The 72,089-nt window shown below is 41.0% G+C and overlaps 4 protein-coding genes and 2 pseudogenes across 6 annotated transcripts in view; all 6 read right to left on the bottom strand.

Moving 5' to 3' along the window:
* KPRP (keratinocyte proline rich protein) overlaps positions 1-1,921 on the bottom strand; it is a 4,032-nt gene extending 2,111 nt beyond the window's left edge. Inside the window, exons 1-3 of one of the 2 annotated variants that reach the window (XM_047421164.1) lie at positions 1,887-1,921; positions 1,135-1,205; positions 1-385 (exon numbers count right to left, since the gene is read on the bottom strand). The exon at positions 1-385 is cut by the window's left edge and continues 2,111 nt beyond it. In XM_047421164.1, coding sequence (XP_047277120.1) covers positions 1-357 — 357 coding nt within the window. In that variant the 5' untranslated portion in view covers positions 358-385; positions 1,135-1,205; positions 1,887-1,921. The remainder of the gene's footprint in view (positions 386-1,134; positions 1,206-1,886) is intronic. The other variant, NM_001025231.3, reaches the window with a different exon arrangement.
* On the bottom strand, positions 15,340-15,647 carry LCEP1 (late cornified envelope pseudogene 1; annotated as a pseudogene).
* Positions 22,078-22,428, bottom strand: LCEP2 (late cornified envelope pseudogene 2; annotated as a pseudogene).
* On the bottom strand, positions 39,476-40,424 carry KPLCE (KPRP N-terminal and LCE C-terminal like protein). The gene has a single exon (NM_001024679.3). The coding sequence runs from the start codon at positions 40,422-40,424 to the stop codon at positions 39,672-39,674; it is 753 nt and encodes a 250-aa protein (NP_001019850.1). The 3' UTR covers positions 39,476-39,671.
* Positions 40,425-50,511: 10,087 nt separating this feature from the next.
* On the bottom strand, positions 50,512-51,786 carry LCE4A (late cornified envelope 4A). Of its 2 annotated transcripts, NM_001387222.1 has the most exons (2): positions 51,552-51,786; positions 50,512-50,891 (listed from the first exon to the last, which is right to left on the bottom strand). In NM_001387222.1, the coding sequence occupies exon 2, from the start codon at positions 50,868-50,870 to the stop codon at positions 50,571-50,573; it is 300 nt and encodes a 99-aa protein (NP_001374151.1). In that variant the 5' UTR covers positions 50,871-50,891; positions 51,552-51,786; the 3' UTR covers positions 50,512-50,570. The 2 variants fall into 2 exon arrangements, with proteins under 2 accessions (NP_001374151.1, NP_848133.1); NM_178356.3 differs by lacking the exon at positions 51,552-51,786 and having other exon boundaries at positions 50,512-50,899.
* Positions 51,787-60,503: 8,717 nt separating this feature from the next.
* LCE2A (late cornified envelope 2A) lies at positions 60,504-61,601 on the bottom strand. Its single transcript, NM_178428.4, has 2 exons — positions 61,552-61,601; positions 60,504-61,064 (listed from the first exon to the last, which is right to left on the bottom strand). Exon 2 carries the CDS (start codon positions 61,042-61,044, stop codon positions 60,724-60,726), a length of 321 nt encoding a protein of 106 aa, NP_848515.1. The 5' UTR covers positions 61,045-61,064; positions 61,552-61,601; the 3' UTR covers positions 60,504-60,723.
* Between the last annotated feature and the right edge of the window lie 10,488 nt (positions 61,602-72,089).

The following is a 72,089-nucleotide window of genomic DNA, read 5'->3' as shown; positions in this document are numbered from 1 at the left end:
GTAGGACACCTCAGATTGGCATGGAGCCTGGCTTTGAACAGAGGAAGTTTGAGATTGGGATGCAGCCTGGCCCTTCACCTGGGTGGTCTTAGACTGACATTGAGCCTGGCCCTTCACCTGCTTGGTCTTAGACTGGCACTTCACCTGTGTGGTCTGAGACTGGCATGGAGCCTGGTCTGACACCTGGCAAACTTGAACTGGGCATGATGCAGGGCAGTCCACAATTTGCATCTCACAAGGGGCTTGAACCACCACTTGGCTCTGGGCAAAGGGGGATTGAGAGGAGCAGAAGGAGGGACCCTTGACGCAGCACTGTTGGAGCGGCAGGCGGCACTGGATCTGCTGCTGGTCACACATGGTCCTGATGCAGCCAGTCAAGAGTGACCTGAGGGCAAAGAGACCAGGGTCAGGAGGGTGAGAGTTGGAGAGGGGGTGCCAGGACCTAGAGGAAGACACCCTGCATCTTCCCTAGCTTTTCTTCCTCCACCCTCAACTTTCATCCAAGTGTCCTGACTTAGTTCGACCCAGGATTAATCTGTTAGACCTGCCCTGGGTCTGTCAAAGGGCACATCCAGGGTTGCAGATGTCCAGGATCTCCCTGGGGGTGGACCTACCAATGCCCAGAAAAGAGGGCACTGATGACAAAAGGATTCTCCTTTCGTCTCCACACTTTCTCACATCCAATGTGGTCTGAGCAGCCCTACAGGAAGTAGAGATAACAACTTGCTCCTAAGGCTATAGCCCAAAGTGGAAACTCCATTCCCACAGGAGCTTGGATTTACTCACACATGTGCACTGGCAGTACACATAAATGTGCAAACATGTAAGAACGTACATATGAGAATAAGCACTCAGCACCATCTGCATTCACAAAATGTCAAAGCATTCACTGGAAAGCGGGCAGCTCAAACCCAACATTAAATGTTTGTTTCTCTATATTCAATGTTTTTAGATAAATTCATTTAAACATGATACAATGTTTTGAAATAAATTCATTTAAACATGACACAATGTTTTGAAATAAATTCATTTAAACATGACACGTGCAAAGTGTGCCCATGCAAAACACACCAGCCTTGGAAAGACTCTGACCACCATGGCAACTTGCCCAGTCAGGTTGCTGTTGCTAATCACCTGAAGTGTGACAGTCTGCAGGCCTCAGAAATGTTTTTCCCCAGCTCTTCTTAGAGGCAAGGTGGAGTTACCTAAGATGGAGTAAGCCAGAAAGTCCAAGGTTCTTAATCAGAAGACGGACATTCTGCCATACTTAAAGATCTACGCAGCTGGGGCATTGCAAACATAACGTGAGGGCTGCAGGCATACACCCTGACACCATGCTTAGCTGGGGAGAGCACAGGGCAGCCTCACTCGTCTGCTTGTGTCAGATGCACGTGTTTATGTGCAGGCAGCCCACTGACCAGCAAAACAAGATCATTTGACAACAGGCTCATCCAACAAACCGTCTTTCAATAAGCTCCCCAAATGCTCCTGATGAGGGTTCAAACCTTCTATTTTCAATTTGTAGAGAATACCTACATATCTATTTCCCTGGGGAAGGTAACCCTTCCACACACAACTTTGCTCATAAGGTGTAAATTGCTAATGTGGCTTTTCCAGAAAGATCATGAGGGAAAATAGTACCTGAGGATAAGGTCAGGGTTATCAAAGGCAAATACACTAGCTTCACAGCCCTAGCTCATCTCGTAAACTCTGTAGCTATGCTTCTGTCTCCTAAAAGCTCACCAGACTTTTCTCCTCAGGTTAATGCACCCCTCGCCCTCCCTGGTGCCTAGCTTCTCCCTTCTTTGTGCCTCACGACTGTGAACCTGGGCTCTCCCCTGAACATCACATCCACCCCGATCCCAGGATCCAGTTCCTAGACTCACCCTCCTCACAGGCAAGCAGTCCTTCAGGCTGAGGCATCTGGGAAGAGGGCTGTCTTTATATAAAGGGTTCTGGGTCTGGCTTGGGCCATGAGACAGCTGGTTGGCATCCGCCTGGTGCATCAACCGGGCTGGCATTCCAGCAGCTGGTTCCCTCCCTGTGTGCCTGCCCTTGCCGTCACCTACAGAGTGTGGGAGTGGCTTGTCTTAGTGTTGAAGCCTCAGGACTATGAATAGCAGATTCTTATTTTCTTCCTCCTTCATTGCCCTAACAGTTTCTCCTCCATCCCTAGAAGACCTGATGGTCGGGAGATGAGGAGTGACAAAGGTATCTTCTCTCCTAAAAGATGATTGTATCTGCCAACTTCCACTTTGCTTCAGATTCTTACCAGAGTGACATAAAAGAGGAAGTGTTTTCTAACCTGAAGTAATTTAAGTTACTTCAAAGATAGAGGCAACTCTATAGAAGGATGAGCCCATGGGGCCAAAGGTGAGTCTAACATCCCAGGCCGTGTACTTATAGCTATGCAACCTTTATAAACAATCTGAGTATCAAATTACTCTTCTGCAAAAGAGAGATAATTAAATCTTCCTTCCTGATTGTTGTGAGGATTAAGGCAAAAAACCAAACACCGCGTGTTCTCACTCATAGGTGGGAATTGAACAATGAGAACACACGGACACAGGAAGGGGAACATCACACACTGGGGACGGTTGTGGGGTGGGGGGAGGGGGGAGGGATAGCATTAGGAGATATACTTAATGCTAAATGACGAGTTAATGGGTGCAGCACACCAACATGGCACGTGTATACATATGTAACAAACCTGCACGTTGTGCATATGTACCCTAAAACTTAAAGTATAATAAAAAAAAATTCATCCAAGAATGATGTTTAAACTATCCCAAATCCACTCAGGGTAAATGCTGGCCATAAGCCACAGGCACTGCTGAGTCATGGGTGCCTGCTGCCTCCCCATCCTGAGCTGAGCAAGTGGATGCCTGCACAACAGGTGCTCAGTCAATGCTGCAGAGCAGTATTTGAAGGCAGCACCAGGCAGGTAGTGCTGTGGAGTAGCCCTTAAAGGCAGCACAGTGCAGGGCAGAAATAATAATCTGGTACTCTGTGAGCCACATAGAGTCAAAATGGACAGCTCTTTATGTTTTCCCTCATAATACTGTCATTAATTGTTAGTATTTAAAAATAGGCAGATTTTATTAAAGATTCCAGAAATTCAGATTTTCTTCTGAAATAAAAAGATCTAGCATAGTTGAACATACCTTCCATTATCCTGATTAGCAGCTGCCCACCTTAGATAGGGCATTGCTATAGTTTGCGTGTTTATCCCTTCCAAACCTCATGCTGAAATTTGACCCCCAGTGTTGGAGATGGAGCCTAATAGCAGAAGTTTGGGTTATGGGGGAGGATACCTCATGAATAGATTAATGCCCTCTCTGGTAGGGGTGGAGGTTAAGGTCTCTCTCTATTTGTTCCTGCAAGAGCTGGTTGTTAAAAAGAGCCTGGCACCTCCCTCACCCCTCTCGTGCTTCTTCTCTCTTCATGTGATGTCTGCACAGCCTGCTCCCCTTCACTTTCTACCATGAGTGGAGGTGGCCTGAGTCCCTCACTAGAAGCCGATGCTGATGCCATGCTTCTTGTTCAGCCTACAGAAATGTGAGCCCAATAAGCCTCTTTTTTTTTTCTTTTCTAAATTATCCGGCCTCACATACTCCTTTATAGTGGCACATTTGGACTACGACAGGTAAATATTTTGCCGTTCTATAATTTTCCGTTATTCTTTTCTATATCTACAATGTAATTCAGTGTAAGTTTCCTTATGTTATTTTACTTGTGCTTTTATTTTCCTTTGGTAAAATTAAAAGTGAAATAATCCTTCTACCTGGATTATTTCACTTGTTTATATCACCCTTCAACCCCTTTCAACAGAATCTTAAAAGATTCTGACCAAGCTTATGAGCGGAGACTTTATTTGGATTTAGACATATTTTGGGTTGAATCTGAGCTCTAGTAACTTACTAATGGTATGAAAGCTACTTAGTCTCCATGAGCCTCAGATTCATTATCTACTTCTAAAATGGAAAGGAGGAGGAGGAGGAAGAAGAGGGGAGATAACAGCAGGAGAAGAGAAGGAATTAGAAAATATTTTCTCCTACACAGTGGGACAAAATCTTCACACTGGGGATCAAATATCAACATGAGGTCTGGAAGGCATAAACACCCAAACTATAGCAATGCCCTATTAAAGGTGGGCAGCTGCTGGCAAGGATGATGGAAGGTACGTTCAACTATGCTAGATTTTTTGATTTTAGAAGGAAAGCTGAATTTCTGGAATCTTAAATAAAATCTCCCTATTTTTAAATGCTAATGATTAATGACAATATTATGAAGGCAAAACATAAAGAGCTGTCCATCTTGACTCTATGTGGCTCACATAATGCTCATTTATTACTTCTGCCCTGCCCTGTGCTGCCTTTAAGGGCTACTCCACAGCACTACCTGCCTGGTGCTGTCTTCAAGCACTGCTCTGCAGCACTGGCTGAGCACCTGCTGTGCAGCCATCCACTCGCTCAGCTCAGGATGGAGAGGGAGCACCCATGACCCAGCTGTGCATGTGGCTTATGGCCATAGGGTTGTTGTGTTAATTAAATGAGAAAACTAATCTAAAGTACTTAAAACTTAATTAGCCACTTCAGCAGAGTAAACAGACAACCCATAGAGTGGGAGAAAATCTTCACAACTTATATATCCGACAAAGGAATAATATCCAGAATCTATAAGGAACTCAAACAAATTAGCAAGAAAAAAAACAAACAATCCCATCAAAGACTTGGTTGAGGACATGAATAGACAATTCTCAAAAGAAGACATACAAATGACCAGCATACATGAAAAAATGCTCAACATCCCTAATGACCAGGGAAATGACCACAAAACCACAATGTGATACCACCTTACTCCTGCAAGAATGGCGACAATAAAAAAAGCAAAAAATAATAGATGTTGGCATGGATGCGGTTAAAAGGGAACACTTCTACACTCCTGGTCGGAATGTAAACTAGTACAGCCACTATGGGAAACAGTGTGGAGATTCCTTAAAGAATTAAAAGTAGAACTACCATTTGATCCAGTAATCCCATTGTTGGGTAACTACCCAGAGGAAAAGAAGTCATTATACGAACAAGATACTTGCTCATGTGTGTTTATAGCAGCTCAATTTGCAACTGAAAAAATATGGAACCAACCCAAACGCCCATTCATCAACAAGTGGATAAAGACTCTGTAGTATATGTATATGATGGAATACTACTCAGCCATAAAAAGGAATGAACTAATGGCATTCGCAGTAACCTGGAGGGAATTGGAGACTATTATTCTAGGTGAAGTAACTCAGGAATGTAAAACCGAACATTGTATGTTCTCACCGATAAGTGGAAGCTAAGGTATGATGATGCAAAGGCATAAGAATGATACAATGGACTTTGGGGACTCAGGGGAAAGATGGGAAGGGGGTGGGGGATAAAAGACTACAACTTGGGTTCAATGTATACTGCTTGGGTGATGGGTGCACCAAAATCTCACATATCATCACTAAAGAACTTACTCATGTAATCAAATACTTCCTATTTCCCAAAAACCTATGGAAATAAAAAATTTAAAAAATATAATAAATAAATCTGACACCTCACAGTTAAAACGAACTTAATTAGCCACTTAGCTGTCTGGACTTTATTTTCCTCATATGACGATAAAAGTGATAATACTGACTTTACCAGGTTCCCACAAAGAAACAATCAGATAATGGGAATGAAGGTGCTTTGTAACTCACAGTACATATGCCAACTATGTGCATGGAATCTGTCCCAGGGGGATGTCTGCCCAACTCAACATGATTTTGGATTCCTAGTTCTGAATCCTGTCACTCATTCCAGAGGGGTCTCCAGATACTATTTAAAACTTGAGTAGGATCATAGATTTTCAGAATGTCATGGCAACAAGAACCCCCAGGAATTATCTGGCCCCACTTTGTCATTCTACAGATGAAGACTATAAATCTCAGAGAGAGGAAGCTATCTAGGGACCTGAAGCTAATGGCTGCCTTGAAGGGACTAGATTTCAGGTAGCCCAAGTCCCAGATCAGGACTCTTTCCACTTCCAAAGTGATTTCTCTGATCACACACTTTGGCCAAGGTGCTATGAACTTGAATAGCCCTAGGACTATGTTCACTAAGAGGGTGGTCAGGAAAGCAGTGAACAACGAAAACTGAGAGCATAGATCAGCTGGCCTCAAGAGAATACAAATTATTGAATCCTAATGGCTATGTCTCTCTGTATCCTGACATATAAGCCTGTTGATGGATAGATAGATGAGTGGAAGGAAGGGTATAAAATTAGGCTTGGTTCATGTATCCTTAATCACTAGAGAATGACTTGGCATTGTCTCATCTAGAGATCAGAGTACTGCAACCCTTGTTACTTTTTGCTTCTTGCTTCTTATGAAGAGAAATAAAGGATAGGGGTGGGAGTAGAAAGAGCCTGAAAGTTAAGTCTTAGAGACGACAATGAGGTTAGCTCTTAGAGTTTTCAACAATATTTTAGAGACTGATTGTTAAGCTAGAAGCAAATGATTTGACTCCTGAAATTCTTCCTTCTCTTGTGTGTAAGGCTCTAGAATTAAAAAGTTGTCATTGCTTAAATAACTGGAACAAGTAATGAGATTGTCTAAAGGCAGGGTTAAATATGGCGTATTCTCTTTTTCTCCGGTGAAGTTTAGAACTCTTTTAAAGGGCATTCTACTTTGGTGATTTATTCAAACTAAATCATTTCTTTAGCTAGGCATCAGTGTAGTCTTTTAATCTCTGTGATTATGTATATATTTATAGGTGTTTCAATTTTGGCTCAACCAACTCAATGTGGACAAAAATAAGTTTTCATCTCCTCCTATACATTTTCTTTTTCCAAGGTCCAGTTTCTGACAATGATCCATTCACACCATTTTTCATTCACCCTGGATGCTGGTTCCACCTTAACTTAACATACAGTCACCACACTATTCATTCTGCTTTGTACTTGCTTTCAAATACACCCCTACTCTTCCCCCCTCTGCCCCTGCTGCATCTCAGGTCTTCATGACTTCCTACATGGTGCAATGATCTCTTAACTGTTTTTTTCTGAGTCCAGTCTTTTCTTCTTTCGTTTAACTTACAAATAGCCACAAGAGTGATCATCCTAAAAATTAAATAAAATTAAAAACAAAGCTGATTATGTTATTCCCTTTGCTTCCCATTGTCTAGTGGAAAATGTTCAAACTCCTAAGCAAGACATACAAATCCTTTCATAAGCTGCCTCAGGTCTACCCTTCCAGCTTTACATCCTCTCATCATCACTACCTCCCGACCCCCCTACCACTCCAGAAAGCATCAAAGGTGGCATGCATAGTGGCTTTCATTCTCTATGCATGCCTTGATATTTCACTATGTCAGATCTTTGCAAATGCTGTTTCTTCTGCCTGAAATGCCCTTTCATCTCCTACCCACATGTGGAACTATTGCTCATCATCTGAGACAACTACAATGTCACTTCCTTTGCAGTGTTCTCTGTCCACTAAGCCATGACTCAACTCTGAGCTCCGGCAGCAATTCATACACACCCCTCATTGAAGTGATCATGTGTTTTGTGATTATTTACATTCCTGTCTTCTACACCATCTGTAAATTCCTCAGTGAAAATAAGTTTTGGTATGTAAATATTGTATCCCAAAAGAGGTGTTGTGCTAATGCTTTGCTCATTTTACCTTGTTGATTAAACATTTCATTTTCATTTTTACAAATATACACATACCCTTCCACATGCTTATATGCATATAAGCCTAGTATATGTATATCTTATGTTGCATTTTATGGATTGATTCATTTTATTATCTATTGAAATACAAAAAACAAATACATGATAATATGCAAAGGTCATATTAAAAACCATAATGGTAGCAAAAGGATCAATGATGATATATATGGATGATATATTGTATATTGCTATATACAATATATATTATACACATAACTATAGATAAAAGGATGTACTAAAGGCAGAGACTATCTCCAGAAAGAAGTCATTAATTTTAGGGAAAGATATTGAGGCTATTTAGATAAATGGAGGTATTTAGAAATAATTAATATAGGTTGAAATACATGTGGCTAGAAATATAATAATATAAATCTAGGAATAAATGATAAGTATGTAGTGATTTATAAAATTGGTATGAACTATCAGAAGAAAGCTAAATATAAAGATATCCATAAAATTATTAACATACACTTAGAAACAATGGCATACAGGGCAAAAGATGAAGATGAAGTTACAAATTTAAATAAATACAGACGTGTAAATGGAGCAAATTAGGAATGGGCAGATCACATGAAAGAGATCATGAGGCACAGGAATAGCAGGATACGTTAATCAACAAAAAAGTGGAGGCAACTTGGAAAGCACACATAAATCTGGAGATAATTCACTGAGGACTTGCTCTATTACTGTCATTTAGCTAGGGAGCTGAATTATGTTAACTCTTAATTTTTCAAACAACTCTGCAGGGTACCTATCATTATCATTATTTATAAAAAATGAGAGAACAAAGGCTCAAAGATGAAGTAATTTGTTGTAGATAACAAGCTTGGAAACAGCAGAACCAGGACTTATAGCCAAATGATCTGGTGAGAGAGGCCTCTGAAAGTAGACATACAGTAAGGTGAAGTTACCTTGAGTTAGAGAACAGAGATGCACTCAATGTTTTATTAAACTATGAGATTATTTCCAGGAATTATGAACCTTTGAGACCCTGGATTTTCATGTGAAGGAATTTAATGATATCTTGATCCTGAGAGCTAGGACATCCATACTTGCCCTCTGCTCCAAAGATAAGTGTTTTCAACAGATTCAAGAAGAATCTTTTCCCTTGTATCATTTCACAATCTTTCCATTTTAGTCTCTCTCCCATCACTGTAATAGACATATATGTCCTGGGACTCATCCCTGACATGAAGGTGGTATTTGTCATCTGAGGTATCTTCCAATATTTCAGTATGAATGCTTAGTGCCTTGTGACTTCTACCTTCAAGCATTGAAGAAATCAGCATTTTACCTGAGTGCTATTGAGCTTTCCTCCTTAAGCCCAGCTCTGGTAGATCAGACACATATCTAAACTGCATAGTACCTATGTGTCAAGTAGGGTAAAGGTGAAAAATAGTATCACAGGTTTTCATCATATGACTGTTAAGTAGATTAAGAGACAAGGACACCCAAGAGCTGTATCAGGAAGAACAAAGTTGACCAGCCATGGTTACTTGTGCCTGTAATCCCAGCATTTTGGGAGGCCAAGGTGGGGGGATTGCTTGAGCATTGGACTTCAAGACCAGCCTGGGCAATATTGGGAGACCCCCTTCTCTACGAAAAATAAAAACATTAGCCATGTGCAGTGATGCACGCCTGTAGTCCTGGCTACTTGAGAGGCTGAGGTGGGAGAATCGCTTGAGCCTAGGAGCTCAAGGCTTCAGTGAGCTGTGATTACACCATGGCATTTCAGCCTGGGTGACAAAAGTAGACTCTGTCTCAAAACCAACAAAAAAAAGGTAAAATGAAACAAAAAACAAATAAATAAAATAAAGAAGAATAAAATTAATACTAAGCAGAGAGGAAGAGTTTCCCAATGCTGTCTGCAGCCACCTTTAACAGGGGCATTAAAAGATTGAAGAGAAAGCACAATAAGGATAGTGATAGAGAACACCAAATAGATGCATAGGGAGAGAGAAGGAGAGGTTGGAGCTGGGAATGTATAACCAGAGAATGTAGAGAAGCAAGGGAAGTAGAACTATATATCTACTTCAACCCTTCTTCACATTTTGCAAATTTGATGTTGTCTCAGTTCAATTAAAGGAAATATATGTATGTTTCATTGGCAGGATAAAAATGAGGGTAGGCAAGTTGTATTCCTGCTTGTACAGATAATTTAAGTTTCTATACAGCTCACTATCTTACAATGCTCATTTTACTTAAACAATAATATTTTAAGCCTAATGTGAAGCTAAATCAACCACTTGTTGAAGTCATAGGAAACTCTCAGACCATCATCACATTTGGTGAATGGAGAGCCTTGCTTAATCACATGTTGAGTCTCAAAGAATGTTAGCAGTATTGCTGGGTTATCAATATCCAATGATCTAGAAAACAACAAAGGGGGCTCAATTATTGGCAAGGATACACCAAATGCCAAGTAGTCTTTGGTTATTTAGAAGCCTTAACCTACATCTAACTTCTCAAAATTGCTCCCAATGTAGGTTGGTGCTTCATTCACTTCCATTTCTCAAAATTCTTTCCTTTGTTAAGAACACTGTCTCCTCACTCACCCCTATTCCCACTGTATGCCAAACTCCTGCCAATATTGTAGGACCTACTGGTATTGCATTTCTATGCTGATGTGTCTGTTTTCTACACTAGATAATGAACCTCTTGATGGCAAAAGACTGTGCCCAGAAGAAAACTGGCTTCCTAAAAGTGTTCATTAAATGTTTGCTGAATGACATAATAAAATCAGTGATAAGCCCCAGAGGACAATGAAAATAATTGGTTATTTGATAGATAATAGGAATGACTTCAGCAGGTGTAAGTTGGCTAGAAAAAAGATGACTTTCATGCCTGTAATCCCAGCATTTTGGGAGGCTGAGGCAGGCGGATCACCTGAGGTCAGGAGTTTGAGACCAGCCTGACCAACATGGAGAAGCCCTGTCTCTACTAAAAATACAAAATTAGCTGGGCATGGTGGTACATGCCCGTAATCCCAGCTACTCAGGAGGCTGAGGCAGGAGAATCTCTTGAACCCGGGAGGCGGAGGTTTCAGTGGGCTGAGATTGTACCATTGCACTCCAGCCTGGGCAATGAGAGTGAAACTCCATTTCAAAAAAAAAAAAAAGACATTTCAGTTATTAAATAGAATGTAATGATACAGATTAACTTTTTGTGTTTGAATTATTTGTTTGCCGTGAGTTTCAAAGAAAAACTTACTTTCCGTTTAGAATTTAACACTTTATTAAATATATTTTTGCCTAAAGTTAATTTATTATTATAAAATTTATTAATTGATGATAAACATATTTAATTACAATAAAGAATACATTAGAAGTTATCTGGCCTCCAGCAAAATCACTTGAATTATCTGGGAATCAGTTGGTCTAAATAAATTCTAAAATTACTTCTGGTCCTAATATTAGGTTCAAATTAGAGAGACAAAAATTGAGTTAGAAAGAGAGAGAGAAAGAGAGAAAGAAAGAGAGAGGGAAAGAGAGAGAGAAAGAGAGAGAGAGAGAGAGAGAGAACTATAGATTGAGGAAGAACAATGAAAGAAATAGACATAAAGCAGTGAAAACAGACTATCATCATTAGACATGCATATAGAAAGATAAGAAGAGAAATTTGTGCAATAAGACTATATAGAGTTGCCTGTAAGAATATACAAATGAAATTAAGATAAAAATATATGATTCCTCACATCATACGCAGAAAGTTACTCAAAATAGATTATATACCTAAATGTAAAAGCTAAAACTATAAAACTCTTAGAAGAAAACACAGGAGTAAATCTTCATGACATTGGGTTAAGCAATAGTTTTTTAACTACAATACCAAAAACACAAGTGACAAATAAAAAAATAGAAAAATTGAATTTAATAAAATTAAAAACTTTCAAGTTGCAAATGATACCATTAAAAAATGAAAAGATGACCCACATAATAAGAGAAAATATTTGCAATTCATATATCTATAAAGTGCCTTTTATCTAGAATATGTAAAAACTCTTGAGATTCAATAATAAGAACATAATACAATTTAAAAATGGGCAATGGATGTGAATAGACAGTTCTCCAAAAAAGATATACAAACAGCCAACAAGCACACGAAAAGTTGCTCAACATCATCAGTCATTAAGGAAATACAAATTAAAACCACAATGACATACCACTTCATACCCACTAGCATTATTATAGTCAGAAAAAATAGACAAGAACAAGAGTTGGGGAGGATGTGGAGAAATTGGAACCATTAATACACTGCTGTGGGGATGGACATGGTACAGTCACTGTGGAAAACAATTTGACAATTCCTCACATAGTTAAACATAGAGTACTATATGATTCATTAATCCCACTCCTAGCAAAAATGAAAATTCCATGCAAGCAAAATGAAAACGTATATCCACTTAAAAACTTGCACATGAATGTTTCAAAGCAGCATTATGCACAATAGCCAAAATGTGAAAACAACATATGCATCCGTCAACTGATGAATGGATAAACACAACATGGTTAACCTATATGAGGGAATATTAATTAGCCATAAAGAAGAATAAAAATCTGATACACGCTCCAACGTGGTTGAACCTTGAAAATGTTATGCTCAGTGAAAGAAGTCAGTCACAAAATACCACATACTGTATGATCCCATTTATATAAAATATCCAGAATAGGCAAATTTGTAGAGATGGAAAATAGGACTTGGGGGAGTGGGGTGTGACTACTTTGGCTACAGGATTTCTTGGGGTGAGGAAAACATTCTAAAATTAGATTGTAGTGATGATAACACAGCTCTGAGAATACACTAAAAACATTGAGTTGTATACTTTAAATAAATGGATATGTGAATTATCTCAATAAAGATTATATATGTGTGTATACATATGTGCATATACATATATGTTGTATGCATAAGTACATATATATCTACACACACACATATATACACGTCTGTGAGACTATATCTATAAATCTTGGTGAAACCTAAATTACATTTATGAACCGTAGAATCACAAACTCCTTGAGATCCAACCTCTCTGCCATACTAATTCCCTCTAAAAGATAGGATAAGCCTCTGTTTGAACCTCAGTTAGGTATCTTTCCCAAGTGTGCTGGGGATACTAATCACCTACATTGATTGACATGTTCACAAGAGGTCAACCCATAATCCAGGAAAACTGTGTATTTCCTTTGGTGATTACTACATTTTAAAGGTCTTCCCTATTAATAGTCGTTATCTCACACACTCTACCTGGAATAGAAAAGATCTTAGTTTATGAAGTGGAGCTTATTCAGTCTAGTTCACTCAACATATATTTACAGATCACCTACCAGATTCCTCACATTGGATTAAGAATAGTCACCATCATTTAGTCAACAAGCACTCCCTGAGCATGTATTCACTGCCTCTTCCCCAGGGATCTTACAGTCTAATAAGGAAAGCACAAAGATACACAGACAAGGCACTGCCTTCCAAAGACTTTAACATCCACTCTGGAGAAACAGCCACGCATGTCAAGCAGTGAGTGAGAGGATGGGCTGTGAATCTCCAATTATGAAGTTGGGTAGCCAACAGCACAAAAAGGCCAATGTGTGGGGCAGGATTTCCAGATTTAGCAAATAAAAATACAAGATTCAGATAAATTTGAATTTGAGGTAGACTACAAAATTTTTTAGTATATATGTGTCCAAGGGACACGAAGAGTTAAGAAAGATATTTCAATACTAACAATGATGAAAGGATGATGGTGATAATGGTGAGGATACTGATTCAATCATTCATTCATTCATGCAAGTATTCACTCAACAAATATTTATTAAGCATTTACTAAGTAAGAAGCACCATGCTATGCCCTGTGGAGACAGTGGTAAGATATGCAAACTATTAAATACAATTCCAGTGCTGAATGAGCTTTTGGTCAGCAGGACAAACCCAAGGGTCACAGAGACAAATAGCCAATGATAACCTTGATTAATATTTGACAGGAGAGGTCCACAGAGCAGCAAAAGCTCCCTAGGGGTGGGTGAACAGGACAGGGGAGAGCTAACTGGGCCAGGGAGGGCTTTCCTGAATAAGCGGCTATGGGGCTGAGATCTGAAGGATAAGTAGAAGCAAAGGAGTGGGAAAAGCATGCTAGAAAGGGAACTCCATGTGCAAGAGGAGTGTGTGGGGGGCAGGAGGGATCATGGCACCTTCACAGAACTGAAAGCAGCCAGTGTGGTAACAGCGGGCAGAAGGGGCCAGTTGGTGCCTGGTTTTAAGAACCAGGTCTATGTCCTTAGACCGATAGCAACTGTTTTAGGTAGAGGCGTGATGGGACCAGTCTCCAGGTGCCCTGTGAGGAATGGTGTTGGGAAGTTGAGCGGAAGCAGAGAGACAGGGATGGAGACTATTTGTTTCAACACAGGAAATGAATCGTTGACCCTATACTAGCACTAGGCACCATCAGACATAATACTCTCTCGTTTGAATCTCAAGAAGTGAAAACCGCAGTTAGGAGGCTGAGTGGCCCAAAGAAACAGCAAAGTCTCCAAGTCAGACACATCTGCGCTTACCCTGTTGCTTCCCTCCAGCCAACTGTGTGTCACACCAAGTCACGTGCTCTCTCTCGGCCTTTTTAGTTTCATCATACATACAATGTAAACAATAGCTGCCTCATAGGTGGTTGTAAAGGCTAAAGAAAAGATATGTGAAGAGTCAAGCCATGAATAAGCCCTCAATAAAGGTAATTATCATTATTGCCATTATATTATTATTATTGCTTAATTGTAGCCATTTTTGTTACATCATGATGCCACCTAGTGGGAAAATAATCATTTCCGAAACAGCTTACAATGAGCCAGAATTATTTGGAGTATGAAATCACATAGGCTGATCATGTGACATGAGGTGTGATTGAAAGGGAAACAGAATGGAGCTTCAGGCTAAGGTTCCAGCTCTCATATGTACCCTCCAGGTGGGCACTCCGCATCTCTGTCTTCATCTCTCAGTTCTGTTGGTTTTGTTTTTCTTGTTTATTTATCAAAGAATGCTATAAAAATAAAACGGAATAAATACTACAATTTTCTCTAAATTAATATGTCAACATAAGCATAGGAGTGTCTTCCCCTAGACACATGTGGCATTTCTAGTCCCTAACCCTGGGACTGGCAGAAGGGAAGCAGGTACTATTTCCAGATTACATGATGAGGTCACTCTGAGGTTGTCTGGACAAAGCAGTGTGTTTTCCGGGATGTCTGGAGACTGAATTGGGCCACCTTTCCTGGAAAACACTAATCAGCTTGGAGGAGTGGGTTACTGGGGAGGCAGTGTGTGTGTATGTGTGTGAGGATCAAGAACAAGGAGCAGGTGGTACTAGAGGAAGAAATTTTATGTGATTTAGGATCTGATGTTCCACAGAGGGGTTTTGCAGGGGCATGGGGTTAGGAGCTTGGGGAGTTTGTACAGAACACAGGGTTGAGTCCTCTGAGAAGAGTTTGTCTTAACATCTCTAGCACCACAAGAGAAGAAAGAATGAGAGGGGAGGAAAGCTCAGAAAGGGAGGTCCATGTTTAGTTGGGTCCTCCCATCACTGCTCCTCTGCAGAAAGGGCCCAGGTCAGCAGCAGCCCCTACAGCTGTGGCAGCAGCCAGAGCCCTTAGTGGGCTCACACTCACAGCAGTCAGGGTTCTAGGTCTGGTATCAGTGGAAGAGACGGCCTGTGGTGGCTCAGTCAGCAGCCACCAATCAGAGCTGCAGCAGCCCCCAGAGCTGGGGCCACAACAATCCCCGGAGCTGACACTGCGGCAGAACAAGACTGGAGGGACACATGGGGCTGGGCACTGGTGTGCCTCACTTAGAAGTGAGGCATTTGGAGGGCACTTGAAAAGGGGCTGGCACTGCTGCTGGTTTTAATGGCAAGACATGTCGGGAAAGGTTCAGTCAACCTGAAAGAAAAAAAAAGAAATCAGTGCACAATATCAAGAACTATTATTTTTTTCTCCTGGATTTCATAGAAACCTACCCCCCAGCAAAAAGCTGGTTCATGAACCAACTTCTACAAAGGAATTTGGAAACTGACTTGGAGGAATGTAAGCCTAATAAATACCCTCCCTGTCTTCAGTCCACTTTGCCTCAACTGGAGTATTCTGGCCTTCTCCCTCCATGCCCTTCAAAGTCAGCCCTACATAAGCCTTCTTTTCCCCAAGGGAAACAAGGTAGTTTAGTCATTTTCTGACTCCTAAACTCAGGGATTTCTGGTGGGAGGATGACATATCCAAGAACATTCATTTTACAGTAAATAAATTGGAAGGAAGTACTACTAAAAACCACAATGGCTGTAGGTTTCACCATCCTTCCCCTCCTCCCTGGCCCCCAGTGATGCCTTCGTCTTTGCCTGCCTTCTTCTGTCTCTCTTTTCACACAGTCCTATTACCCCTGGAGCCGTCTTTGCCAAGCACTCACATGGCTCAGTGGAGGATGCAGGAGCTGTCAGTAATAATTGACAAGGCTAAGGACTGAGAAGCCCTGCACTGGAGCCCTTCTATCCTGGGCCTGGTGTCTCCCTGGGAGTGAGGCACAGACTGTGTATGCAGAACAGTCACTTTCACAACCTGGGAGCAGGATGACTCTTGCCACACTCCCAGCCCTGAGGCTCCAGGATCTCCCTGGACAGAGGCCAAGAGGAATCCCAGGAACTAGAGATGGCCCAGGTATCTGCTCCACAGGCCTGCTGCAAGCCAGCCATTCCACCTTCATGCATTCACTCATTCATTAATTCTGTAAATATGTATTATTTGTCTTGGGCTTTGGTTTTGTAAGATGCTCTTGTCATAAATATGAGCCAAGTTGCCTTGAGGACATAAATGTAAACAATGCACTGTGAAACATTCTATTATGTGCTGTAAGAGGGCAACATGACCCAGAGATGGGCTCCTAAAAACTTTTACACCAGGACAATGTCATGTCCATTTGTATGTCTTTCTGCTCTTCCACATGGATAGCATGTTGAAGGCAGAATCTATACTAGACTTTATTCATCTTCATGTCTCTAGGAATAACCATAAACACAGAGGGTAGCCTTGAAGAATAAATGAGTTAAAGATTGACTGACTGAATAAAAGAACAAATGATTGGCTGCTTTATAGACACATGGGCAGAGGATGTGTCTTAGGATAACATTCTTTGGGCTTCAGAAGTGCTCTGAAGAACAGCACACACTAGGTTAAATGAGACATGACCCTTGGATGTGATTATCTGTCAATGCCTCCATTAACTGTTAATATTCCATTAACAGTCCTACAGGGATACCATTCAGATGGGACATGAGGATGTACAAGCAGGTCAAGAAAGGGAGTGAAGCTCAGGTCACTGATTAGGGAAGAAAATCCAAGGGGCAGTGAAGCAGGGACTAGGAGACAGCCTAAGGCATTATAGGGTCATGGTGGGTCAGTGCTATGAGAAGCTGTGGGGGTGTAGAGGGGGAAGTAACAAATGCTGCCATTTGGTCACAGGAGAGTCCATTGGACTTTGCTTTAAGGGAGAGTACAAGGGTAGAGAATACTGTGATATGTGAAAATCCATATTCTTGCCTTATTGATACATCTGAAACTAGAGACAAAATGACTTAATTTGGCAGATAGTTAATTTGTTCCACCTTGGCAGAGGCACTCTACTAAGTATTCAATATACAAGGATAATTATTCCTTTCCTGAAGGATTCACAGGCCAGTGTGGAAGACAGAGGAATACACAGGTAATTTCTGATAGATAAGCCCTGAGAGCCACTGGAGTGTGGAGGGTGCATAATTCTGCCTGGAGCATGACATAGGGACCTGGCTGATGCCAGGAGCAAGGAGGAGGGCACCACAGTCATTAGGAACAAAGAGGTCCCAGGACCCCAGGCTTTCATAGTTGGACAGCATGAACACTGCATAGAATGGTCAGCATTAGCCAAAGAGAAGGCAAATATTAAGGAACAGTGGTGCATTGTTATTAAAGATAGAGAAAATTCTATGAAGCAGATGATCCCCATTGTCAAATGTTCCAGTGAGCCCACTCCATTTGGCTGTTTGGACATTAATTGTGACCTCAGAGAGTCTGATTTCAGAGAAGTAGAGCAAAAGTCATGATTTAATCTTTCTGTCAATGAATGGGCTTGAGTGATACAAAATCAAGAGTTAGAAGACAACTTTATAAGGACTTAGAAAGGACAAACATGAGAAAACCACCCCTGAGAATTAACAAAAATCTATTGGGACATAAAGCAGTATTCAATTGAGTGTCAAAAATGTGGAACTTACTGAAAGAATTTCAGATGTTTACAAAGGAAGTGAATAATAGGTCTGGACCAGTTAAGGGAGGTTTGCTCAAAGGATCAAGGTCACTGATGGGAGTGGCTGTGATCACAGTGATGATGTTCTTGTTAGTGATGAAGGTAAGTTTAACCATGATGGTGATGGCAAAAGAGCTTCACTGCATGAAATAAATGTATTCCTGAGGGCTTTGTGTTACAATGATGGCTGTGGTATTATACAAAATATGTATTTGGACTTTGTCCCTAGTTCCTGACGCACAGCTCCTAAAACCCTTGGCAGTGAAACCCTTTTTGTTTCTCATAACAAGCCTCTTTAGGCCACACCTAAGTTTATGCTAATGAGACGACTTGTGATGGACCCCCTAGATAGCTTCAAGATTGAGGGTTGGTCACCAGAAAGGCCAAACACATGATTAGAGAGTAGGAACTTTCAGCCTCACCAATAGCTGGTGATTTACTCAATCATGCCTACATATGGGACCTCCATGAACACCCCTGAAGGATAGGTTCCATAAGCTTCTGGCTACCAACCTAGAACATACTAATTTTCTGAAAGGCTGGTGTGACCAGAGAGGACTTAGAAGCTCTGTGCCTCATATCCACACATACATTGCCTTATACATCCCTTCCATTTGACTGCTACTGAGGTTCATTTGTTTTATAATAAACCGGTAATCATAGATAAAGCACTTTTCTGAGTTCTGTGAGTCAGTCTAGCAAATTATTGAGCCTGAGGAGGGGGTCATGGGAACCTCTGAGTTTGTAGTCATTTGGAAACCCCACCTGCAGCTGGCATCTGAAGTGGGGGCACTCTTGTGAGACTGACTTCTTAACCTGGGGTGTCTGTGCTAGCTCTGGGAGTTAGTGTCAGAATTGATTTGAATTGTTGGACACTCAGTTGGTGTTGAAGAATGAAGAATTAGTGCAGAAAACAAACATGCATTTGATGTTGAAAGAAAACCATCCAGCTATCCTAAACTCATTTCATCCTCAAAACAGCCCTATGGTTAAGGCAACTATTTTAATCCTCTTTTTACAAAGTCTATACTAAAGCACAGAGAAGTTAATAACTTACTTCAAGGTCACACAACCAGAATTTTATTGAGATAATATATAGATTTCTAATTCATTTGCATCACCAATGAAAAATCATTCTCAATGATGTCATAAAACACTTAAAATGACCTGTGTAAGTAAAAATAATTATTCATTTATAGAAAAATATTCTTAGGCAGTGGCCTGAGTGTCACTTGGTTTAGTGAAATTTCAGCCTCTTCTTAGCCTAAGCACATCCACTGAGACAGAACTAACCATACAGAAGGATGCCCAAAGCACGGGCAGAGCCTGAGAAGTCCTGCAGTGAGGAGACACAGCTAGAATCACAGCCATACTGGCTACTGTTTGATATCACTTTATATCTCCCTTGCAATGCAAATAAAATCTCCTTCTTCTGGAAGAGAAGCATGTGGTTATTTATTTGTTTATTAGGAAGCCTTAAGCAACGTTGCTCCCAGGAAGGAGAAGAGCTCTATCACCATGGGTCAAAGACTTTGTGTTTGTTAAGGACTGCAGGCTGCTGTCCTATGTTTCTCCCACAGGGGCTTCTTGGCTCTCCTCCTGGGACATCTTCATAAGGAGCTGACATATAAGCTGTGTATCTGGTGGTTGTCCCCTTCAGATATTCTCAGTTATGTCCAGTGGGACCTCTAAATCTCCAAGCGAGAGCATATAACACAGCACAGGAGTTGATCACATTGTGGTCCCTAGGGATCCCAGTATTTCTCTGATTTTTTAATGAGAGGAATATGATTAAGTGGAAAAGTACTGAACTCCAAATATTCCCTGGGGAGCAGCAATGAGTCACAAAGAACACCCAGAGATCCTGACACTGGAGCAATGGAGGACGCAAGGTCTGGGACTGACGAGTTTAAACTTGCATTTTGGAAAGTTTATGAAGGTTGCATTGTGAAGAGCAGATTGGAACAATGTAGGACTAGGCCAGGACTAGGACAGTTAAGACTTGGACTCAGATAGTAACAATGAAGATGGAGAAAAGTAGAGGGATGTAAGACATAGCTTCAGTAGGATTTGGCGTTTGATTGTTTAGATTAGGGATGGGTTACAAGACATTAAAAGAAATTAGGGTGTTTTTGAGTTCAAAAACAAGCAGATAATGACTCTATTTACTAAGTTGGAAATCAACAGAGAGGAGGTTTGTTGAATGGGGGGCTGGGTGTTGAATTTCATTTTGTGAGCTTTGAATTTGAGATTAGAATGGAATCTTTGATGAAATCTAATAGACAGCTAAATATATCAATCAGGATCTCAGGAAACACACATGGACTTCATACGTTGACTTGGAAGTCACTCAGGCAAAAAATAGTTCTTGAGAATCCACAGTAAGCCCATTCTAGGTACTGGAAAAAACAGCAGCTGGCAAGAGGAGAGCAAGGTCCCTCATTTCATGAAGTTTATGTTAAAGTGGAGAGAGCTGAACAAAGGAAAAGTAAATAAATAAAAGACTGTTTGTCAGTGATAAAGCCGAGTGAAGTGACTGAGAGTGACACAGGGCTATTTTAATTTCAATGGTCACTGAGGCCTCTCTGAGAAGGGGCTCCTTGGCCATCATCATGGTGATGTTAACTGTTGCCAGGGAGTAGAAGAGATTGCCCAGGAGAAAGAGGGAAAAGAGAAGACACGGGGCAGGTGGTGAAAGACTCAGACGCTGACAGGGACCTAGTCTTGCTCTTACTGTGTGAACTTGGGGAAATTATTTAACTTCTGAATCTCAGTTACCTAATCTATAAAATCAATAGAGGATCAAAATAATATATTTTAGAGAGTGGTGAGAATTAGCAAAGAAGACTTTGTATGTTAATGCATATGACACACTGTTTGAAGAAAAATAAGACCTTAGATGTATAGTATTGGAGAAATAAAAATATTTGGACCAGGACACATGGTTATCACTGCTCCAGGCATGATCTCCTTAATTGTTAAGTTGGTTGATCTACCAATATATGGATTCACTCATTCATTTGAAAATTTTAACAATATACAAAGAACAGAAATCCACCAAAATGAAAGCCAGGATCTTGACAATAACCTACCTCCAACCACATGGCCCAGCTCCCCCTCCCACCTCCTGCTGCTCTCTACCCAAAGTATGGGTGATTCTAAAACAAGGTTTCATCCATACCTTTTCTTTTCATACAGTTTATTTGTAACCATATATATACCAAGCCTAAAAGAATATGCTTTGCTGTTTTGAAATTTATGAATAGGCTATTATGTTGTAGATAATCTTTTTGGAATTTATTTTTTCATTTACTCATACATTGTTTTGTGTTGATTTAGTTCATTCATTTTGAATTTAGAATCTCAGCACACTGAGTGAATATCTAATAATGAACCATGTACCTTTCATGTAGGAGGCATTTGGCTTGTCCCCAGATTTTACTATTTTGAGGAGTGCTAGCAGTTCTAAATTTTTCACTTCATATCAGCTGTTAGAAATATTATCATAGTTGTTATAATGAGAAAAGTATAGCAGAATAATCGATATAACACCAGAGAAAATGCACAGGCACCCAGAAGAGGATGGTCACCCCAACCGGCAACTAGAAAGCCAAACTGAATCTCTCTGAATGCGGGAAAGGTCAACCCAGGGTTTTCTACCACACCCTGTGAAGGGAGACTGGCCACATGACCCGCACTCTTGAGCCAGCTTTCTGTCCCCAGCCAGGACAGGGCTGGGCCCCATATAGCTAACATTGACCTATGGGGGGATGCAGCAAGATGCTGGTGAGGCTTAGTAGGGAAGAATTTATTATGTTGAAGAAGAGTGAGCCTGCCCATCTGGAGTAATATTTAGAACCTTCCTCGTGAAGATTTCAGCATCTCAGAGTCCAGGACAAGGAAGACAAGAAAAGGAGGGAAGAGCAGCAGCAGGGCTGGGTAGGTCTTCCACATCTTATTTCCTCCAGTACTGCTTGTATGAGGTCTTCATGGCCCAGGTCAGCAGCAGCCCACAGAGCAGCAGCAGGAGCCCCCAGAGCTGTGGCAGCAGCCAGAGCCCCCAGACAGCTGGCCGCTGCCACTGCCACAGCAGTTAGAGCTCTGAGGTCAGAGTCAAAGGGGCCAGTGGGGCTTGTGGTGGCTCAAGCAGCAGCCACCACCCACAGAGCTGCAACAGCCCCCAGAGCTTGAAACACAGCAGCCCCTGGAGCTAACACTGCAGCAGGAACGGACTGGAGGTGGGCATGGGGCTGGGCACTTAGGGGGACATTTTGGGGGACACTTGGGAGGAAACTTAGGAGTACACTTGGGAGGGCATTTGGGGATACACTTGGGAGGAGGCTGGCACTGCTGTTGGCTCTGCTGGCAGGACATTTAGAGAGGAAGTCAGGAAACCTAAGGAGAAATTTCATAAGCCATTAGCACAAATGTCAGGCAGATATGTATGTTGTAGACAATGAATTTCATTGAATCCTCACTCCCAAACAAGATATTTTGTGAAGATGATCCATAAATTGAATTTGGAAACTGATATGAAATGAACTTGAGTGCAAGAAAAGCTTTCCACCTTGTGTTTCTTTCTTTTTTTTTCCCCCAGTGAAAAATGCTGACCATCTTTCTACATGAGCTCCAAAATCAACCCCATAGAAGGCTTCCTAATTTGGAAACACAGCTGGCCATATGTTTAGAAACAATCCTTTAATGGATCAGTCATTCTTCTGCAGGTCAGATGGGTGTCTCTGAGAACATTTATTGGAAGAGGAGTAGAAGGAAAGAGATCAGAGGCGTAAACCTGAGCCCCTCAATTCCTGTGACTACTCTTGCTTTGTTCCTTCTCCTCTTCCTCTACCCCACTGCTCATGAGGCATTTCTTCTTGTTACTCTCCTTCCCTAAGTTAGACATTCACAGCCCCATGGTCTGCTTCTGGCATATATTTAGCAAACCAAGAGAAGTGGAGGGAGGTTGTCACTAACAAGGATACATAAAAACAAGCCCAGACCTAGGTCAACTGCAGGTTGAAGAATTCTCACACTTGTCCCTCCAAACCCAAGTGACTTCTTCTTCTCTGCCTGCCTTTTTCTGCCCTCTCTCCATGCAGTTCTGTCTGGCACCCATGAATCACCATCCAGAGCCTTCTTTGCAAAGCACTGACCTGGTTAGTGGAGGAGCAAGGGCTGTCACTAACAAGGCTAAGGACTGAGGACCCTGGCACTGGAGGCCTTTTATCCTGGGATTGGTGTCTCCCTGGGAGTGAGGCACATCCTGTGTATGCAGAACAATCACTTTCATTGCCTTAGAGGAGGTTGAACTCTTCTCACACACACTTCCAGCCCCAGGGCTCCAGGATTTCCCTGGACAGGAGCCAAGAGGAATCCCACAGGCTAGAGACTACTCCATACACGCTCCATAGATCTGCTGCAAGCCAGCCGTTCCACCTTCATACAGTCACTCATTCATTATTCCAATAAATATATATAATCTATCTTGGGCCCATAATTTTGCCAGATATCAATGACACAGATGATGTAGATTGCTCTGAGGATGTTATGGTCCCACAGTACAAATGTGTAAACAATGATTTGTAAGTTTTTGTACCATGTGATCTTGAACTCTTGTTCAGGTTTCATACAGCATTTCCCCAAGGTGGTTTTACAGTCTTTGTACATGTCTGTCTAATCTATGAACAGTATGAAAGTACGGCATGTTTTGTTAGCCTCCATATCCCATGTGCTTTGTACAGTATCTGGAACAATAAACATAGGAAAAAGATTAAACAGCAGGAAAGAGGAAGGCAGATGTTTAGAAAGCACTGAGGCATATACTCAGGCCATAATGGTGCAGCCTCTTGGCTCTTAGAATCTCTTGTATGAAGATAGATTCCCAGGAAGGTATAGTGTTATTTCACTAATACAGAATACTAATTCCTGAGAAATAAGTTATTTCAGAGCATAGCTCTGTGGAAATGAGACCAGGTTGGCAGAAGGTGGACCTAGAAGAATCCACGTGAGCATGGAAGTAAAGGCTTTGGGGAGCCTAATGGCCCCTAGAGGGCAGTGGGCACATGCAGGGCTGGTGTTGCCATCAGAGGAGGGAGGGGGTTTGAAATGTGAATAAGTTAGAATACAGACAGATATTATGTTGAACTTGGAAGTTCTAACAGACTTTTTATTGGGGGTTGAAGGTAAAGGCTGAAAGTGCTTGAGAATTAGAATAATTGCATTATTGAGCATGTCTATAGGTAGATACCTTACAGAGAAGGGAAATAAAATAAGACATAAGTGGATTTAAGTTGACATTGATTGCACCTACTAGTTAGTAAACACAGGGTTAAATTACTGTGAATAAGGAGTTAGCACTAACTTAAGGAGCTCCTATTGTAGTTAAGGAGCTCCTTAACTTTTTTTTTTTTTAATAGAACAAAGCGATCCTGTAATAGGTTTTTGCCAGGGCTCAATATAATAGGCAGATAGAGGAGAGTGTCACCTAACACAAACTGGATTGCCTCCTTGGTAATTAAGTAACCACTAAAGACACACAAGTGGAGAAGGTTACTAAAAAAGAGTATGCATGCTGAGAGAAAAAAAAAAGACAAAAAAGAGATAGAACCAGGCACAGAACCTTAGGGGTATTCCAACTTTTAGTGGGTAGGCAAAGGAGATGTAAAAATTAAGGAGTCTAAGAAAGAAAGTTGAGGCACATAGCTGGAAAAATAAAGAGAAAATCATGGTATTTTGAAAAAAAAAGGGAAAAGAAATTTCAATAAAGGACATTATCTTATATTATCAAATGCTAGGGAGACAGAATCCACAGCGACATTGGAAACAGTAGTTTCATAGTGAGGGCTAAAACTGCCTTATAATAATTTTGGAAAGAAACAGGAGAGATAAGCAGAGATCACTATTTCAAAGAGTTTAAGAGATAGATAAACAATGAATTTTTTAAAGATGGAGAAATCACAATTTCTATATGTAGAAGTAAGGTCACAATGGCAAATTGTCCATATGATGTGTGATGTTGACTTAAAGAACTACAGCAGTTCAGAGAGATTGGTTTTTAAGAAAAATTATTGAATTTTTAAATAAAAAGCTCTAATTTTAAGGGCAGGGGGTTTTAAAGAAAGAGCTACTTAAAAGCCAATGACAATTGATGAAAAGTGATGATGATACTGACCCTAATTATACCTCTGGTCAAGAGAAGCTTGAGCTGACATTAGAGACACAGAAGGTTGAAAGAAAAGAGGGAACAGGGCACAGTGTCTCACGCCTGTAATCCCAGCAGTTTAGGAGGCTGAGGTGGACAGATCACGAGGTCAGGAGTTCGAGACCAGCCTGGCCAACATGGTGAAACCCTGTCTCTACTAAAGATACAAAAATTAGCTGGGCATGGTGGCAGGTGCCTGTAATCCCAGCTGTTAGGGAGGAAGAAGCAGGATAACGGCTTGAACCCAGGAGGCAGAGGTTGCAGTGAGCTGAGATCATGCCACTGCACTCTAGCCTGGGTGACAGAGCAAGACTCCATCTCAAAAAAAAAAAAAAAAAAGAAAAGAGAGAGAGAGAGAAAAGAAAAGAGGAAGGTGACTAAAACAAATGGGAGGTATTTCAGAGTATTCATATAAAAGAATAGTTTTGGGGTCCGTGAGACAGTGAGACTTAAGTTGGCATTCCTGCTTCTTGAGAAAGTTGTGCAAACTTAAGCAAGTTACGGTTAGGGTACAGTTTCATTGTCTTCAAAATAGTGATCATAGTTCTGCTCATTTGTAAGCATGAAGTGAAATATTACCTATAAAGCACGAGTACAGGACCATGCAGGTAGCTAGAACTCAAAAGGTGGTACCAACTTCTATGGCTACTATTCTTACTACTCTACTGATTATTATTCTTTCACCTGCTTTGGTATTTTAATAGGCATTATTGTGCCTAGTAAGGCTCCTTTGTCACAAAGAAATGATATTACCTGATACAATTAGAACTGTTGATTTTGTTCTGTTTTTCTTATTGAACTCAACAAAGGCCATATGTGAATATTTATGAAGGTACATATGGAAAAAAAAATGAGGGTTAGGTGTGTCTCATTCTATGTCACTTATTAAACATATTTAATGTGCAAAGTATTGCAGCAGGTAATATGGAAGATTCAGAGAGACTTGGAAACCACACTTATTTATCTTCAAAGATGTACTTACAAAGTTTACCATCTAGAAGACCAAACAGACAAGTACTCCACTATTCTCTACAAAATTAAGGTGTGACTCGAGATAGAATCTTAGCAATGAAAATAAACAAGTGAATGTAGAGATGTAGAGCTCTACACTGATAGCTGCAGTGTGCAAGAATGAGACACAGAGAGGTGCAAAATAAGAGGATTCTGGCAGGAAAAACTTCTCCATAACTGGAGAAATAATAATTTAAGAACAATGAAGAAGAGATGGTTGTTTAAGGTAATTCAGAAAGAGATATACATCTCCTTGCACTTAACATAGAACTAAAGGACCACATATTACTCTGTAATTGAATCAATGATTCTAAATGTTGCAGAATTTCAGAAAATAAAGTTTTTCTTATGGGCTGAAAAAATTAAAAGTTGTTTTTAGCAGAATTATAACTACTGAATATTACAATAAGATTGATACCAGTGGTGGTTGCATGATCTTAATTCAGTGGACACAACCATTGACAATGACTGAGTCAAATAAATCTATTTTCACCTGAGTATTCCCCATTATTTCTTATAATACTAAGAACTACCTTCTTCCTAAACTATGTATTTGCCAACCTCACAGTTAAAAGTAGAATAGTTTATCTAAAAGAGTGATTTTAAAAGTTAACTATGATAAAAATCTTCTAGTTATAATAAATGAATTTGGTTTTCTTTTACATAGTGAAGCCCAACTTACTCTTAAGATTTTGAGCTCATGCCTGTAATCTCAGCACTTTGGGAGGTGGAGGCAGGCAGATCACCTGAGGTTAAGAGTTCGAGACCAGGCTGACCAACATGGAGAAACCCCGTCTCTACTAAAAATACAAAATTAGCCGGGCGTGGTGGCACATGCCTGTAATCCCAGCTACTTGGGAGGCTGAGTCAAGAGAATCACTTGAACCCAGGAGACAGAGGTCCAGTGACCCAAGATAGCGCCATTGCACTCAAGACTTCCAGCCTGCTGGGTGACAAGAGTGAAACTCCATCTAAAAAAAAAAAAAGGCCGGGTGCGGTGGCTCACGCCTGTAATCCCAGCACCTTGGGAGGCCGAGGCGGGCGGATCACGAGGTCAGGAGATCGAGACCATCCTGGCTAACGCGGTGAAACCCCATGTCTACTAAAAACATAAAAAAATTAGCCCGGCGTGGTGGCGGATGCCTGTAGTCCCAGCTACTCCGGAGGTTGAGGCAGGAGAATGGCATGAACCCGGGAGGCGGAGCTTGCAGTGAGCGGAGATCACTCCACTGCACTCCAGCCTGGGTGACAGAACAAGACTCCATCTCAAAAAAAAAAAAAAAAAAAAAAAGATTTTGAGTATGTCCTAAAGAAGGGTTGAGAATTCTCCTCACCTTGCTCTCTTTTCAAGATACCTGCAGGCATACAGATTTGTATTAGGGCATGGACATAAGGACTCAGGGGAATTAGGGAAGGGCACAGGGCAACATTTTTACTTTGTCCTTGTTCCAGAGGAAGATAGAGGTTTGTCCTTACTGAGGAGATATGGTCAGATATTTCCACCTAGAAATAAAGAATACAGAGTCCTTTTCCATAGATCTCTTCATTCATGGCCACACACTTTCCAGGAAATATGCAACACTTTCTGACCTGTTAGGGTAGGCAGCAAGTCTAAGAATTGACTTATAATAGGAAAGAACACAGCTCTATTCATACCTGCTTTGCAGAGAAGCTGGGTCTGAGAGAGAGGTGAATAGAGAGATAAATAGGTTGAGGGCAAAGGTAGGTACTCAGTTACTTCTGAGCTCTTCTCCAATTCTTTATCCACATTGGACGACTGGATTGAAGGGACTCTTAGCATTTTGTTCCAAAGGCCTGATCATTCTTTTCCTCAGTTTTGTCAGTAATAATTAAAGATAATATCTATGGAATATCTACTGTGCACTAGAGCCTCTATAATGATTTTATGTACCACATCTCATCTAGTCTCTACAGAAACCTATATACTAAATAGTGATAATAATTATTATCATCAGCTTTGTTTGCTTGCTTGTTTGTTTGTTTGTTTGCTGAGATGGGGGGTCTCACTCTGTTGCCCAGGCAGGAGTGCAGTGGCATAATTATAGCTTGTTGCAACCCCTGACTCCTGAACTCAAGAAGTCCTCCTGTATTAGCCTCCCAAGTAGCTGGGACAACAGGTGTGCATCACCATGCCCAGCTAATTTTTGTATATTTTGCAGAGATGGGATCTCACTATGATGCCCAGGCTGATCTCGAACTCCTGGGCTCAAGTGATCCTCCAATCTCAGCATCCCAAAGTGCTAGGATTACAGGCATAAACCACTGCATCCAGCCTATTATTCAGACTGGGGACATGTGAAGACTGAGGCAAAAAGAAGTTAAATAACTTGCCCAAAGTTTGAGAGTTATTAGTGGACTAGTGACTTAAACCCAGACATTCTAACTCCAAAACCGTAAAACAACATTACCACCCTGACTCTTTTCCTGAAGTTTTTCTTATTAGTTCATTTTCTGCTACTATAACTGAATATCTTAGACTTTGTGATTTATAAAGAACAGAAGTTTCTTTGGCTCTTATTTTTAGAGGCTGGGAAGTCCAAGAGCACAACATCAGCATCTGACAAGGGTCATCCCATGGTGGAAGATGGAAGGCAGAAGAGTGCACATGAGACAGAGTCACTAGGGGCTGGACCAGCTTGATTTTCATTTTGAGACAGGGTCTTGCTCTGTCACCCAGGCTGGAGTGCAGTGGCATAATCACAGCTCACTGCAGCCCTAATACGCTGGACTCAAGTGATCCTCCTGCCTCAATCTCCCAAGTAGCTAGGACCACAGGTGTGCATCACCACACCTGGCTAATATTTTTAAATGTTTTGTACAGAAGAGGTTTCACTATGTTGCCCGGACAGGTCTCAAACAATCCTCCCACATCAGCCTTTCAATGTGCTGGAATTACAGGTGTGAGCCACCACGCCTGGTCGAGATTCACTTTATAACAACCCACTCTCGAGATAATCAACCCACTCCCATGATAACAACATAATCCATTCATGAGGGCTCTGCCATTCATAAGCCCTCATGACCCAAGTTCCTCTTATTAGGCCCTACCACTCAACACTGTTGCATTAGGGATTAAGTTTCCAATACACAAACTTTTTGGGAACACATTGAAATCATAGGGCCTTTCTTCAAAATTTGGCTTTAGGAAAGAAGGCTGATTCACTAAAGACAACTATTTTTCATAATCAAGTACATTGGCCCTTTGTATTCTGAAGGAATGTGCAGCCATCAGAGTGCTGTAGAAATCACACACAATATACAAGGCACAAAAACCCAAGAAATTCCCATGAGAAGAGTTCCTGTGCTTCATGAAATGTAAATTAATTTCTATCTTTCTTCCTCCAACTCCCAGTCTGAGATACCTTAGTAAGCTCCTCTCCCCCAACTCTCCCCTCCCCTGTCACACAGCCTCTATTTTAATCTTCAAGTTGTGGAGTGAAGCTCACCTCACCCATAAAGCATATATGCATATATATATATATATATATATATATATATATATATATATACACACACACACACACACACACACACACACACACACACACACACAGACATACACTCCAGGAGAAGCACCACCCCGGGGCCCGCACCTGCAGAGCAGATGTCCTGACTGGTGATGGCCAAGGAATGGCCAGGGTATGGCAGGAAAAGCATGGGTATGAGAACAGAGAGCATCACCCCCACCCTGCAGAGCAGCAGGGCCACCCCAGCCGGTGCCCACTTCTAGGGTACTCCTCTCTAGTGAGCCTGGGACCCTAGGGACCTGGGGTAACAATGAGAACCTTGATAGGTCTGCATAGTTTGAGTCTTAGAATTCTGTGCTTCTTTTCTGACTGCTGACTCACTTTCATTTTTGTAGTGAATTTAATGTATGGCACTCTCCAACAATACTCAGAGGCTAACGATAATGATGCACAAGTTAGACACATTGTGACATTTACTACATTTTTGAAACTTTTTCAAGAAAACATTATTTGAAATAATGTCCACAATAGCTCAGATAATCTACAAATATTAATGTCATTCAGTCCTTAAAATAACACTACAAGGCTGATAACAATATTTGTCTTTCACAAGTGAAGAAATTGAAACTCAAAGAAGTTAAAATATCTTGTCTCAGTGCAGTGAACAAGTAGGTGGTAGAAGTAAAGTTATAATTTAGAGGCATTTGACTCCAAAGCTTGTGCTCTTTTCACTCTGTCACACTGAGAATTTAGAAGGGTAAACTTTATACAATGTATCTTATACTACAAAGGGATTGGCATTAGGATTGCTGGCATTGGAAAGATACCTGTCAGTTGCCTTTTGTGGAGATGTTGATTATAATTGAGTTAAAAGGTGGGAAAGCATGTAGCCAATGTCCAACACATATTAAATCTTCAATGGTTTTTACGGGCATCTATGATAAACATCAATAAATATTCTCATAGGTGTGTCATGAGATGGCTCCATCAAACACCCAATGACCCAGAACTAGCCCAGGAATGTGGAACTGCATAATAATTAGAAGGGCATAGACACTGGAAATATGTAGATTCTTTTTCTTATCTCCATGAGAAAGTAGCTCAGATCTTTAAAGATACAGTACTTCCTGATACCTACTTTCTTAATGATATGAAAGATGAAACTGCTGGAAATGGAAATGTTCTTTTTAAAAAATATACTCCATAGTTGGTGTATATATTTAATGTAGCATTTCTGTAAAACCAGCTCTTTTGTGTGTGTGCAACTGTCTATATGCATGTGTGTGTGCATTTACACACACTCACACTAGTTAGGAATAGGAATTACCAGGGAAAAACTAAAGAGAAAATAGGAACTATGGAAGAGTAATTTGCTTTTGCTCTAAAGATAAAATCAACATAATCAGCCTTTCCTTTTGGTCATCTCACTTGATGAGGACAGAAGTCAGAGCCCAGTCCCCTGACGGTGTGTAAAATTGAATAGTAGACCACCCTGGAGTCAGCTGGACTCACTCTCAGGGGAGGCTGATCCTGGAGAAACCAACTGCAAAGGCTTGCTGCCGTGCTCCAGACACCCCCAGCTGTGGATTTGGCACAGGTGGTCCTAGAAGAGGAGACCCTCTGGCCTCTGGCAAAAGCAAAAGCAAATCATACCTGGTGGGAGGTACTTGTGTCCTAGGCAAGTTGTTTCCACAAGCACATTTTCAGGTCAGTGACCCCTCACTGTCCTCTCTTTGGCTGAGGAGCTTCTAATCTCTTAAATGTCCTAATAGACTTGTCATAGGTTGTCCTGAACTCCCGCAGATGTTGAACATCTTTCCTCTCTTTCGATAATGTCTGTTTTCATTACCTGACATGCTGGTTCAGCCAGGAGACTGTGAGCTCCTCAAAGGCAGAGACCATGCCTTCTTCATGTTGGTGTTCCCCACACCCAGCACTGAGTTCAATACCTGTTACCAAGCGAATATATAAGCCCTTTCTGAGGGTCTGGGTGACGAGTGGTCCTGTGTGTGAACAGGCAGATAACTTCTGAGATGTGTGGCCACACACACCTCAACCTGGGCTTTCCAGAGCCCTCTTGGCTTATCCCCAGAACCTAAGTCTCCAATCATGGGGATGATGCCTATCATGCCTTCAGGAAGTCTGTCATGGAGGGAGCAGCTTATTCTGAAGAGCTTTTGCAATATGCAAGGAGGAACACAAGGCTCCAGGGGGACAAGGAAGAGAAGGATGAGGAAAAGAGAGGGACGCAGTGGAACCAAGGGGCACCAGCTGTCGCAGACACAAGAATGGGATCAGTGTACAAAACTCCTGTTCTGGGTTTTGTCCCACCACACACTAGTCACCTGGATCAATTCACTGAACCTCTGTTTCCTCACCTATTATAATGGAGCAGTTATAAATATTTACCAGTGCATATGGCTGCTTTTTAAATGAAACAATGGATTTTAGATTGCTCTGTAATACAAAAAGAGCATGTGAAGTGAAGTATATTTTACCTTGCAGTTTTTTTGTTTGTTTTGTGTTTGTTTGTTTGAGACGAAGTCTCGCTCTGTCGCTTAGGCTGGAGGGCAGTGGTGTGATCTCGGCTCAGTGCAACTTCTGCCTCCTGGGTTCAAGCAATTCTCCTGCCTCAGCCTTCCTAGTAGCTGAGACTACAGGTGCCCAACACCACACCTGGCTAATTTTTCATTTTTAGTAGAGATGGATTTTCACCGTGTTGGCCAGGCTGGTCTTGAACTCCTGACCTCAGGGGATCCGCCCGCCTCAGCCTCCAAAAGTGCTGGGATTACAGGCGTGAGCCACCTCACCTGGCCTACCCTGTAGTTTTTAGTTATCATTACTAGTAGTATTTAAAAGGAGACCTGGAAAAAAAAAGGATGCACAAAATGAAGAGAGGTTGAAGATAAAAGACTTTGTTCCTTTGATAGGAAGCAGATTCTCAAATGTCATGAAGGCACAGAAACCTTCCCTATGTGGAATTTACGTTCTAAAGTAGAGGGAAAAAACACACACTGTTTGAGAACTAAGGCTCTGAAGTAAGATTGGGTTAAAATCTGAGCAACAATTAGTGCGATTTTAGGCAAGTTAGTTAACCCTAGGAGGCTATCCTTAGCTATAAAATGAGATAAAGCTTATATTTACTTCTTGGATTATGAATGAGAATTAATCACTCTCCAATAAATATGCATTAACTATTTTATGTTAGATGTTATATTAATGCCAGACATTGCTCTTGGCATGAGGACACAAACAGTAAATAAGATACACAGGACCCTTGACTTCAAGTTGCTTCCATCCTAACAGGAAAGGAAAAACTATAAACAAATGAATATATAATGTAGTATCAGGCAGTAAAACAGTCTAGGAAGAAAAATAAAACAGGGTAGGGTGAGGAATTGAACCATGTACTCTCTGAGACAGGGTGGTCAGAGGACTTGGCACTGTGACAGGCTCAAAGAACAGTAGATAGTATTTAGTTGACATTTTCCAGGCTGAGAAATCCACAGAAGCCAAGCTCATGAGTCCTTTTTGATGCTCCCTGAGTAATTAGACTGGATTTACACAATACAGGAAATCTCCATAGGATAAACACACACACGGGGAAAATTTATTCCTTTATTTGACAGGAATATATTGAGTGCCATCCTGTGCTTGGCTCTGGGGACATCAAAGCAAACGAGGCAGGGTGCCCAGTCTAGTAGGTTAAGACAAACAGGTCTCCCAGCAGAACGTCCATGTAAGCTGAGCGGGAGCGCTGGCCATGAGGATCTCTGAGAATATTACTCACTGCCCGCCTTTCTCAGCCCTTTGGTGCCACACATACTACCCTGCCTCCTCTTCTTCTCCCGTGGCCCAGCCCACCCCAACACCCATTTGTTTCTCACAGCAGACATGCTAAATCAGGCCGTAAACTGCCATCAGCTGGGTGGAGATCCTTACACAGATGACAAAGAAACATATCTGATCATGACATTTTCTCCAGCCAACTTCTGTCTGAGGACCTGGTAGAGATTTTCCTTTTTTTCTCAAGCTCTGGCTCCAATCCAGCAGCTATTATCTGCGTGCCCCACTTCTTATGCTCCATTATGGGGTGCAAGTGGTAATCTCTAAGACCACTGCCCCATTTCTAGTATCTTAGGGAGATACTCTCTCTGAACTTTGAGGAAGATTCAAAGAATGGGAGCTACAGAGTATTAGAGGTAGAAAAGGTTCTTAGTGATGGTTGCACCCAACTTCCCCATTTTACAGAGGAGGAAACTGAGGCCCAAATAGGTGAAGTGGCTTATTTAATGTTACAAAGAAATTTGTGGCAGAATTGGGATAAGAACGGAGGTAGGAGAAGCTGGGAGACAACAGTCACTTGTGACATCAGGTTACACATTTTCATAACTTTGTCTGTAATGAAAACCTTCTCTCATTACATTTTACTATAGAACTAAAAATCCCAAACCATAAAAACCCCTTTAATACTTTTCATATAATATGACTGTCACCCTCTTAGCCTCTAAGATGCCTTTCATATTTACTGTCAGAGCCCCTCCAACCAGGAATAGGAAAATGGCTTAACACATTGTGCACCTACTATGTGGAAGGCATTATCTTAGGCAGTTTTAGCAGACACAATCTCTCTGAGCAGAGAGACTACTAACTTGTCTGGAGTTATAGGGTCAGTAAATACATGTGTCTGACTCAAAAATCCAGATCTTACCACAACACTGGCCTTCTCCCAAAACCTGCCAGCTAATTCAGATCAGTGTTCCCATTACTCAGATAAGGAGAACATTGCATGCAGAGTGACTAACACAGTGCCTGGCACACATAGTAGGCCCTCAATAAATAAAGGGCAATTCTCTGTCTTTTCCTTTAGGTGTCAAGAATAAATAGATTTGAGTCATTTTTCTTATGGGTCTTTACTAATATTGGCTGTACTTTCACAGTATATGTATAATACACGTGTAATTGGACACAGGGTAGGGAACATCACACACCGGGGCCTGTCGTGGGGTTGGGGGAGGGTGGTGGGATAGCATTAGGAGATATACCTAATGTAAATGACGAGTTAATGGATGCAGCACACTAACATGGCACATGCATACATGTGTAACAAACCTGCACGTTGTGCACATGTACCCTAGAACTTAAAGTATAATAAAAAAACTAAATCTTAAAAATATATAATAATAAAAATAATAAATACGTGTAAGATATAAAATTTAGATGTACATGACTATATTTTATTTCTTAATTTTGAGAAATATTACAAAGTCTCTCTGCAGGTATTAGCCTTACTTGTCGGGAAATTTGGCAGAAGTATTTTCCTGCAAGAGAAATCATCATAAAAACTATCTTACCCAGGCAAGTGGGGTTGGGATTCTACTCAGTAGACTTTTCTACTCCAGAAAAATTATGGGAAAGCAGATTCATAAGAGATCCCAGGATAGCAGCATCTCGGCCTGTTCAAGGAATCTCTGTCCAGTTTCCCCGGGGTTTCATTCCATGTTTTGGACTTGCCATTCTCTCTAAATCATTTATAGTCAAATCTCCAATAAATATTGTAAAGGTATTAAGAGCCAGGAAATTGGCCGGGCGCGGTGGTTCATGCCTGTAATCCCAGCACTTTGGGAGGCCGAGGCCGGCGGATCGCGAGGTCAGGAGATCGAGACCATCCTGGCTAACACGATGAAACCCCGTCTCTGCTAAAAATACAAAAAATTAGTCGGGCGTGGTGGTGGGCGCCTGTAGTCCCAGCTACTCAGGAGGCTGAAGCAGGAGACTGGCGTGAACCTGGGAGGTAGAGCTTGCAGTGAGCCGAGATCGCGCCACTGCACTCCAGGATGGGCGACAGAGCAAGACTCCATCTCAAAAAAAAAAAAAAGAGCCAGGAAATTTGGATTATCTTACATTAGAAACAGTGGACCAAAATTTTTTAAGTTATAAAAAAACAGAATATAGTAGAACTTTTGGTTAAACAAAAAATGTCTTGAAACTGAATATTCTGAAGGCCACATTTGTAACTCACCAGTTTTAAAATGAGACCCTGAAGTCCCTGTACCAGGAGGCAAAGATCACCTGATGCTGGTGCTGAAATGCACCCTACTCGTCTTATGGCCCAAGCTGCCATCTTACAGACATGAAAACCAGACCCAAAGAGGGGAGTTATGCATGGCAGGGCTAGGAGAGAACCAGGTACACTAATGCTATTGGGCAATTGTTTTAGATTCTCCTTTATATGCTCTACAAGTATATCTATTTTTTTTCTGCAGAGAAAATTAAACTTTAAAAGGCACAAGTCACATGGCCTGCTTGCAACCTGTCAATGACTGCTGGGATGCCCCACACCGAGGTTGCCCTTAGCCCCCAGGCCCTTCTGCCCCTTTCTGCTTTAATTCTCACTGTCTCACCACCAGCCCCTTACACTTTTTGTTCTCCGCCCCTCCCCCTCCCCCCAACAGAGCCCTGCCTGTGCTCTTGCTTCTGCATGGAAAAGTCTTCCGTCACTGTTCTGTTATTAACTCCTACTCAACCTTGGGGTCAAGCTACACTTTCTCAGGGAAGTCTTTTCTGATCTTCCTGACCATGTAAAATGTGCATATTACAGATATTTGAAACACTTTCTTTATAACTCTAGTCCTAGATGCAGCTTACATTTGTTTATTGAATTACTTGCTTTTTTAAAATTCTCCCTCTCTGCTATAAACTCCAAAACAATAGAGATGGTGCCCGGAATGACATAGAAGTTCAATAACTATATATTAGATAAATGAATTATAATCTGACAAGAAAGTTGTTATAGAACCTTCACACTGGCCAGGTTACTGAGGGTTTCTCAAGCACTGGTATCAGGCTGCTCAGTGTCCTCTGCTCTGTGTAAGAGCAAGGTCACACTGCTGTGTGGTGGGGTCACTGGTAGATGCTCTCAGAACTCACCTGGATGTCTGAAGGACCTAGACCCCAGGGCGGATGCTTCTCTTTACATTGTCTTTTGTACATATCTACCTAACACACAATCAGGGCTCCTGAGAAGGTTTGGGATTATATAAAGCTACTTCTGCTCTAATCCATTTCATATCTCCAAATTCAGTCTCCTAGTTCATGGTAATCAGGGACTTTATTAGTTTTCAATATGACATTAGCTTTCTGGGGTCCAGATGGTGGTTATACACGTGTGTTTAGTGAGTAATACACTTCTAATTTGTATACTTTTCTAGAAGTGTGTTTCATCTAAATAGAAAATTTGAAAACATTTGAAAAAGGCCTTAACAGCAACTTGTATGGTAATAATAAGAGGCAAACAGAGACAGGGAGAAAAAGAGAAGAGAAAAAGAGAAATCAAAAAGGGCAGTCTAAGGGGGTGGTTAGATAAATCGTTGAGCAGCCACACTAAGGAAATATTAAAAACCAAACAACAAAAGGAAAGAAGATATGACTATATGCACTAACCAAAATTTATGTTCAACATTGACGTATTAAATGAAAACAGCTAGTCATAGGGCAACATGTATTATGATCCTATATAATAAAACAGAAAAGTCTAAGATATGCAATCAATTGAGATATATTAATGTGTAGGTTTTTGCTCCTTGACTTTTTCTTCCACTCATATGCTCTATTAAAGAAAATTATATTTTTGCCCTTTGAGCTTTATAATTCTGATACTGAACTAGATGTGTGCTGCCTGTGCACTGTAAGCCACGGCAGCCAACGGATCTCAAATCCACCTTTCCAAGATATGGTTTCAGAGACATTTATGGGATAGAAGAGCAAGGTAGTTCAGGGCCTGGGGAAAGGCAGTTGGAGGCAAGGAACAGTGAGGCAAGTGGCTATTTGCACTTGCATAGTCAAGCTTCATTGCTCTTCATAAGAAGCATGTTCAGAAAATGGTGGTATTAGCATGCTCTGAGGGAGGAGCTTTTGACCCTCTGACATCAAAAGGTCACCTCTCAGGTATTCTTGCAGGCCCAGTTGAAGGGTCGGTGGTTTCAGCTTGAACTAGAAAACAGCCAACACCAAGTTCTTAAAAAAACAACAAGGAACCATCAGCATGGTAACTTATATGTCAGGGATGTTCTCTAAAAGGAAGCTAGCAGATTGCTTAGCTGTGTGACTTTTAGCTACATGGGTTTTAAGATTAACTAGAAGTAAGTGACTAAAAGCAAGCAAGGCAGGTTGAGTTTGGTGAGCTTCGTCAGGTTAGCTCTTGGTTTCAACTACTTTCCTCTCTCTTGTACAAAACCAATAGAGTGGGTTAGAGAAAGCATTAGAACAGCTGGAGAAAAGAGGAGAGGTTTTATTCCTAGGTTAATTCCTATGGAGCAGAGAATACTAAGATTGGGTAAGTATAGAGAAAATTAACAAGGGAGACAGAAAAACTCAAACCATCTACATAACCAGGACCAGAACCAGGTGGGATTGAGGAGGAAAGGAGAGTGAGCAAGGAGAGAAAGAGATGAAAGAAGCCACAATGTCTGGATATTAGGAGCATTTGGGGTAGTTTAGTGAGAGACTGATGAACAGCTATGGAATATGAAGGAATTGAAAAGGATAGAAATAGGATTTTTAGAAGTTTGCATTGGGTTTTAAAGAGGATTCCCTACAATATTTTCAGTGCTGAGTTGGGCTTTGCAGATACCATTCTCTAAAGAGACTAGACCACAGGGAACTTTAGCACCCCATCCTCCAACATTGCAGGACCCAGTTGGTGGTACAAGAGGAAAGTGTGGCCCTGGCCAAGGCAGTTCCTTCCCTGAGTGGGTTTCCAGTGACTGGGCTGTAAGTTTAGGGAGTTTGGATGAAGGGATATTGTGCTGTTTGTGGAGATACAGGTGTTTAGACATTCAAAGGCAGCAGAGTAGTCAAGATGATCTTCTGCTAGTGTCCAGGGTTAGAAACAAACACATGATTCCCTTTTTCATTCATTCCTTTATGCGTTCATTTATACATCACCAAACATTGTCTCCTATGCACCAGACCTTGTGGGATTGTTTTGAACACTTGTTACTCCTCTATTTTTTTAATGTGTGTATTTGGAATCTTTAGTTACAAAAGTCCACCCCAAATTCTCTAGAGCTAGCTAAGCAATGGAGAAGAAAAAGCTAACTAGGGTGAGGGGCCCAGAAGGGGGCCCAGAAGCCCCTCGCACAAGATTCACCTTCCTTTGGAGATGGCTCACTTACTACCAGGACTGACCTGGTGAATACCTACCCACTTCAGGGGGCTCCTAGCCTTTTCCCTCAGGCCTTCAACCTATAGTTTCAACAGGGCAAGCCTGTCAGATGAGAAAATGTAATTCATAAAGTCCTGCATGGGTTCAAGCCCTCTGCACAGTGGTGGAGACATGGTCCAGTGATACTGACCATGACCAGTGATACTGGTCCATGAGCAGATACAATTTCACAATCTCTCCAACACCCAGGAAGATGAGGGTCTCATCATGGTCAACCCTGCTCTGAGGCTCATCAAAGGGCAGCACAGAAACAGCCCCAACCCTCAAATCTCCATTTTCAGATGCTTCTAACTTGCGTGGGAAAGTTTATTCACAGCATTCTAGAAGGCATGGGGCTCCCAGGCTGGGATTTCACCAGCTCAGTCTGCTTGTTCATGTTCGTGCAGATCTTTCCTCTAGCTGAGAAACAAGAGTAAGAAGAGAGGGATGCAGAAGAGTGCCTGATAGAAAAGCATAAATATGGACCAAACAAACAGACAGAAATTACCACGAAATGCATTCAGAGCTTTATTCATGCCAAAGTTTGGGGACTGTACTAACTCTGGCAGGCTGCCTTGGTAGAGAAGCAAAGCACAGAGGCAAAGTGATGAGGTTCTACATCACTGGCACTAACAGAGAGGGGGCCAGAAGCTGGTGCATGTTCCAGAAGGGGTAGCGGGGCAGTGCATTCTGGAGTTGAGCTGTCGTATGTTTAGCAGCAGCAGTCATCCTCATGGTCACAGCATGCAGGACCTCGGGACCTCATGGGGATAATTCCCAAACAGCAGCACCCAGAGCTGCCACATCCACAGCTGCAGCCACAGCCCCCAGAACCACAGCATCCAGAGCTTCCCGAATTCTCACAGCAGCCAGATGATCCTGTGTTGCAGTTCTGGGGCCGCTGAATCCAGCGTCTCAGGGGACTCACCCCGAAGGTCCGGGGAGCCAGACAGCAGTAGCTGGTGGAACAGGGAGCAGAGCATGGGTCAGTGACACAGTACTGGGAGGTTGAGCCACTTGCAGGAGCTTGAACATAATAGCTCTGGCAAGGAGAAGCACCCTGGACATAGCACGTCTGGGTCTGGCAGGGAGCTGGACTTTTGATGTAGGTCATCTGGCAGGGAGCTGGGCACTTCACGTAGGTTTGGCAGGGAGTTGGGCATTTTACATAGGTTGTCTGGCAGGGAGCTGGGCACTTCACATAGGTTTGGCAGGGTGTTGGGTATTTCACATAGGTCCTCTGGCAGGGAGCTGGGCACTTCACGTAGGTTTGAGTCTGGCATGGAACTTGGTACTTCACATAAGTTTGAGTAGGGCATGGAGCAGGGCCTGTCACACAGACAGTTTGGGTCTGGCATGGAACTGGGCATTTCACAGAGGCACCATTGCTACCCTGCCCAGCCCCTAGTCCCGAACCTTTCACACAAGATGGAGGGAACTGTGGCTGCTTCTGCTGGTCACACATTGTTCTGTGGCTTTGCAAAATCTGAAAAGAAAGGTTTCATTAGAACTGTAAAACCAGGAAGGTTTCTAGGGGAAACCTTCAACATCCCCTTTGAATACAGTGATTTGCAAGCAAGGCTTTCTTGAGAAGGTTGCAGACATCCAGAGGCTGTATACTTGGCAGGAGGTGGATTCAGAGCCAGGGACTCTCAGCTCAGCTTCTGTGCCTGTACCTGGCTATGTGGCTTGGTACAAGTCATCGCTTACCTCTGGGCCTCAGTCTCTATATTGGGAAATGGAGGCTTGAAATGGTGCTGCCTGTGTTTCTACCCAACTCTCCAAGCCTCCTCTCCTCTTTCTTCAGTGTCTGCATTGTGAATTACCCTTTGGAAATTGCTGCTCCCAGATGATTGACCCCTGCCACCAGTTCTCTCCAGGGTGACTTCCCTTCTTCCTTCTGCCCAGACAAGGAATACCCAGCAAAGACAAATTTATGTCCATGGACCCTGAGCCAACATGAGCCTCAAGCTGTGCCCGGTACTGAGCAAAGAACAAGGCTAAATTTGAGCAGGTTTCTACCAGGTGCTCCTTGAACCAGCTGGACTAATCAGTTGGCCTCATTAGCACATAGACCCAAGAGAGGACTGCACAATTGCATTCAGATAAGGGGATGGGGAGCCAGTTCTCTAAAGTCCCTTCTTAAACAGGAATGCCAGCTCATCGTGTCCCCCTCCCTCTCCTCTCATGCCCCAGGCTCCAAGTTTCCCACCAGCATTGCTTTCAGCCTCCTTCAGCAGATTTCCTAAGCATCTAGTCCTCGCTCACCCTTCATCCCACAGCTCTCATCCCACCCCAGCTTCCCCAAAGCTCTGTTTCTCACCATGTCCTTATCCCGTATAGAGACTTACCCTCTTTGCTGATAGGAGCAAGACTGGAAGAAGTCAGTGATCTGAAAAACTAGCAGGTGGGGAGACCTTTTATAGGGCAGCAATGAGGCAATTTAATGGCATCTAAATGAAGCACCAGAGATCACAAGGAGAAGGGATGGTGTTGCATTGGCAAGATTCCTCCCCAGTATGCCTGGCTCCTCAGTCAGAGGCAGGGCATGTCTGTGCTTGACATTGGGTTTTCCCAAACACTAGATAAATGATTCCTGTTCCCTTCCTCAGGAAACAAGTCAGTCTCCTTTTCCTATAAGTTATGAGTGATGCCTATGTGATCTGTCTCTAATGAAGCTGTTTCCAGGTCACTTGAGTCTTCAGGACTTATCCAAGTTATAGTTAGATTCTCAATTTTTCATACACTGTGCCAAAAGCTAAGTGTAGCTCAGAGAATCAAACTAAAATTGAGAATCTAATCTAAAGCTAAGTGTAGCTTTTGGCACAGTGTATGAAAAATTGAGAATTTAACTATAGATTCACCTCACTTCACTCAGCCTAAATGAGTGTTCTGTGGGCTTCCAAGGTAACTTCTGCTGGTCTAGGTTGCTGAGCACAGTTTGGCCCAGTGGTCTCTGGCCCAATATGACACAAGACCTCCAAAAAATGGTTTGTTTCATGGAACATCAGGTTATTCTAGGTTCATTTGGAAACTGGGTGGGTGCTTAATGATCCTAGGCCCCAGGCTGGAGTCTAGACTGCCTCCCCTCAGCCTTCTCATGCCCCTTAGGCTCCCCCATTCTTACCTTTCAGGACCTCACTACCAGGCTTCAATTCCAAAGAACGCTGAGCAGGGAAAATTCCAGCCAGATGAGCACTGTGTGATAACAACAACAACAATAATAATAGAATCTAAAGTTTATTTGAATACTTTATATATAACAATTCATGAGGCAGTACATTTACAAATGGACACAACTGAGGCCCTGAAAGTTTAAGGGAGTTACCCTCATCACAAAGCAGGTAAGTAAGGAAGCTAGGCCTCAGATGCAGGAGTCTGCTTTCATAGATCATGATCTTTATTACTACAATATGTTGCCTTTTATTTCTGAACATGGCATTGTCCTTGAATCCCTGCCTGTTTTCTTTTCCACAATGCAGAAGATGTAGAAAGAGAGGTGGGAATATTATCTACTGAGCACTTACTATGTGGTGGATACTGTCCTAGGCTCTTTGCCTGTGTTATTTCATTTGATTTTGAAATAACTCTATGAGACAGGCTTCATTAGCCCCAATTTTACACAAGAGAAAACTGAGACCCAGAGGTCCACTTTTCCAAGGTCATCCCATCAGTAGGTAATGGAGTGACATTGCAACCCAAGCCTATCCAGCTCCAGAGCCCATGCTACCCCCACTGAGCTATATTGGGTCGCCCACTGAAGAAAGTTGTCTTGAGCCTAAGCCTAGCACTGGTCCAAATGTCAATTCCTTAGATAAACCAGTGCAGGCTCCACCGTGGCCCCTACGGCCTCTCAGGTAAATTGTTCTACTGTATTTGTACATAATAGATCCCCACATTTCCCAGGACCCATAAGCTTTAAGGCTTCTACATTTCCTAAACAAAGAGGATGCAAAGACCCACTAATTCACAGCCCCTCTCCCATGTCAAGCCAGGTCCTGCGAAGTCTTCCCCTGAATACTTTAAATATCTCCCCAACCCCACCTACCAGCCACCCCAATCTCTCGTAACCAGCACTCTGCTCTCTATTTCCATGAGATCAACATTTCTAGATTCCACATATAAATTAGATCATGCAGTATGTCTATCTATGCCTGGCTTATTTTGCTTAGCATAATATCTTCCCGGTTCATTCACCTTCTCACAAATGACAGGATTTCCTTCTTTTTGTGACTGAATAGTATTCTTTGTGTATATATAGCATTTTTAAACATCCATTTATCCTTTGATTTACACTTAGGTTGATTCCTTTTATTGCCTATTGTGAATAGTGCTGCAATAAATGTGGGAATGCAGATATCTCTTCAATATTACTGACTTCAATATCTTTGGATATATACCTACTAGTGTGATTGATGGATTATATGCCAGTTCTATTTTTAATTTTTGAAGACCCTCCATACTGTTTTCCACATGGTTGTACTAAATTGCATTCCCACCAATGGTGTGTTAGATTTTATTTTCTCCACATCCTTGGCAACATGTTATCTTTTATCTTCCTAATTTCACTTAACATAATGACCTCCAGTTCCATCCATGTTGCTGGAAATGACAGGATTTCATTCCTTTTTATGGCTGGATAGTATTCCATTCTGTGTTCATACTCCATTTTCTTTATTCATTTATTCACTGATGGACACTTAGGTTGATTCTGTGTCTTTGCTATTTATTGTAAATAGCACTGCAATAAACATGGGAATACAGTTATCCCTTTGATATACTAATTTTCTTTCATTTGGACAAATACCTAGTAGTTAGATTGCTGGATAATGTGATAGTTCCATTTGCAGTTTCTTGAGACACCTCTATACTGTTTCTCATAATGGCTGCACTAACTTACATTCTCGCCAATGGTGTATAAGTTCCCTTTTCTCTACATCTTTGTCATTATTTTCATTTGTTTGTTTTTTGATAATAGCCATTATTACAGGAGTGAGGTGTTATTTCATTGTGGTTTTGATTTGCATTTCCCTGGTGATTAGTGATATTGAGCATTTTTTTCTAGACATGTTGGCCATTTGTACGTCTTCTTTTGAGAAATGTATATTCAGATTCTCTGCCCATTTTTAATTGGGATATTTGTGTTCTTTCTATTGGGTTGTTTGAGTTCCTTATATATTTTGGATATTAACTCCTTATCAGATGTATAGTTTGCAAATGTTTTCTGATTTTGTAGGTTGTCTCTTTACTCTGTTGCTTATTTCCTTTTCTGTACAGAAGCATTTTAACTTGATTTAATCTTATTTGTCAGTTTCTGCTTTTGTTGTCTATGTTTTTGAGGTCATATTCAAAAAATCCTTGCCCAGACCAATGTCATGGAGCTTTTCCCCTGTTTTTTTCCTAGTAGTTTCATAGTTTTGAATCTTAAATTTACATTTTGAATTCATTTTTCAGTTGATGTTTGTATACAGTGTGAGATAAGCATCTTATTTCATTCTTCTTCATGAGGATACCCAGTTTTTTCAGTACCACATATTCAAGAGACTTTCCTTTCCCTATTGTGTGTTCTTGGCACCTTTGTCAAAGATCAGTTGATAGCAAATATATGGATTAATTTCTGGGTTCCCTATTCTGTTCCATTGGTCTATGTGTCTGTTTTTATGCCAGTACCATGCTGTTTCAGTTACTATAGCTTTGTAGTATATTTTAAAGTCAGGTAGTGTGATGCCTGTCTGCTCTTGAACATTTTGGAAGAAGCAAGATGGGAGACTCTGCCTCAGGCTTGGTGTCCTGGCTTGGAGTCCTCAGGCATGGTGTCCTGCTTCCTCCTGCCATTCCTGCCTCTGAAGGGCTTGTCTTACTGCACAGCTTCCACCATGAAGCTCACCAGTCATTCCCTCTCCCCAAAGGGAGGGGTAAATGAGGAGGGATGTGGTTCCAGGCCATTCCACTTCTGCTCTCCTAAGTGTCCCTCCTCAGTGCATACCCAGACCTGATGTTTTATGAAGTAAAAGGAAAAGGAACCATCTCTTTTTGGGGTTAGACACCACACGGGGTAGCTCATCAAATTTGGTTCTCACGATAGTGTTCCAAACAAAAAATAACTTGTCCAAGCTCACACAGTTAGAAGTGATAGAGCCAGAATTTGAACCCAGGTAAAAGAGTCTTCAAATTTTGTTTTTCTACCAAAGCATGCTGCTTCTGGTGTTACAATCCATGATGCTTCAGGAACCATACCTTTCAGTCACCCAACCTATAAGCAGTCATTAAGAAGCCTTCTGCATTATATGTAGGATGGGATATCCCCATTTTACAGAGAAGAAAATGCCCTAGGAGACCAGCCATTTTAAGATGTGCCAACAAAACTGGAGACAGACATTTCAAGGCACAAATAGAAAGACCTGGACCCTTATCCTAATTGTGCCACCACCCCACCCTGTGATTCCACAGTGCCCTGGTGTCTCTAGGCCTTTTCTCTTCCAATCTAAAGCAAAGAGGCTAGATGAGACCCCTTCTGGCTATGATATTCTGTGGTTGTAGGAGCCTGTTCTACAAGGGAAATGTATACTTCCACAACCTAGCCTTCCATGGAGTTATTCCCACGAGACTATGATTTTCAAGAATTGTTAACTGTGGACATATTCACCATATATCATCATAGGACCTGGGAAACATTGACTAAACAAATGCATGAGTGAATGAATGAATGGGGGTGCTTTACATTGACAGCACAGCCCAGACTGACCTCCTTCCTCCATGTGGTCAGTGCTGTTCTGTCTTTAGCCAATCTGTGCATCTCATGCCATCTGTGAGCTCTGATTGGCTCACTTCCTGCTGTATGGAGTCAAGCTCTAACTAATGGGTTTGACATCTGCAAGCAGTACTAGCATACCTGGTGAGAGACACCTTATCTATGTGCCACCAAAACAGGTGGGTGGGTTGTGCCCCACCCACTGTATAGGCTGGGAAGGCAAGGCATGGAGAAGTCAGATAACTGGTGCAAGTGCCAGGATGACTCACAGGGTTATCCCAAAAATCTGCTCCCAGAAACTCCCTTACATTTATCTCTTTGGATGCAAGCTGATAGAATCAGAGACTTGTGGATTCATGGAAAACTAGTCCAGAGAAGTAGGCGGAGAGAATTATCTCCAAGGCAGAAAGTACTAAAATAGGTCATGGGGTCTGGCCCCTGCCAGAATGCAATTGAATACCTGTGTCATACAGCCTAATAGGCTGCTATTCCTAGAAAGATCTGCTAATCTTTAAAAGTTCTCTGTAAGGTAGGTACAGTGGCTCGTGTAATTCTAGTTACTCCAGAGGCTGAGGCAAGAAGATTGCTTGAGCCCATGAGTTCAAGGCTGCGGTGAGCTATGATCATGCCACTGCACCGGAGACCCTGTCTCTAGAAAATAAAATAAAATAAAATAATACAAGTCCTCTGTAGTGCCCCTGGTTAGCTTGTTTTGGGATTTACCATCAGGATAGTCAGGAACTGTATACTAGATTATCTCTCAGATCCCTTACAGCACCAACATCCATGAATCCTAACATTCACTATACATTTGAAGCTTGGCCCCTTAGTGTGGGAACCAGACTCAGATTTTAACCCAGATCAGGGGATTAAATAGGGAGGTGCCCAAAAAGACATGTTGCTCTCCGACATCATGTTCTGGGTCTCCTCTCATCCTAGGAACTTTTCCTGATCAGGGACTGGGGACAATCTAAAGGCCAAATCTGGGTCCCTTCCCTTCTGGGGACAAGAAGTAGGAAGAAATGAGAAGCCACACACTGAAGAGAGGGAGGGCACAGGAATGTTGGTACGCGGTGAGAAATCTCTCTACTGTGTCTGAGATCAGTGATCTCCACTCTTAGATTTTATGTCTATGTATGTCTGTTTCAGGCCTAGCCCCAAGGCTTGCACCAGAGATCCCCTGCGATATTCCTGTGATAATTGGGGGTTCCTCCTAGACTATCAGGAGATTCTGTTGTAGAACCACAGAATGAAGGACAGAGGGCAGCCCCTATATTGTAACTGAGGCCCACAGAGAAGGGAAGAAACTTGTTTGAGGTCACACAGCCAGGCAGGAGCTGACTCTAGACAGGAATTTCTCAATCTGATCTAGGACATGTTCTGTAACCACACGTGAACACTAAGCTGGCTTGCTAGGGAGTTCCCTCACCTGTCTCCCTCCTTACCTCCATTCCCACTCACCACTTCCACCCAGACTACCACAAGAAAAGCCAAGGAACATCTTGTAAAGGACATCCTCTATGGAGCAGAGAGGGTTTTCACATATGGAGGGGAAAAGTCATATAAGACTCCCACTGTGTGCACATATGTGGGTCATCCAAACATGAGAATGCAAGCCCCACCTAGCTCAGAGTCACATGGGCTGTTTGTGCTGGGGACACGGCAAGACAGCACTGAAGCCCTCTTGATCACAGAGGTCAGTGAATATCAATGTCCAGATACTTCTCTTTCTCCTGGAATGGCCCACTAGTGCTGGTTTCCTGGAACGCCCACCACCCTTTCCCTAACCCATTTATTCCCTTATAACATATACTGGGTAACTAGTCCCTCAGATTTACTTACAGCGTTGTAGAACTGTTTCATTGCATTTGATCTTACAACCCCCTCCCAGATTTTCAATGGAAGTTGTCTCTCCATCTTTTCATTTCAAGATGTAAAGGGATACAGAAAACTTTTACAGATAGAACCCACTGGATTATGTCCCCTCTTCGACCCCTCTTAACTATTTTATCCATCCTCTCTGTGCAAATGGCCTGTTCTGACCTTTATTCCAACCTCTTCAAGACCTTCACCCAAAGAGCCAGCTGAACTTTTCACATCTCCTTTCAGACAGTCCCAGTCCTAGTCATAGCTCTGCCAATTCCTAGATGTGTGACCTTAGATAATTAGCTATACATTCTGAAGCTGTTTTCTCATCTATAAAAATGAAGACATTAATAGTCAGAGCATGTCATTCCTCTGCTCAGAAATATTCAAATGACTTCTCATTCTGCTCATGGTAAAAGCCAAAGTCCTTACAAAGGTTTTCAAAAGGGATGCACAGACTGGACCCTACACTCTGTACTTCACTGATCTCATGTCCTATCCTCTCCCCTCACTCTGACCCTACACCAGTCTGCTTGCAGTTTGTCTGATGCTCAGGCACACTCCCACTGCAGGCCCTTTGCTGTTGCTTTTTCTCTACCCACAGTGTTTCCCCAGATGCCCACGTGGCTGACTTTCTCACTCTAGTCTTTGCTCAAATGTGGCTCTTGTGAAGGCTTCACTGGTGACCTCATTTAGCATTATAATCCATACCTACTTGCCCTCCCTGTCCCTCTTCCAAGCTTATTTCTCTCCTTAGAGTTTATCCTCATCTAATACTTATATATTTTATGTATGCATGTATTTTTCATTTTGTCCCATCAGAATGTGAACCCTATTGGCTGAGAACTTTCATTGCTTTTGTTCACTGCTCTGTCCACAGTGCCTTACTATACATAGTGCTTGGTGCACTCAAAACATATTTGTCGGTTGCGTGAATAATACATATTTTTCTTATTCATTTTGTTTGTCACCTGCTTTCTTTTCTTAGAATAAGTTTAATGGGGAAGAAATTTTTGGCTGTTTTGTTCACAAGTCTATTCTTAAAACTGCACTTGATACATAGTAGGCACTTAATAAATATCTTTAGAATAAACAGTCCAAGCAAATGTTGATGTGAGATAAAGCTTATGCCTAACATGAGTAAATGCTAACTGAATGTTTGTTAGTTTTGCTGGTATTGCTATTTCTTATCCCCCATCAACCATATGTAGTCATTACAGTTGCATTTGGTTCTGAACAGCGACCAGAGCAGGGGAACAGGGTGAGGAACAGGGCTCTTCCTTCACTTCAGATGGGCTATGTCCCAGAAAGCCTGTGACCTGCCACACCAGCCCCTGACTTCCAAAGCCACCAGCCTCCACCCTTTCCCCCATCCTAATACATCATTCTGGGGACTAGTGGACCAGAATTTCAAAGAGTGATCTTGGAGCTGTCACACGTGGGTGCTCTCTGTGACAGTACAGCAAGGATGACAGTTTTGTTTCCAGTGCTCTCCTGAGCCAGCACAGCCATTTGGCAAGTCCTACGTCCTGCCCCAAATTCTTCCAGATCTCTGGGTAATCCCTAAGTACCACTTTTACTTATTCAGCCCCTCCAAGACTTTTCTAACAAATTCCCTGCATTAAATCTTTCTGTGTTTAAACTAGCTAGAATGTGGCTAGAATGGTCTCTGTTTTCATGACCAGACACTGACATCCTGAAGCACATACATTATATACATTACATATAATAAATAGTTTATAGTATAATCTTCTTCAGGGATAAGGTGAGAGGCATTTAACAATCAAAGGGAAATAAATATGTAATTTCAATTAGTAGTAAGTGCAAGAACAACAGCAGGAACAACAACAAACCAAGTTTATTTCAACAGCAGTCTGCAAAGGCCCAAGGGTGCATGCTAGTGCCCACCTCAGTCTGCACTTTCTCCCAATGAAATTGTTTGAACTTCCTGCATGACCACAAGGCTAAGACAGGTCTGCAACTTGTGACCTACCATTACCAATGTGTCTGCCTCAGAGAAAGTCCTAAGTCAGCAGAGCTCTGTAACAAGAGGCTCCTTACCTTTGGGACACAGTGGAGAGGACAAGGGAAATAGTACTTCATTGAATTCCAATTCTGACTTTTGGATACTGTAAATAGGCTTCTTAAAGAAAGAAACCTGGGTTTCAATAGAACTTTATTTAACCAGACTCTTGCATGTGCACAACACAATTAATAAGAACAGCTACAAAAATTATTACACTTTTCTACATGGTTCCCAAGTGGATGTGATGCTATTCTGCTTTCTTAATATTAATCCTTTAAACACACACACACACACACACACACACACACACACACACACACACACACACAGAGAGAGAGAGACAGAGAGAAAGAGAATATTGCTTTAGAAAATGTATGGAGCAGTAAGTACATTTTTTTAACTTAAGTAAATTAGATTTTTCTGTCCAAACAACTTTACTGACTTGGCTATTTCACCACTAATTTTTTTTTAAATTTAAGTTAGGTTTATCTTGGAATTCTAATCAATCCTTATTTATTGTTTTCACAAATACTGCAGAATTTTAGATTTTCGTGAAGGTATGTGTACACAAATAAGTAATTCATTAAAGTTTAATTGGTTGATTTTTCTCTATTTCAGTAAAAGCTATAAATCTATCTTTCTATCTAGGAAAAGGATTGGGATTTAGGTAAAAGTGAAGAAAAGTGGAATAAAAACCACCATCAAACTGGGACTAGAAAATTACTTGAAAGTAAATTTACTGTTGCAAAGCACATCAGAAAATTTTTCAATAATCTGAGAAATATAAATATTGACATAAAGCTAAAATAATGCAAATCCAAGGCCTGAAGTTGATGAGACGCAAACCTGCATGTTTATTCAATTGATGGGGCTACAGAAAGGAAAGGCAAGAGAGTGAAGGAGGTAAAACACCAGGCTGCAATGGGTCCTTCGCCCACTAATTCCTTTGGTGCTGCTCCTGGTCCAGGTCAGCAACAGCCCCCTCCAGAGCAGCAGCCAGAACCCCCAGACTGCTGGCCACTGCCACTGCCATAGCAATTGGAGCTCTTGGGTCTGTGGCAGTGGGACCTATGGTGTCTGTGGTGGCTCAGGCAGCAGCCACCTCCCTCAGAGCTGCAGCAACCACAGCCCCCAGAGCTGGAGCCACAGCAGGAAGAGATTGGAGGTGGGCATGAGGATGCACACTTTGAGGGACATTTTGGGGGATACTTGGGGATAGGACACTTGGGAGGGGGCTGGCACTGCTGTTGGTTCTGCTGGCAGGACATCTTGGTGGGATTTCGATAAACCTGAATGACAAAATAGAAACATATACAGAAACTTAATATCAAGAGCCATTACATTTTTTTTTATTTTAAAATCCTCCCCCAAGGTGATGAAGAGGAATATCTAAAATATGGACATGTATAGAAACCTCTTTCAGACAAAGAGTATATCTTCATTACTTTTGTACCCCTAGAGCTTTCAAAAATTCTTAGTATTTGTTAGGTGGTTAATAAGTGACTTCTGAGCTAATAAAGCCAGCAAAATTTGAATGCCATCTCAAAGACATGTTAAATACATTGCAATTCTACCCACATGAATTTATCTAGAAATGGAATTCAGAAATTCGTAGAAAATCTGTTTAATAAATAATAATAAATTTGAGATCTGCACGGTTAGAGAAAAGCTTCCTTCAGAGCAATGGGCTTAGGACCAGCAGGCCAACCATTGGTAGGGATGTAGCAATCCCAGGTCATTCATCATCTTCCTGTCTGATCACAGGGATAATCCTTCCCAGGTTGGTTCCTGCTTTGTCCAGAGCCAACTACTACTTCTGGCCTTCTGGCCTTGTCCACCATGTCATCCTCCTCCTACTCCACGCTTCACTGTTCGACTTCCAGAATTACTCTCCATCTCCATCTTCATCCCGCTAGCGTCCCCCTCTGGATTCCTATAGAAACACTCACCGTGGGTTCAGACGCAGCAACAGATACGTCCCTTAGGAAGCAGAGCAGATGAGAAGCCAGCAGCAGGAACACACTTTGTATGGATCCTGGGGCTGGGCCTCGGATGAGCCATGCTAATGGCAGGAGCAGGACGTGGCTGTTGCACAAGTGTGGGGTCATGCCTGACATTCTCCTGCCTCCTGGTTTCATCTCTTCCTGAGCTGGATGATGAGCTTCCCAGATAGCCTCTTCGGCACTAGTGGGAGAGGGGGTGACTATATGAGACTTTCTGTAAATCAGACCCTTTTCCCAGGCTAAGGTCTCAATGTACAGCAAACAGAGGGGTTTAAGGCTATGGGTACTTACCTTTCAAGCCTCCCTCTGAACACGCTTTGCTCAGTCCCTCAGGAAGAACTTTGGCACCAAAGGCTCCAAGACTGCCCCACATTTAGCCCCTAACATATTCCAGCCAAATTTCAGCCAGAGGCTCTGGGCCTTTCCCAGGTCAGTCAATCCTGAGAGGCTGGTTTGGTGCCATAGGCCTCCTTACTCTTTTAGAGAGTATCTCCCATGCTTTTAGACCAGGCCAAGTCCCCAGTCCTAACTGTGGAGAGAGATGCCCCTCGGTCAGCCACTCTTCTCTTTAGAATTTCTCTTCTATGAACCCTTCAGCCTGGAATTCAAAGGCTATCATATTTGACTACTTCTATTTGGGTTACCAAGGAATGTGTCACCATCAAGGGGCCTTTTGAGTAGGAGTTTCTGAGTTTTTCTGTTGTGTGTTGTGTATGTGATTCTGCTGCATTTAAGTAGCTCATGAGCACAGATCAGAGACTTGAGACTTTTACCAATTCAGGAACCTTTTGTGGAAGTATCTGTCTGTCAACTACACACACACACACACACACAAGTTGCATTTATTGCAACCATTTTTTAAAAAAAGGACTGATTTTTTTTCTTCAACAAACATATAAGAAGATCATTATGAGGAAAATATTTTTCCCATCATAGAAAAAACTCTTCCCTTTTACCCATCAAAACACTCTAAACCAACAAGAAAAAGAAATTTGGTGTGTGTTGCTCTAATTCTCAAAAGGTTTATATAGGATACAACTCTTCATGCAACCCATTAAGATTGATTTATTTCTCCTTATGTATATCATATATGTTATACGTATATACACATATAATCACGAGGTACTTCTGGAAATACCTACTATGCAAAATAGATGTCTAACAATGACAAAAGTTAGCTGATATTAATGAACATGAAGACATTGATAATGATGACAAGGAAGATGACTAAACCCCCAGCCTATATTTCCTCTCTGTAAAGACAGAAATTACCTACTTTTATAGTAATTTCTGCTATTACTAACTCAGAAAATGAGTATTAGACAGCAGGAACGGAATTGTTGTGGAAGGCAGATTTTCTGGCAAGTATTATTGTAGGAATGTCCTCCCATTTTCCATCTCTCTCCCAATCCAGTGCCCCATGTTAATGGTGTTTCTGGCAAGCAAATCATCAGCTATAGAGGGATGTGGTAACAAGCAACAACCTACCACATTGAGCTCTTAATCTGTGACCAGCACTGCCTCAGTTATGTGAGAAATACAATGAATTAACCTTGTTCCTGTCCTCAGGACCTCAGAGTAGAACTGGAGAGAGAAACAGAAACACCTGAGAAGTTAGATAGTGATGCTGAACCTCAACACAAGAGAAACACGGTGTGATTAAAGGAAAATTTCAGGGTTGACACCAGTGGTCCTAGTAGGCAGTCCTAAAACAAAAGATGCCAGGACTCAACTGTAGACAAATTAATTCAGAATTTCTGGGAATAGGGCCCCAGCATTGGTGTTTTTTAAAAGGTCACAAGTTGAATGTGTTGCACAAACAGAGATGAAAGCTATTGGTGTAGCCCTACTCTGCACAATACAGTAGCCACTAACCACATGAGATGATAAAGCCCTTGAAATATAACTTGTCTGAATTGAGATGTGCCATAGCATGACACTGAGTTTGAAGACATAAAATTGTTTTAAATGTAAAATATCTCACTAATATTTTAGATTGATTACGTGCTGAAATGCAAAATTATGGATATACTAGCCTAAATAAAATATAGTATTAAAATTATTTTTACCTAAAAGACCTATAAATCAAAGAGGAAGTCATAAGAAAAACTAGAAAATAGTTTTATTTGAATAAAAATGAAAACACAGACCATCAAAGCTTGTGGGATGCAGCTAAAGCAGTGCTTCCATCACACTTAGAACAAAATCCATATCTTTACTGTGGTGTACAAGGCCCCATCCAATCCTACTTGCATACTTGGACATTATTGCCTAATTCACTTTATCTCAACCACTAGGCTCTGGCAGCTCTGCCCCACTTGCTAATCTTCTAATATACCGAGCGTACTTGTTACTCACAGCCTTTACACTTATTCTTCCAGCTACCTGGAAGAATTCTCTTTATCTAAATAGTAAATTCGTCCACTCTCTCATTTCACTGAGCCCTCTGCTTAAATGCCACCTCTCAACCCACCTTGACTACAATAGAAAACAAAACATAAACACCATTATTCTCCATCTCTACTCTGCTTATTTACTTCATACCTGTCAACACATTGCAATTTATCTATTTGTAGTCGTCCTTTTCAAATAGAATGAAGGCTCCATGAAAGCTGAGATTTAATCAGTTTTGGTCATTGCTCCACTCTCTTAATATGTTAATATAAAGAAATAGATTTTCTAATGATAAATCTTACATTCTTAGCTTAATCAGTAATTGGACAAAATATATTTTTTCATACTGCTGATCTAATTACTTAGCATTAGTTTGTGACTTTCATGTATTTGTTTATAATTAATGTTGGTTTATCATTCTTTTGAGAAATTCGAGTTTAGATGTGGTATAAATGTTGTATCTTCCAATCATTTATATGATTTGTAAGATTTTGTAAAGATAATTGATATGGTTTGGATATTTTTCCCCTCCAAATCTCATGTTGAAATGTGACTCCAAATGTTGGAAGTGGGGACTGGTGGGAGGTGATGGGTTATGGGGTCAGATCCCTCATGAATGGTGCTCTCTGCAAGGTAATGAGTGGTAATGAGATCTGGTTCATGGGATATCTGTTTTTTTAAAGAGTATGACAACCGTTGCCCACCTTACTCCCTTCTCTCATCATGTGATATGCCAGCTTCCCCTTTGCCTTCCACCATGAGTGGGAGCTTTCTGAGACTTCACCAGGAGCAGATGCCAGCACCATGCTTCTTATGCAGCCTGCAAAACCATGAGCCAAATAAACCTCTTTTCTCTATAAATTACCCAGCCTCAGGTATTCCTTTATATCAATGCAGAACAGGCTAACACAATGATAATTATTTGTTCATTGAGTTGGTATTAAAACTCTTAATTCCTCTTAGTTTGAAAATTACTAAGGAATAGCTTTTTAATTCTCTATTAATACAAAATGGAAATCAATAAAGAAAGAAAACAAAACAAATCTCTAAACATATGGAAATTAAATAATATACTCCTAGTCTATGAGTTAAAGAGGAAGTCTCAAAGAAAATTCTTAAAAATACTTAGAAATGAACAAAAACAAATATATAATATATAAATATGTGATTATTTATGGACTGAATGTGTCCCTCACAAAAAAAGCTCACATATTGAAATTCTAGTTCCCAATGTGATGTTATTAAGAGGGGGACCTTTGGGAGGTGATTAGATTATGAGGGTGGAGCCTTCATGAATGGGATTAGTGCCCTTATAAGAAGAAGCAGGAGAGAATTCTTCCCTGGCCATGTGAATATGCAATGAGAAGGTGGATATCTGCAAGCTGGAAGAAGTGCCCTCACCAGACACTGGATCTGCTATCACTTTGATTATGAACTTCCTAGCCTCCAGCACTGTAAGAAATAAATGTTTGTTGTTTAAGCCGCCCAGTCTATGATCCTTTGCTATTGTAACCAAAACTAAGACAGAGAAACAGCCAAAGCAGTGTTAAGAGGGAAATTTTTAGCCCTAAGTGTTCACTAGAAACAAATAAATTCCACAAAACAATAATCTAAGTCTCTGGCTCAAGATACAAGAAGAAGAGCAAAATACACCTGAAACAGGTAGAAGAAAAAGTAAAGATGAAACAAAAATCAGCCTCATTTTAAACTAGAAAATAAAAAAAGAAATTAATGCAATAAGGCTCATTAACCAAAAATAAAATTTATGAACCTCTAGGAAGGTTCATAAAAATAAAAAGAGAGAAGACAAAAATCACCAATACCAGGAATAAAAAGTTCAGTATCACTACAGATCCTGCAGCCATTAAAAAGTTAAGAGAATGCTACAAACACTTCTCTGCTCATAAATGCGACAGCTTAGAAAAAATGAGCCAATTTCTCTAAAACCACAAACTACCAAAACTTAGCTAAGATGAAATAAGTCATCTAGATAGTCCCACAGCCATTCAAGAAATTGAATTTATTACTTAAAAGCTCTTGAAAAAATGTGTAAGCCCAGATGGATTCACTGGGGAATTCTACCAAACATATTTAAAAATTAACATTTCTTTTCCACACTTTCTTTCAGAAATTTCCACAATTTCTTTCAGAAAATAGAAGTAGGCAGAACATTCTCAACTCATTTAATGAGGCCCATGATTTCTCTGATATTATAATCAGATAAATACAGTCCAAAACTAAAGAAAACTACAGTATGCCTTATAAACTTAGACACTAAAATCTTCAACAAAATACCAGCAAATCTAGTCCAACAATACGTAAAAATAATTATACATAATGATCAACTGGGATTTATTTCAGGTATGCAAAACAGGATCAACGTTTGAAAATTTATGAAATCCATTATATCAACAAGCTAAAACAGAAAAATCACGCAATCATATTAATTGGTGCAGTTAAACACTTGATAAAATTCATTACTCATTCATAGTACAATCTCTTAGCAAGTTAAAAATAGAGGGGAATTAGCTCCAATCAATAAAGACTATCTACAAAAATTCTACAGCTAACATCATACTTAAATGTGAAAAACAATGCTTTCTCTCAAGATTGAAAACAAGGCAAAAATGTCAGGTGTTCACTATCTCCATTTGCTGATGGCATATCTCAAGAAGTCTAAGAAAAACCAAAAACTCTAGAACTAATAAATGAGTTAAAAAATGTTGCAAAGTACAAGATCAACAAAAGTAAACAAAGCACATTTCTACAGGTTAACAGTGAACATGCCAAAAGTCTAATACCATTTATAATCCTTCCAAAAAATTTTAAATGCTTAGGTATACACTGAACAAAACATGGACAGAACTGGTATACTGAAAATCACAAAACAATGAGAAAGAAATCAGAGAAGATCTAAATAAATGGAAAGATACACTGTGTTCAAGGATTGGAAGACAACAATAAAGATGTCAGTTTTCACGAAATTGAGCTAAAGGTTTAATACAATTCCCAACAAAATCTCAGCAAAGTTTTTTTTTTCAAATTAAACTTGTTTAAAAATTTATATTAAAAGGCATAGGCCCTAAAGTAGATCAAATGGCCTTGCTAAATAAGAATAATTCTACCCAATATTAGGTCTACAGTAACCAAGATAATATGGTACTGGTGTAGGAACAGACATAGAGATCAATGGAATGGAATAGAGAACTCATAAATAGGCCTACACAAATATGTTCAATTCATCTTTGACAAAAGTGCAAAAGAAATTAAATGGAAGAATATCTTTTTCAACAAATGGTGTTGGAGCAATTGGACATCAACAGGTAAAAAGAAATTTTGAGCTAAACCCTACACTTTATACAAATGAACTCAAGTGGAAATGTAATGGCATTAAATAACTAAAGTAATCACTGAGTGGCAAAAGATATTTGCATTACACATAACAAATAAAATCTGGTACCCAAAATACAGAAATAAAATGCCTACCCATCCTTACAAAATAGAAACACATAATAGAAATGTGAGCAAAGGGCTTGAAAATAAATCTAACAAAAGGGGAGGTTCAAATGGCCAATGAAAGGTGCTCAACTTCACAAATAATTTAGAAAATGCAAATTAAAAAGATAATAATAGATACTGACACTCATCCGATTAGCAAAATTAAAATGGTGTGCCAGTACCACTAATGGTGAAGATGCAGAGCAATAGAAATTATCATACAATACTGGTCAGGATAAATATTAATGCAGTCCCTCTGGAAAATATTTTGTTGTTATCCAGATAGTTGAAAATATGTCTACCCAGTAATCATACTTCTGGGGAAAAATAAAAACCTCCCAGATATGTCCCAGAAGACATATACAAGAATTTTCGTAACAGAATTAGAATTATTCATCAAAAACTAGACACAAACTAAATCATCATCATCAGTAGAATAGACAAATATGTTTTGGTATCATTGTAAAATGTAATAAACTATTCAATAATGAAAATGAATAAAGTACAGATCAACATACAGTAGTGTTTACCTTCTCAACTGGACATTGAACAAAGAGAAAAAAATTACATAAAAATGTGACTCCTTGTTTATAAAGCTTAAAAACTCAACTGAGAAGCATACATCGATGGTAAAACTACAATGAAAATTAAAAATTGTGACATGCTTACTTTGGCAGGGGTGGAGAAGAGTCTTGTGATTGGGCAACATGGGGCACCTCTGGAGTTCTAGCAGTCTTCTCTTTCTTATCCTCACTGTGGTTGGTATTATTTGTGTTTCTTTTTAAAGTACATAAATATATTTTATTTTTTCTTTTGTATATAGGTTGTATCTCACAATAAAAATGAATATACTAACAAGTTAGGAAGTAAAACAGCAAGCAAATAAAACCTTAGCAGAAAGTCTTGAAGACTACATGTATAATTTAAGAACATGAAAAAAAATCTCTTAACCGAGAAGTCTAAAACTTTCAAGATAAAAGAAAATTTAAAATGTCTTATAGCAAACAATGTTACTATAAGCCAATATGGCTCATTAAAATATAAGGAGGAAGGGGAGAAGTATGCTGGCTAATTTTATGGAGACTTGACTGGGCCATAAGGTGCCCAGACATTTGGTCAAACATTACTCGGGCTGTTTCTGTGAGGATGTTTTTGGATGAAATTAACATTTGAATTTGTAGACCGATTAAAGTAGATTACTCTTCCCTATATGAGTGGGCTTCATCCAATCAATTGATGACCAGAATAGAACAATAGGGCTGAGTAAGAGGAAATTTCTTCTGCCTGACGGCTCTGTGCTGGGATATTGATCTTCTCATGTGCTCAGACTGCAATTTCCACCATCAGCTCTCCTGGTTTCCATGCCTTCAGACTCAGATGAGAACTATCAGCTCTTCTAGGTTTCCAGTTTTCCAACTACAGATCTTGAGATTTCTCAGCCTTCATAATCATAAATCCATTTCCAATTTCTTGTCATAAATTTGTATCTCTACCTATATCTATAACTATATCTATATTTCTGTCGAGACCGATATCTCCTATTGGTTCTGTTTCTTTGGAGAACCCTGGCTAATGCAGAGGGAAAATACTTAAGATAGACCAGAAGAAAAAAAAAAAAACAAGGAGTATAGTGAAAAATAAGTCAGAGTATATGAATATGTAGTTTGCAGAAAAACAAAAAAGAAAAAGTGTGGGCAATACATATATGAACATAGACTCAGAATTAGTACTATGAGATTTCAAATTAAACTAACAATGACATATAATTACCTATAGGAGTTGCAATAATTACAAAAAGGAGCAAAGAAAGAAGCCTAAAGCATGATAGGGAGGGACTAGAGTGGAAGAACACAAGTGGAGATGTTAATTGGTACCCATCCGTATCATGCAGAAGAAGGGACAGGATGCTTTATTAGCCCATTTTCAGCAGGGCCTTGCTCTAAACTGAGCTCATCATCTCACCGCAAGCACCTCACAGTCTGCTGATAGACTAACTATTTTTAATTCCCCTAGTGGTGCCCTCACTCTTCTTCACACTTCCTCCCCAAGGCACAGAGCCCCAGTCATCCAGACAAGCTGCTTCTCCGTCCTAAAATTCTTTTAATATGAGTGCTGAGCTGAGGAGACCTGAACCTAAGGAGGGCTAGACCCAGGCTGGGCTACATGCAGCTTATTTTACAGCTACATAAGAGTGGTTTTTCTTTTTTGTTTATTTTGGTTTATGTTTTGTTTCATATATATTGTTTGAGAGTGGTATTTCTCATAATTCTCCTTCACACCCTCCAGGCCTGATCCTTTGCAGTGAGGCAGGCGTAGCAATAAAAGTGGGACATGGCCCGGACCCCTGTTCCATACTCTGCTTCACTTAGCCATGGATTGAGTCACAGGAACTGAGCAGGCCCATACTGAGGTGTTCCTTCAGCCTTACACTGCTTACGTATTTATTTAACAGTTGTTTCGTGGAGAGGCTGGAACATGAAAGAAAGCAAGAACTGGACAGACTCTTCCTCCCTGGAGAGTAGTTAAGTGGCAATGAGTTGTCATTTAAACTTGCCCCTAAGGGTTCTGATTCTCATACCAAGCATTTTAAATCAGATGAAAAGAATTCTGTTAAATATACCTTTTTGCTTGGAGTACCAAAGATTTTTCTAGCTTTGTCATCATGGTATGAAGAGAAAATGAAAATAAGTTACATTCAGCATGGTGAGTTAAACTGAGCAAGCAGCACATGGCCAGCGGTTCTCAGCCCTGGGGCTGTCAGTCCCTTCAGGCCCCTGCCTGGGCTGAGAGGGTCCACATCTCACAGTCTCCAAGTGCACACAGGCAGTCCCATTGAGAAGCCCTACTGTGAGGCTGCTCTTTCAGGATTGACCCTCTGGAGACTGCTTCCAGCATACCTCTTTCTCACACTCCACTCCTACCAAAGCATCCTTAAAAGTGTACGGCTGGGGCACTGGACTTTAAGGGATTTGAAAAGAATAGAAGAATTGACAATGGCCAGGGTACTTCACGAAGAGGCAAAAGAGCTTTATTGTTGTATGAGGTAAAGTGGGAAGGTAAGATCAGGATCCAGGATGGGCTCTTGGGCCATGACAACAGACAAAACACCTCACAAGGTGTGTCAGCCCAAGGAAAGGAGAAAAAGGGGCAGGAGAAGCATCACTCTGGGACAGGTCCTGGTTGCAAGTTTCTCCATAAGGGTTGCTCTGTGATGTTCGAGGTCTGGTCAGCAGCAGTCCCCAGAGCTGTGGCAGCAGCCAGAGCCCCCAGAAGGTTCACACTCACAACAATCGGGGCTCTGGTGCCGGTGCCGGTGGAAGAGACGGGGCCTGTGGTGGCTCAGGCAGCAGCCGCCACCCCCAGAGCTGCAGCAGCCCCCAGAGCTGGAGCCGCAGCAGCCCCCAGAGCTGGGACCACAGCAGGAAGAGACTGGAGGTGGGCATGGGGCTGGGCACTGAGGTCGGCACTTTGGAGGACACTTGGGTGGGCATTTTGGGGGGCACTTGGGAGGGGGCTGGCACTGCTGCTGGTTTTGCTGGCAGGACATCTCAGTGCGACTTTTTCAACCTGAAATTCGAAATAGTCAAACCCTTTAGCTGTGAAAAACCAAGGATGGCAATTTTATCTCTTTTAAAACTAAATCATATGGTGATGGTGAATAATACTCAGTGTGTGTATATATATACACATACACACATATATATCAACAAGTGAAAGAAAACAAATCCTGCTGAATGAAAATATATACTTGAAAATCAGATATAATAAGAAGCTTCTTATTCTTTTAGAAGATAGGCAGTATTTTCTAATCTTCATGAGCTTGAATAAAGTATTCATACCCAACAAAGTATCCATTTTTGAAATATAAGAATAAGCCCTTGATGAAACTGTCAGATACACATTTCTCACAGCCCAAGGCAAGATTTCCAGAAACTCAAGTCAGACTGTATCTCTTTTCTGCATATAATAGCACAGAATCAAAGAAATAACTCTCTGAAGCCTCCCTTAATCTTCCCATTCCCCTGTGCCCTCTGGCTCCCAGGTTGCCACTCACCCTGGTCACACACAGGAGCACAGACACGTCCTGGGGAAGTCAGAGCAGATGAGGTGCTGGAGCTGAATATGTCTTTTATAGGCTCAGGCTTGGCTCTGGGAAGAGCGGGAAGTGGCTCTTGCACAACCAGGCACGTGCTGGGTCATTCCTCACATTCCCCTGCCTCCTTGTCCCTACAATCCAAGGAAGCACTGGGAGCTCCCAAGACCTCCCTCTGGGAAGGGGGTCTAAAGGAGCTTTAACCAGTCACAGCCCCCCCCAGGCTGGTCCCCGTGGAGCTGCCAGGGGATTCTTAAGGAGCTTGTGCCTGGACAAAGGCTCAAAGAGTGACTTCTGAGAACACCAGAGATCCTTGCCATAGCTTTCCTGTGGAAGTATGCTATTCCAGCTTCTTCCCATCCCCAAGTATAGTTTTCCAAGCCCTGCTTCCACAGCTAGGCAGGTTTCTTTGTGGCATTGAGTCAGAGACCATTTCCTTCCTAGGATACACTCCTCCCCTTCTGCTCAGCCCTCATTCCTGACCCCATGTTGCTGTGTGGCCTGCAGAACCCTGCTAGGAGGATTAATAAGTGAATCAAGATGGTTTCCTCAGATTTGGTGGTGATGATCATTGTGACTAAACTTCTTCACTTAGAAATTAAAATGTCTACTGTGTAACAAGGCAGTTTTTAAAATAAGCCAATAGTTTTTTGAATTGGAATCAGAAGAGCTCTGTGTTTATGAGCCCAGTGACCTCAAAGACTATATATAGACAATCTAAATCCTCAACTGTAAAACAGGCCTATTAGCACCTTCCTCTCTGAATTGTTGGTTCCATCAAGTGAGGCTTTTGCACATGATAAGGCACAAGGAAGACACTTAAACAATGTCATTTTTTAAAAGAACGAGGGCAGTGTGTGAGACAGAAAAATGGACAATATTCAGTCCCTGTCTTTGAAAATTTTATTTAAAAATATAGGTAGGCTAGCGAAGGCTCTCTTAGGAATGTACAGTGTACATTCAGGATTTTGAGAAGTCTAATTATTTCTTGTCAAGAAGGTGATGGGAATCAAATGATTTATTTAATCTTCTTAGTGAATGACAGGAGAGTAAGGAATCTGATACAATTTTGGATTAGATACATTCATCCATTAATCAATTTATTTCATCCATCCATCCAACATTTACTGAAAACCTACTGTATGGCATAAGTTAGAATACAGCTTTTGAAAAAGATAGTCCCTTCTTTCATATACCCTTGGTCTAGAAGGTAGGAGTATATGGTCTTTACATTTCTGTCATACTAAGAGATGCCCCATCTCCAATAGTTTTCTTTTCTAGTCTCAGATGTAGTTCCCTACCCTTGAGAGTGTTCAGGTCAAGAGTGAAAAATGTTGATATCCAAACATAGCAGTTAATCAAGAAGATACTGCTTTGTCAGCTCCTAGGTATTCAGTGATTTTCTATCCAAACACTTAGGTTTATAGAGGCAAACACTGTGTGTGTTTTGTGACCTCTAGGAATTCACAATTCAGTGGATATTCTGAAGACCTCTGTGAAATTTATGTGCATACCAAATGAGTCTATTTTCCAATGAGATTGTTGGGACACTGGATCACCTGATAATGCCTGAGGGAATGTCATGCTAGGTTCCTCATTCTCCTTGACAAAGATGATAGTAACCATGAAGGAAGAGAATGGGATGGGCTGTGCCTTTATGAATGTGTGTGTATGTGTGTGTGGGCAGCATGGGCATGAAGGTGTGCTTGCAAGTCCAGGGACAAGCACAGCAGCGTGGCCAAGGGTTGGAGAGAAGACTCCAAAGCTGATATGTGCCTCGTTCACAGGAAGCCAGTCTCAGCAGACAAAATGTCCTTCCATATTTTTTATGATAAAATATGGTCAGTCACTGTTAGAGATCAGGCTTACAGCCTTTGACACCAGTAAGAATTCTAGACAATCTTGGCTCTATGTCCACGGATATTAAGTCACCAGAGCATGAGCTCAGAATCAGGTCTTACCCATTGTTTCTTTTCCTGGGGAGTCTAGCAGTTGACCATAGACTATTGATTAGATGGATGAATGAATAAATTAAATGTTATTAGAAGAATTACCTGGGAGTTATTTAAAATACTTCCTTTAAGCCACCTCTGCTTTGCCTAGAAAGTCACTGACCTGCAGTTTGATCCTGCCAAATGTCTTCTAAGAGGCAAATATTTTTGCTGTGACCTCAAACTAACTCTATCACAAAACCTCCTGATCTCCAAAACACGCTCTCTCTTTGTGGTATTTCCTCTCTTATTCACCAGGCATGGGACCTTACCAATGTCACTCATCCCTCTCCTTCAGCTTCTGCAAGCAGTAGGTTATTTTATAGTTTCTTGTTGTAAAACACATCTCTTAGCTCATTTCAACCTCTCCTTCCCTCTGAAAACAGACAATCCCAGTCCTAAGCCACCAGCTCATAGAGCAGACCTGGAGGTGAGGTGAGAACCAAGTTTCGTAACAAGAGTTGACTCCATAGTGAACTGGGTCCCTGAAACTATTGCCCAGTGGCTAGATTCCTGCTGAAGCCATTTATAACTTTTGAGCAGAAGAAACTGGTGGGGTATCCTGGAATCTCCCATGATTTTCCAAAGAGATAAAAGAGGAGAAAAGAATATCAAGAATATCTAGGCATGCTGGGTCAGATGGTTGTAGATATGCAGCATTATTTCTGAGGGCTGTGTTCTGTTCCATTGGTCTATATCTCTGTTTTGGTACCAGTACCATGCTGTTTTGGTTACTGTAGCCTTGTAGTAGAGTTTGAAGTCAGATAGTGTGATGCCTCCAGCTTTGTTCTTTTGGCTTAGGATTGTCTTGGCAATGCGGGCTCTTTTTTGGTTCTATATGAACTTTAAAGTAGTTTTTCCCAATTCTGTGAAGAAAGGCAATGGTAGCTTGATGGGGATAGCATTGAATCTATAAATTACCTTGGGCAGTATGGCCATTTTCACAATATTGATTCTTCCTACCCATGAACATGGAATGTTCTTCCATTTGTTTGTATCCTCTTTTATTTCGTTGAGCAGTGATTTGTAGTTCTCCTTGAAGAGGTCCTTCACATCCCTTGTAAGTTGGATTCCTAGGTATTTTATTCCTTTGAAGCAATTGTGAATGGGAGTTCACTCATGATTTGGCTGTCTGTTATTGGTGTATAAGAATGCTTGTGATTTTTGCACATTGATTTTGTATCTTGAGACTTTGCTGAACTTGCCTATCAGCTTAAGGAGATTTTGGGCTGAGATGATGGGGTTTTCTAGATATACAATCATGTCAACTGCAAACAGGGACAATTTGACTTCCTCTTTTCCTAACTGAATGCCCTTTATTTCCTTCTCCTGCCTGATTGCCCTGGCTAGAACTTCCAACACTATGTTGAATAGGAGTGTTGAGAGAGGGCATCCCTGTCTTGTGCCAGTTTTCAAAGGGAATGCTTCCAGTTTTTGTCCATTAGGTATTATATTGGCTGTGGGTTTGTCATAGATAGCTCTTAGATTATTTTGAGATATGTCCCATCGATACCTAATTTATTGAGAGTTTTTAGCATGAAGTGTTGTTGAATTTTGTCAAAGGCCTTTTCTGAATCTATTGAGATAATCATATGGTTTTTGTTGTTGGTTCTGTTTATATGCTGAATTATGTTTATTGATTTGTGTATGTTGAACCAGCCTTGCATCCCAGGGATGAAGCCCACTTGATCATGGTGGATAAGCTTTTTGATGTGCTGCTGGGTTTGGTTTGCCAGTATTTTATTGAGGATTTTTGCATCGATGTTCATCAGGGGTATTGGTCTAAAATTCTCTTTTTTTGTTGTATCTCTGCCAGACTTTGGTATCAGGATGATGCTGGCCTCATAAAATGAGTTAGGGAGGATTCTCTCTTTTTCTATTGATTGGAATAGTTTCAGAAGGAATGGTACCAGCTCCTCCTTGTACCTCTGGTAGAATTCGGCTGTGAATCCATCTGGTCCTGGACTTTTTTGGGTTGGTAAGCTATTAATTATTGCCTCAATTTCAGAGCCTGTTATTGGTCTATTCAGAGATTCAACTTCTTCCTGGTTTAGTCTTGGGAGGGTGTATGTGTCCAGGAATTTATCCATTTCTTCTAGATTTTCTAGTTTATTTGCGTAGAGGTGTTTATAGTATTCTCTGATGGTAGTTTGTATTGCTGTGGGATTGGTGATGATATCCCCTTTATCATCTTTTATTGTGTCTGTTTGATTCTTCTCTCTTTTCTTCTTTATTAGTCTTGCTAGTGGTCTATCAATTTTGTGGATCTTTTCAAAAAACCAGCTCCTGGATTCATTGATTTTTTGAAGGGTTTCTTGTGTCTCTATTTCCTTCAGTTCTGCTCTGATGTTAGTTATTTCTTGTCTTCTGCTAGCTTTTGAATGTGTTTGCTCTTGCTTCTCTAGTTCTTTTAATTGTGATGTTAGGGTGTCAATTTTAGGTCTTTCCTGCTTTCTCTTTTGGGCATTTAGTGCTATAAATTTCCCTCTACACACTGCTTTGAATGTGTCCCAGAGATTCTAGTATGTTGTGGTCTCGTTGGTTTCAAGAACATCTTTATTTCTGCCTTCATTTCATATGTACCCAGTAGTCAGGAGCAGGTTTTTCAGTTTCCATGTAGTTGAGTGGTTTTGAGTGTGTTTCTTAATCCTGAGTTCTAGTTTGATTGCACTGTGGTCTGAGAGACAGTTTGTTATAGTTTATATTCTTTTACATTTGCTGAGGAGTGCTTTACTTCCAACTATGTGGTCAATTTTAGAATAAGTGTGGTGTGGTGCTGAGAAGAATGTATATTCTGTTGATTTGGGGTGGAAAGTTCTGTAGATGTCTATTAGGTCCACTTGGTGCAGAGCTGAGTTAAATTCCTGGATATCATTGTTAACTTTCTGTCTCGTTGATCTGTCTAATGTTGACAGTGGGGTGTTAAAGTCTCCCATTATTATTTTATGGGAGTCTAAGTCTCTTTGTAGGTCACTAAGGACTTGCTTTATGAATCTGGGTGCTCCTGTATTGCGTGCATATATATTTGGGATAGTTAGCTCTTCTTGTTGAATTGATCCCTTTACCATTATATAATGGCCTTCTTTGTCTCTTTGTTGGTTTAAAGTCTGTTTTATCCGAGACTAGGATTGCAACCCCTGCCTTTTTTTGTTTTCCATTTCCTTAGTAGATCTTCCTCTATCCTTTTATTTTGAGCCTATATGTATCTCTGCACGTGAGATGGGTTTCCTGAATACAGCACACTGATGGGTCTTGACTCTTTATCCAATTTGCCAGTCTGTGCCTTTTAATTGGAGCATTTAGCCCATTTACATTGAAGGTTAATATTGTTATGTGTGAATTTGATCCTATCATTATGCTGTTAGCTGGTTATTTTGCTCGTTAGTTGATGCAGTTTCTTCCTAGCCTCGATGGTCTTTACAATTTGGCATGTTTTTGCAGTGGCTGATACCGGTTGTTCCTTTCCATGTTTAGTGCTTCCTTCAGGAGCTCTTTTAGGGCAGGCCTCGTGGTGACAAAATCTCTCAGCATTTGTTTGTGTGTAAAGGATTTTATTTCTCCTTCACTTATGATGGTTAGTTTGGCTGGATATGAAATTCTGGGTTGAAAATTCTTTTCTTTAAGAACGTTGAATATTGGTCTTCAGTCTCTTCTGGCTTGTAGAGTTTCTGCCAAGAGATCAGCTGTTAGTTTGATGGGCTTCCCTTTGTGGGTAACCCGACCTTTCTCTCTGGCTGCACTTAACATTTTTTCGTTCATTTCAACTTTGGTGAATCTGACAATTATGTGTCTTGGAGCTGCTCTTCTCGAGGAGTATCTTCGTGACGTTTTCTGTATTTCCTGAATTTGAATGTTGGCCTGCCTTAGTAGATTGGGGAAGTTCTCCTGGATGATATCCTGCAGAGTGTTTTCCAACTTGGTTCCATTCTCCCCATCACTTTCAGGTACACCAATCAGACTTAGGCTTGGTCTTTTCACATAGTCCCATATTTCTTGGAGGATTTGTTCATTTCCTTTTATTCTTTTTTCTCTAAACTTCTCTTCTCACTTCATTTCATTCATTTGATCTTCCATCACTGATACCCTTTCTTCCAGTTGATCCAATTGGCTACTGAGGCTTGTGCATTCGTCACATAGTTCTCATGCCATGGTTTTCAGCTCCATCAGGTCCTTTAAGGACTTCTCTGCATTGGTTATTCTAGTTAGCCATTTGTCTAATTTTTTTTCAAGGTTTTTAACTTCTTTGCCATGGGTTCAAACTTCCTCCTTTAGCGCAGAGCAGTTTGATCATCTGAAGCCTTCTTCTCTCCACTCCTCAAAGTCATTCTCTGTCCAGCTTTGTTCTGTTGCTAGAGAGGAGCTGCGTTCCTTTGGAGGAGGAGAGGCACTCTGATTTTTAGAATCTCCAGTTTTTCTGCTGTTTTTTCCCCATCTTTGTGGTTTTATCTACCTTTGGTCTTTGATGATGGTGACGTACAGATGGGGTTTTGGTTTGGATGTCCTTTCTGTTTGTTAGTTTTCCATCTAACAGTCAGGACCCTCAGCTGCAGGTCTGTTGGAGTTTGCTGGAGGTCCACTCCAGACTCTGTTTGCCTGGGTATCAGCAGCAGAGGCTGCAGAACAGCGGATATTGGTGAGCAGCAAATGTTGCTGCCTGATCGTTCCTCTGGAAGTTTTGTCTCAGAGGAGTACCCGACCATGGGAGGCGTCAGTATGCCCCTACTGGGGGGTGCCTCCCAGTTAGGCTACTCGGGGGTCAGGGACCCACAGACTGCCTCCTCAAGTGGGTCCCTGCATTAAATATTTTAATAAGGCGGATCAAGTTTAATATCTGTGATATATCAAGAGCCCTTGAAAATTGAAAAGAAAATTTGAAATCATGTTATGAAATTTGTAGAAATGGCCAATGTACGTGTTTTTAGAAGAACAAAATTACTACTGTTCAGGGACTTGAAATTTCAGTTAATAATGAGACTGGCTGAGCTCTTTAGTTTAATTAGATCCCATTTGTCAACTTTGGCTTTTGTTGCAATTGCTTTTGCTGTTTTAGTCATGAAGTCTTTGCCCATGCCTATGTCCTGAATTGTATTGCCTAGGTTTTCTTCTAGGGTTTTTATACTTTCAGGTTTTACATTTAAGTCTTTAACACCCATTTTGAGTTAATTTTTATATAAGGTGTAAGGAAGGGGTCGAGTTTCTGTTTTCTGCATATGATTAGCCAGTTTTCCCAGCACCATTTATTAAATAGGGAATCCTTTCCCCATTGCTTTTTTGGTCAGGTTTGTTGAAGATCAGATGGTTGTAGACGTGTGATGTTATTTCTGGGGTCTCTGTTTTGTTCCATTGGTCTATATATCTGTTTTGGTACCAGTACCATGCTATTTTGGTTACTGTAGCTCTGTAGTACAGTTTGAAGTCAGGTAGCTTGATGCTTCCAGCTTTGTTCTTTTTGCTTAGGATTGTCTTGGCTATATGGGCTCTTTTTTTGATTCCATATGAAATTTAAAGTAGTTTTTTGTAGTTCTGTGAAGAAAGTCAGTGGTAGCTTGATGGGGATAGCTTGAATCTATAAATTACTTTGGGCAGTATGGCCATTTTCAAGATATTGATTCTTCCTATCCATGAGCATGGAATGTTTTTCCATTTGTTTGTGCCCTCTCTTATTTCCTTGAGCAGTGGTTTGTAGTTCTCCTTGAAGAATTCCTTCACCTCCCTTGTAAGTTATATTCCTAGGTATTTTATTTTCTTTGTAGCAATTGTGAATGGGAGTTTACTCATAATTTGGCTGTCTGCTTGTCTATTATTGGTGTAGAGGAATGCTTGTAATTTTTGCACATTGATTTTGTATCCGGAGACTTTGCTGAAGTTGCTTATCAGCTTAAGGAGTTTTTGGGCTGAGACGATGGGGTTTTCTGAATATACAATCATGTCATCTGCAAAGAGATACGATTTGATGTCCTCTCTTCCTATTTGAATAACCTTTACTTCCTTCTCTTGCCTGATTGCTCTGGCCAGAACTTCTGATACTATGTTGAATAGGAGTGGTGAGAGAAGGCATCTTTGTCTTGTGCTGGTTTTCAAAGGGAATGCTTCCAGCTTTTGCCCATTCAGTATGATATTGGCTACAGGATTGTCATAAATGGCTCTTATTATTTTGAGATATGTTCCATCAATACCTAGTTTATTGAGAGTTTTTAGCGTGAAGCAGTGTTGAATTTTATCAAAGGCCTTTTCTGCATCCATCGAGATAATCATGTGGTTTTTGTCATTAGTTCTGTTTATGTGATGGATTACGTTTATTGATTTGTGTATGTTGAACCAGCCTTGCATCCCAGGGATGAAGCCGACTTGAATGTGGTGGATAAGCTTTTTGATGTGCTGCTGGAATCAGTTTGCCAGTATTTTATTGAGGATTTTTGCATTGATGTTCATCAGTGATATTGGCCTGAAATTTTCTTTTTTTGTTGTGTCTCTGCCAGATTTTAAAATCAGGATGATGCTGGCCTCATTAAATGAGTTAGGGAGGAGTCCCTCTTTTTCTATTGTTTGGAATAGTTTCAGAAGGAATGGTATCAGCTCCTCTTTGTACCTCTGGTAAAATTCGACTGTGAATCTCTCTATTCCTGGGGTTTTTTTTTGCTTGGTAGGCTATTAATTACTGCCTCAATTTCAGAACTTGTTATTGGTCTATTCAAGGATTCAATTTCTTCCTAGTTTAGTGTTGGGAGGGTTTCTGTGTCCAGAAATTTATCCATTTCTTCAAGATTTTCTAGTTTATTTGCATAGAGGTGTTTATATTATTCTTTGATGGTGGTTTGTTTGTATTTCTGTGTTATCAGTGGTGATATATGCTTTATCATTTTTTATTGTGTCTATTTGATTCTTCTCTCATTTATTCTTTATTAGTCTGGCTAGTGGTCTATCTATTTTGTTAATCTTTTCAAAAGACAATATCATCAGAGTCAACAGGCAACCTACAGAGTGGGAGAAAATTTTTGCAATCTATCCATCTGACAAAGGTCTAATATCCAGAATCTACAAGGAACTTAAACAAATTTTCAAGAGAAAAACAAACAACCCCATCAAAAAGTGGGCAAAGGATCTGAACAGACACTTCTCAAAAGAAGACATTTATGCGGCCAACAAACATATGAAAAAAAGCTCATAATCACTGGTCATTAGAGATGTGCAAATCAAAACCAAAATGAGATACCATCTCACACCAGTTAGAATGGCGATCATTAAAAAGTCTGGAAACAACAGATGCTCAAGAGGATGCGGAGAAATAGGAATGCTTTTACACTGTTGGTGGGACTGTAAATTAGATCACCCATGTGGGAGACAGTGTGGTGATTCCTCAAGGATATAGAACCAGAAATACTATTTGACCCAGCAATCCCATTTCTGGGTATATACCCAAAGGATTATAAATTATGCTACTATAAAGACATGCATACTTATGTTTATAGCACAACTATTTACAATAGCAGACTTGGAACCAACCCAAATGCCCATCAATGATAGAGTGGATAAAGAAAATGTGGCACATATACACCATGGAATACTATGCAGCCATAAAAAGAATAAGTTTAGGTCCTTTACAGGCACATGGATGAAGCTGGAAACCATCATCTTCAGCAAACTAACACAGGAACAGAAAACCAAACACCGCATGTTCTCACTAATAAGTGGGAGCTGAGCAATGAGAAGACATAGACACAGGGCAGGGAACATCACACATCGGGGCATATTGGGGGTGGAGGTGAGAGGAGGGAGAGCATTAGGACAAATACGTAATGCATGTGGAGCTTAAAACTTAGATGACGGGTTAATAGACATAGCAAACTACCATGGCACATATATACCTATGTAACAAACCTGCACATTCAGCTCATGTATCCCAGAACTTAAGTAAAAAAAATAAAATAAAATGAGACTGGCAAAAATAATAAAGAGCATTACATCAAATAAAATGACTCAGTGCAAAGGCTAATTTAAAACACAGAGAGTACAGAATCTCAGACTGGTTAAAGAGCTAGGTGTTTTTCTTAGCAGCTGCAAGGATGAGGAGGCAGCTGAACATCTTAATAACAGTCTCCATCTCTGTCAGATTCTCTCTTCGCTGAATCCATTATCTTCATGTTGACACCTGTCAGCCTGAACCTAAGAAGCACTAGTCCTTATTTCCCCTGCTGTTTCCCTGCTTCTCTCCCCTTCTCCCATTAATACTAAAGATCCCCCAACCATCCTGGCACTTCTCCCCCCTCACATCTGAGGGTGGCTGGACAAAGAAGGTTAGTATTGAAGGAGGAAACGTCTAATCTTCCCTACAGTGTCGTGTACCATAAATTCGTTGTATTTTCAAAGTGGGACCTCCATGTTTTTTCTAATAAATATCTCCATCACTCATCACTCACCTGCCCAACACATAGGCCAAGTGGCAGGACAGCATCCTGGGACTCAGATCTAACACTTTGAGGAACTGAAGCTAGGTGTCTGAGGCAGCAA

Source organism: Homo sapiens, chromosome 1, assembly GCF_000001405.40.
Source record: "Homo sapiens chromosome 1, GRCh38.p14 Primary Assembly".
NCBI classification, from domain to species: Eukaryota; Metazoa; Chordata; class Mammalia; order Primates; family Hominidae; genus Homo; species Homo sapiens.
Note: the sequence above shows the minus strand (reverse complement) of the source record. Positions and strands in the feature narration are given on the sequence as shown.

Bases quoted from the DNA above. Each gene is read 5' to 3' on its own strand.
- KPLCE (NM_001024679.3), bottom strand. From the start codon at position 40,424: ATGTGTGACCAGCAGAAGCAGCCACAGTTCCCTCCATCTTGTGTGAAA.
- LCE4A (NM_001387222.1), bottom strand. From the start codon at position 50,870: ATGTCCTGCCAGCAGAACCAACAGCAGTGCCAGCCCCCTCCCAAGTGT.
- LCE2A (NM_178428.4), bottom strand. From the start codon at position 61,044: ATGTCCTGCCAGCAAAACCAGCAGCAGTGCCAGCCCCCTCCCAAGTGC.